General features: G+C 41.4%; 1 protein-coding gene and 1 long non-coding RNA gene across 8 annotated transcripts; one reads left to right on the top strand and one right to left on the bottom strand.

Moving 5' to 3' along the window:
* Positions 1-3,330: 3,330 nt before the first annotated feature.
* CIMAP3 (ciliary microtubule associated protein 3) lies at positions 3,331-27,094 on the top strand. 6 transcript variants are annotated; one of them, XM_054529587.2, is made up of 6 exons: positions 3,331-3,607; positions 18,917-19,056; positions 19,673-19,771; positions 20,515-20,645; positions 22,085-22,202; positions 23,247-23,477. In XM_054529587.2, the coding sequence occupies exons 1-6, from the start codon at positions 3,439-3,441 to the stop codon at positions 23,313-23,315; spliced, it is 726 nt and encodes a 241-aa protein (XP_054385562.1). In that variant the 5' UTR covers positions 3,331-3,438; the 3' UTR covers positions 23,316-23,477. The 6 variants fall into 6 exon arrangements, with proteins under 6 accessions (XP_054385562.1, XP_054385560.1, XP_054385563.1 ...); XM_054529585.2 differs by lacking the exon at positions 18,917-19,056 and adding an exon at positions 18,358-18,677 and having other exon boundaries at positions 3,405-3,607; XM_054529586.2 differs by having other exon boundaries at positions 3,417-3,613.
* On the bottom strand, positions 19,668-45,373 carry LOC112128679 (uncharacterized). Of its 2 annotated transcripts, none has more exons than XR_008512968.2 (3): positions 45,011-45,373; positions 35,353-35,563; positions 19,668-33,781 (listed from the first exon to the last, which is right to left on the bottom strand). It is a non-coding gene; the product is annotated as an uncharacterized LOC112128679 (long non-coding RNA). The 2 variants fall into 2 exon arrangements; XR_002911161.2 differs by having other exon boundaries at positions 35,439-35,563; positions 45,011-45,372.
* Positions 45,374-52,179: the final 6,806 nt, after the last annotated feature.

The raw sequence follows: 52,179 nt of genomic DNA, 5'->3' as shown, positions 1-52,179 counted from the left end.
GCAGAGCTGAGCTACAGACAAAAGCCAGGATGTGAGATGAGAGAGATCACTTACTGATAGATGGCTTTCTTCTTTTTTTTTTTTTTTTTTTGAGATGAAGTCTCGCTCTATCAGCAGGCTGCAGTGCAGTGGCATGATCTCGGCTCACTGCAACCTCTGCCTCCCGGGTTCAAGTGATTCTCCTGCCTCATCCTTCCAAGTATCTGGGATTACAGGCACGTGCCACCATGCCCAGCTAATTTTTGCATTTTTAGTAGAGACGAGGTTTCACCATGTTGGTCAGGCTGGTCTCAAACTCCTGACCTCAAGTGATCCACCCACCTTCGCCTCCCAAAGTGCTGGGATTATAGGCGTGAGGCACCATGCCTGGCCAGATAGATGGCTTTCTAGCTTTTGATTATAGTTCCTTCCTGAGGCACAGATGCACTTTTGCCTATGGATTTTGTGAAATATCCCTATAACTACATAATAAATTCCTCTTTGCTGCTTAAGCTAACTAAAGTTTGTTTATTTTACATGCAAATGAAAGAAACCTAAATAACGTAATGAGAATATAAGGGCTCATTTCTTTTTTCTGGCATTCTTACTATGTGTCAAACTGTTCTAAATGTTTTACATGTATTTTCCTATTTAGTTTTCCTAGCAACTTTATGAGGTGGATAACATTAACTCCAGGAAACTGAAGTAGAGATGAATTAATTAACCTGCCCCAAATCACACAGCTAGTTAGTTGCAGAGCCAGATACATAGCCAGGTGGGCTGGCCCCAGAGCTCACGGTCTTATCTACTATGTTTTACTTGCCTCCCTTGACACACACCACATTGTTCTCATGGGAGATGACAGCACTGGTGGCAGTGATGAGGTGCACACCACTCTCTGGGCAACATCATTCATTCATAAACTCACACCATTTATTGATTATTATGTGTCAGGTCATATTCTAGGTACTGAAGACATAGTGGTAAATAAGACGTACTCTACTCTCATGGGGATTATATTTTGCTCGTGGAAGTGTTAGATGATAAATAAGCAAATGAACAAATGAGAAAAGTAAAACAGTGATAGAAAGTGACCAAAAGAGGAGACTACTTTATTTGGAGCAATCCCAGAAGGCTTCTCTGAGGAGGTCCTATACAAGATGGCCTTGACAGTCAAAAAGAGTTGTCTGTTTTGGGATCTGGGAAAAGTGTGTTTTGGGCAGAGGGACTAAGTGCAAAGTCCTTGAGGTGGAAATGAACATGGAGTGTTAGATACAAGAAGCCCACCATGGCCATGAGGTGGTGGGCACAGGGAAGAAATAGGCAGGGGTCAGATCATGCAAGGTCTTGAAACATGGTTAGAAGTTTGTGTTTTATTTTAAGTGGGCTGTGAAGCCATTGGAAAGTGATAGCAGGGATGAGGTTGGTGACAGGATCTAAATTCAACATTGATGAGATGAGGCTGGAATAGGATTAAAGAATATAGGAAAATGGCACTCATGGCGATGGTAGTCAATGGATTGACTGAGCACCTTTGTGACATGCCTTGAAGATTGAAGACAGAAGTGGGGGACTTGTGTCTTCAGTGAGCAGAGGAAGGCAAGAGACAGTAAAAGTGGGTATCACTAGTAATGTCATTATATTTCTAGTCAAAGAATGATGAAATCTGGAGTAAAATAGAGCATAGAAATTTTGGGGGTGGCTTTTGAAAGGAGTTTCCTATTTAGGTCACTACTAAAGTAAATAGCACTGAGGGGGAACATGGGGATGCGGGGCTCTGGAGTTAACGAAAAAACGACATGACATCAGCTGTTGGCTTTGAGGAAGAGCGTCTTTGAACAACATAGTGTCCAGTGGCTAAATCAAAGTGGTTTTCAAAACTAGCACCTTTTTCAATGCCACTATTTTCCCACAAAGAAGAATTCTGCCACCATTTCTAGAACAGGGAAATTATTGCAGCCAAAAAAAGTAGTGTCCCCTCCATTTTTCTTCCTATTTTTACATATGAATTGGTCATTCAAATGCATGTTTACTGTGCACCTACTACGTGCAAAAAGAAGGCGAGCATGAGCTAGCTCCCCTGACCACTCTGACCTCACCTCCAACAATTCTCACTCACTCCATTCCAACTATGTCATCTTCTTGCTGTTTCTCAAGTATTCCAGGCATGTGTTGCCTCAGGGCCTTCATACAAGCTAGAACACACTTTCCATAGATTTCCATTTGACTCTTTCCCTCACTTCCTTCAGGCTTTTCCTGGAAGTCACCTTCTCAGTGAGGTCTTTCCTGGCCACTCAACCTAATTTTGAAACCCCCTTTCTCCGCCTCTCCCTGCTGTGCTTCTTTTGCCCTTTCTTGACACTTGTCACTACCTGACCTACCATTCATTTAATGTATTTACCTTTTTTATCGTCTACCTCCCTCACTAGTATTAACCTCCATGAGGAAAGGCATTTCTGTTCACTGCAACATTCTCACTGCCTAGAACAAGGCCTGGCATATTATAAGAGAATAAATACTTGGTGAATTAATAAATGAATGAGGTAAAGGAAGTGAGATAGGAATTAACAAGCTGACCCCTCATGTCAGGTGGTATGTGGTCCATGGCAGACTTCTCTCAGCAGACATAAAGGGTTGAGTAGGCCTGCAGTTTCATGCAGGTCAGTCCTGGGTGCTACCACTCACAGGAAGATGAATTCTGTCTTCTTGTTAGCTGCCTGCAATTTCCCATCCCCAGGCATAGAAGATAGCATGTTATGCCCTGACTGTGCTAATAGGAATAAGAAGATGATAAAAAGATTAATGACAATAGAGAAGTAGCAGCAACCTGTTTGAATACAATGTAAGAGACCAGAATATGCCACCTCAAAATAAGTATTATTTTGATTTGAGGGCAACTGAAAAGAGTCACATACAAGAGAAATTCTCTGCCTTCCCACTATAGGCTAAAAAACAGGACATAAATTTATAAAAGTCTCTTGTCCATTCTCTACCAGGAAGGACAAATGGTGGTGAGCCTGTAGATGACTTGCATCCCAATCATTGCTGTGCGGTGTCCTGACCATATTTCGTGTCTCCTGATGCCTTCAGTACTGACTTATTAAACATTTAGCTGTACAGAAAAAAAAAAAACCAAGCTGAATATTTCAAGCATCAGGCAATGTACTTTATATAGGTTATCTCCTACTTAGTGAGTATTGTCCCCAGGTTTCAGGGTGAGAAAATCAAGACCTTGTGAGGATAAGCAACTTGCCAAGGATCACAGAGCTGGTAATTAGTGGACCTCATTCTCAAAAATTAGGCCTCTCTGGCTCTCTTTAAACCACAATGCTGCCTTGCACAAATCAATGTCACAATGACTTGAAGAGGGACTTCCAGAGTGGGGCTGTTGCTTAGCAGCCAGTCTTAGTTACACCCTTCATTTTCTTGGTTAAAGTCCCCATGTGACAGTGGCAACTCATGGAAATAATACATGAGAGATCCAGGCTTACTGGAAGTTCCCCTGAGGACCTATTCTTGCCCAGAACGACTGAGAAATCCAGAAGGTCCATGCTATCTTCTCTACCCGGGAGCTTGAGAGGCAACAAAACCATATCATGGATCAGACAGCCATACATCTGGAACTTTGGTAATGGTAATCATGTTCTTGGACTCTAGTAGATGTATGAAAACTCATATTTTTAGCATTGGAGTCTAACTGGAAAGAAGTAGAATATTCACAAGGTCTCTGGTTACACAAGTTCTCTGATTCTGGATGGAGGCAGAGAGTGTTCCACTCACCAAATTATTTGCTTCAGCAAAGGCCAGCTCCCATCTTAATAAACCTGCACTGTTTCTTCATCTGCACAAAGATACCCTTGGAGCTAGCTGCAGCCCTGGGCATGGAGGTGGTAAAGTGGAAGTGCCTTAATATTTGTTAAATACCAAATATAGGTTAGTCCCTCACTGTATATGATTTGTCCTTGTGTTAGCTCCGAAATTCTTATGGCATCCTTAGGAGGAAAGAAATGATTCATGCCATTTTATAAATAAACCAAGGCTTAGGAAGTTTAAGTAACTTCCACAAGGTCACATAGCTAGTCAATGACAGACTAATACTTATTGAAAGCCAGTGCTGAGAAATTTCAAAGCCTTTGTTCATCCCTCTACCATCGGATGGTAGATGTAGGTTTTACGAAAGTCTAGAAGATAGTATATAGAAATTATATTTTCCTCCTCTCTTTCTCTCTTCTCCAGAATAGAGATCTCTATTCTCTTGGACAGGGATTCTCAATCTTGCTTTGAGTGGTAGATTATTTTATAACACTTTATTTATTATCCTAAAATTAGAATTAATTCATGGATGACATAACCTACTACATATAATTTCACAAACAACTTGGTATAATGCCCTAACTATAAAGTAAAGGAGAAAAAATAATTTCTAACAAAATAATATGGATTTCAGTATATAAATGTTTAGATGTAACTACTTTAGAGACAATGAAGTAGTCAGATTCTTGCACCATATGTTGTATAATGAATTAGTCTAGAATTAAGAGATCAAAAGTCTTTTCATACAAGCAGTTTAGGAAAATAGAAGAATAGAGTTATAAGTGGACACCAGAACAAAAACCAGTGTTAGGAGAACTAATAACACTCCAGACTTACCAGTTTCTGATAGCAGAAAAAGGTAAATAGCTTTAGTTGAAATAGGAATAATACCTAGACAAATTACAAGCCATTGAAATGAAAAGAGGAAGAGAGTGTAAATATGCTATTTTTTTACTGATGCATTATATTTTACCTATTTATGGGGTATATGTGATATTGTTACTTGCATAGAATGTGTAATGACCAAGTCAGGGTATCTGAGGTGTCCAGTACTTTGAGTATTTGTCACTTCTATATATTAGGAACAATTCAAGTCCTCTCTTCCAGTTACTTTGAAATATACCATTTGCTATCAATAACCATAGTCACTCTGCTGTTGAATGATAGAACTTACACCTTGTATCTAAATGTATGTTTGTACCTGTTAACCTATCTCTCATGCCCCACCAACCACTCACCCTTTCCAGCCTCCAGTATCTATCATTCCACTCTCTATTCTCTACCTTTATGAGATCAACGTTTTTAGCTCCTACATATAAGTGACATTGTCTTTCTGTGTCTGGGTTATTTCACTTAACATAATGCCCTCGGGTTCTATCCATGTTGCTACAAGTGACATGATTTCACTCTTTTTTTATAACCAAATAGTATTTCATTGGGTACATATACTACATTTTCTCTATCCATTCATCTGTTTGTTTTATATCTTTACAATTGTGAATACTGCTGCAATAAACACACAAATGCAGGTATCCCTTTGATATACTGCTAGATCATATGGTAGTTCTATTTTTAGATTTTTGCAATTTCCATACTGTTTTCTATAGTAGTTATAATAATTCCCATTTCTGCCAACAATATATAAGAGTTCCCTTTTCTCCACATCTTCACCACCATCTGCTATTTTTAGTCTTTTTAATAATAGCCATTCTAACTGGGGTAAGATGGTATCTCATTGTGGTTTTAATTTGCAATTTTCTGATGATTAGTAATGTTGAGCTTTTTTTCATATACACATTAGCCATTTCTTTGTCTTCTTTTGAAAATTGCCTATTCATGCTTTTTGTCCAATTTTTAGTGAGATTTTATTTGTTTTTTATTTTTGAGTTGTTTTACTTCCTTGTATATTGTGGATATTAGTCCCTGTCTATGAATACTTTGCAAATATTTTCTCCCATTCAACAGGTTATCTCTTCACTCTGTTGATTGCCTCATTTGCTGAACAGAAGCTTTTTAGTTTAATATAGTCAATTTGTCTATTTTTTAAATTATCTGTGCTTTTGATGTCTTAGCCATAAAGTCTTTGCCTAGACCAATGTCCTGAAGTGTTTTCCCTATGTTTTCTTCTAGTAGTTTCATAGTTTCAAGTCTTACATTTAAATCCTTAATAAATCTTACATTGATTTTTTTATATGATGAGAGACAGAGGTCCAGTTTCATTCTTTTGCATTTGAATATCCATCTCTCTTTGTTGTGTCTGTGCCAGGTTTTGGTATCAAGATGATGCTAGCCTCATAGAATGGGTTGGGGAGGAGTCCCTCCTCCTCAATTTTTTGGAATCATTTCTGTAGGAAAATGGTCCCAGCTCTTCTTTGTACTTCTGGTAGAATTCTGCTGTGAATCTATCAGGTCCCAGGCTTTTTTTCATTTGTAGGCTATGTATTACTGATTCAGTTTCAGAGCTTCTCATTGGCCTATTCAGGGAATTAATTTCTTCCTGGCTCAGTCTTGGGAGAAGGTATGTGTCCAGAAATTTATCCATCTCTTCTAAGTTGTCTAGTTTTTATGCATAGAGGTGTTCTCAGTAGTTTCTGATGGTTGTTTTTATTTCTGTGGGATCAGTTGTAACATTCCCTTATCATTTCTAATTGTATTCATTTGGATCCTCCCTCTTTTCTTCTCTATTAGTCTAGCTAGTGGCCTATTTTATTATTTTTTCCAAAAGCCAACTCCTGGATTCACTGATTTTTTGAATTTTTTTTTGTCTTAATTTCCTTCAGTTAAGCTCTGATTTTTGTTATTTCTCATCTTCTGCAAGCTTTGGGGTTGATTTGTTCTTGCTTTTCTAATTCTTTTAGTTGTGAAGTTAGGTTAATTTGAGATCTTTCTAATGTTCTGATGTGGACATTTAATGCTATGAATTTTCCTCTTAATGCTGTTTTAGCTGTGTCCCAGAGATTCTGGTATATTGTTATCTTTGTTCTCATTATTTTCAAAGAACTTCTTAATTTCTGCCTTAATTTCATGATTTACCCAAAAGTCATTCAGAAGCATATTGTTTAATTTCCATGTAATTGCATAGTTTTGAGCAATTTTCATAGTCTCGACTTCTATTTTTATTGTGCTGTGGTTTAAGAGTGTGTTTGGTATGATTTTGTTTCTTTTACATTTGTTGAGGTTATTTTATGTCCAATTATGTGGTCGATTTTAGAGTATGTGCCAGGTGGCAATGAAAAGAATGTATATTCTGTTGTTTTTAGATAGAGAGTTCTGTAAAGGTCTATCAGATCCATTGGGTCCAATGTTGAGTTTAGGTCCTGAATATCTTTGTTAATTTTCTTCCTCAGTGATCTGTCTAATACTGTCAGTGGAGTGTTGAAGTCTCTCAATATTATTGTGTGGGAGTCTATGTCTTTTTGCAGGTTGCTAAGAACTTGCTTTATGAATCTGTGTGCTTCTGTATTGGGTGCCTATATATTTAGGAAAGTTAGGCCTTCTTATTGAATTGAACCCTTTACCATTATGTAATGCCCTTCTTTGTCTTTTTTTATCTTTGTGAGTTTGAAATCTCTTCTGTTGGAAATTAAGAGGCAACTCCTCCTTTTTTCTGTTTTCCATTTACTTGATGGATTTTCCTACATCCCTTTATTTTCAGCCTATGAGTGTCATTACTTGTGAGATAAGTCTCTTGAAGACAGCACACCATTAGTTCTTGCTTTTTTATCCAGCTTGCCACTCTGTGCCTTTTAAGTGGGGCATTCAGCCCAGTTACATTCAAGGTTCGTATTAATATGTGTGGATTTGATCCTATCATTGTGCTGTTAGCTGGTTATTATGTTGGCTTGTTTGTTTAGTTGCTTTACAATTACACTGGTCTGTGTGCTTAAGTGTGTTTTTGTGTTAGCTAGTAGTGGTCTTTCTTTTCTATATTTAGTGCTCCTCTCAGGATCTCTTGTAAGGCAGACCTGGTAATGAATTCTCTCAACATTTACTTATCTAAAAAGAATCTTATTTCTCCTTCACTTAGGAAGCTTAATTTGGCTGGATATGAAATTCTTGGTTGAGTATTGTTTTTCTTTAAAAGTGTTGAATATAGGCCTCCGATCTCTTCTGGCTTGCAGGGTTTCAGTGGAGAGGTCCCCTGTTAGCCTCATGGGGTTCCCTTTGTAGGTGACCTGACCTTTCTCTCTAGCTGCTTTTAACATTCTTTCTTTCATCTGGACCTTGGAAAATCTGATGATTGTGTCTTGGGGATGATCTTCTTGTGTAGAATCTTGCAGGAGTTCTCTTTATTTCCTGAATTTGACTGTTGGCCTCTCTAGCATAGTTGGGGAAGTTTTCATGGATGACATACTGATATATGTTTTCCAAGTTGTTTGCTTTCTTCCCCTCCCTTTCAGGGCTGCCAATGATTCGTAAATTTGGCCTCTTCACATAAACCCATATATATATATATATATATATATATATTTTTTTTTTTTGAGATGGAGTTTTGCTCTTGTTGCCCAGGCTGGAGTGCAGTGGCACAATCTCGGTTCACTGCAACCTCCACCTCCCAGGTTCAAGTGATTCTCCTGCCTCAGCCTCCTGAGTAGCTGGGACTACACGCATGCACCACCATGCCTGGCTAATTTCGTATTTTTAGTAGAGACAGGGTTTCACCACGTAGGCCAGGCTGGTCTTGAACTCCTGACCTCAGGTGATCTGCCCGCCTCAGCCTCCCAAAGTGCTGAGATTACAGGTGTGCGCCACCACCCCCAGTCATAATCCCATATTTCTCAGAAGTTTTGTTCATTCATTTTCATTTTTTTCTTCATTTTTGTCTGACTGTCTTATTTCAGAGAACCAGTATTCAGGTTCTGAGATTCTTTCCTCAGCTTGGTTTATTCTGGTGTCAATATTTGTGATTGCATTGTGAAATTCTTGTATTGTTTTTCAGCTCTGTCAGATCCATTAGGTTCTTTTTTATACCAGCTATTTTGTCCTTCAGCTCCTGTATTGCTTCATTGTGATTTTTATTTTTCCTGGATTGGGTTTTGCTATCCTCCTGAATCTCGATAATCTTTGTTCCTATCCATATTCTGAATTCTATTTCTGTTATTCCAGCCAGTTCAGCCTGGTTAAAAACTCTTGTTGGAGAGCTGGTATGGTCATTTGCAGGATATACCACACTCTGGCCTTTTGAGTTACTAGAGTTCTTGCATTGGTTCTTTCTCATCTCTGTCTGTGGGTGTTCATTTAACTGCAGTGTAGATTGAGTACAATCACTAGACTTCTTTTCTGGATGTTTTCACCAGGCTGAGGCTTTGTGCAGGGACTTTATTTGAAGCTGACTTCTTGTCTCTGGTTTCAGAGGGAGGTTTGTTAGTGAGGTATTTTTGGTGTTGAAGCTTTGGGGTGTGATCCAGCAAGTGGCACTTAGGCTTATCGGTCAGTCAGTAGACTCTTGCTTGGTTATGCAGCTCCCTATGTTTCTGCACAGTTGCAGCATTTTCTTTTTCAATGCTCTGAAATTGCAGAGTTCCTCTCCCGCTTCAGTGCTGGCTGTAGATTGTGACTTGGCACTCCTGAGTTGCCCACTGCAGCTCTGGGGTGATCTCAGTGCTTATGTTTCTTCCCCACCATGGAGGCAGCAGAGGAAGAGATCTTAGTAGTGGTTGTGGCCAAGGGTTACTTGCTTGTCTCCTGGGGGCTCCACACCAAAGAAATGCAGTTCAGCAATCACTCAGTGCAATCAGCCCAGGATGGAGGGTCTGTGCTGTGGGCCCAAGCCAGGGGTTCCTTGTCTGGTGATGAGCAGTTGTGGGGACCCATGGGAGATGAACTGGCCTCTTCTCCTCTCCTTCATTTCTGAAAAATATCTTTACTGGGAATAATATTCTTGACTGGCAGTTTTTTCTATTCACTTTGAAAACTCAAAGCACTTTGAAAATATCAACCCATTCTCTCCTGCCCTATAAGGTTTCTGCTGAGAAATCTGCTACTAATCTAATAGTTGAATAGACATTCCTTTGTGTGTGACTTGATACTTTTCTCTTGCTGCTTTCAAAATTCTTTCTTTGTCTTTTACTTTTGACAATTTGAATATAATGTGCCTCAGGACCTGTTTGGGTGGAATCAATTTAGCATTCTTTGAGCTTCCTGAACCTGGATGTCTGTCTCTTTCCCTAGACTTGGGAAGTTTTTTGATATAATTTCATTTAAATATGTTTCTCTCACATTTTCTCTTCACTTTTGCAATGCCCATAGTATGGACTTAATGATGTCCATAAATCCTGTAATCTTTCTTCATTCTTTCTAATTCTTTCTTCTTCTTTTTTTTAATCTGCCTGTGTTACTTCAAAGGACATGTCTTTTAAGTTCAGAAATTGTTTCTTCTACTTAGTCTAGTCTGTTGTTGAATCTCTTAATTGTATATTTATTTATTTCATTCATTGAGTTATTCAGCTCTAGGATTTGTTTGGTTCTTTTTTATGATATCTATCTCTTTCTTAAATTTCTTATTCAAATCAGGAACTGTTTCCCTTATTTCATTGAATTGTCTATCTGCATTCTTTGTATCTCACTAGGATTCCTTAATATTATTATTTTAAATTCTTTTTTTGGGGGGACATTCCATATATTTCCTTGTGATTGGGGTCTGTTACTGGAGAATTTTTTTTTGGTGTGGGGTGGTGACATGTTTTCTTGCTTTGTCATGTTGATGTGTCCCTAAATTGATTTCTACACATCTGACAGGAAAGTCATCTCTTCAAATGTTATGCAGTAGGTTTCATAAAGAAAGACTTATTATATGAACAGGTCTTGGGATGTCAGTTCAGGGAGGGTGCATTGGCCTTGTTCTAGGTGGAGTAGTAGTGTGTTCTCTATGTAGTGACCAGCTATAAACCACAATGATGGCATTTGAGAGTTCCTCAGTGGCTTAAGCTAAGAGAATTGGTGGCAATGATGATTTAGTTTTGTCAGAGTGGGCTCACTAAGCTGTTTTTCAGGTCAGGGGCATGTGTGTGCAGAGGGTGGGTTGGCCAACTTGGAGTCTGTCTCACCAGGATTGGAGCCACATGGCTGTTATTCTGGCTAGTAGAATGGGCATGTGGTTACTTGGAGGTGTGCCTGCCTGGGCAGTCTGTGGGGCTGTTATGCAGTTGTTTGGCTTCTTGGTTGGCCTGAGGATGTGTCTTCTGGAGACAACCCACAGCAGTTTCTCAGGTCTGGGACCCAGCTCTATGACTGCTTCGTTGCCCTAAGGCCATGTTTGTCATATGTAGCCCATCAGGCTGTTTCTCAGGCCTGGATTGTGGTCAGGAGGCTTCTTGGCTGGTCTAGTTATGAGTCTGCAGTGGGAGGCCTATAAAGTTATTTCTGTGGCTTAGGACACAGACCTACAGCTACTTGGCTGGACTGGGGGCATTTCTGCAGACAGTAGACCACAGGGATTTTTCAGAGGCCTGAGACGTAGGCACAGGACTGCTCAACTGGCCTAGGAGTATCTCTGCTTGAGGTGATCTGTGGGGCTGGTTCTCAGGTCTGGCATGTAGGTTCAAGGTTTACTTGGCTGGTCTGGAGGTACACACAGGGCTTTTCTGAGACACAGACACAGGGCTGCTCAGCTGGTCTGGAGGGGTGGCCTGTGGGATGGCTTCTTGGGCCTGGGACAATGGTGCATAGCTGCTTGGCTGATCTAGGGATGTGTCTGCAGGAGGTGACCCACAGGACAGTTTCTGAGGCCCAGAAAATGAGCAAACAGCTGCTCAGCTGGCCTGGGGGCTTGCCCTCCAGGGGCAACCTGTGAATTTCTCAGTCCTGGGGCATAGACACATATTTGCTCCACCAGCCCAGAGGCATTTGTACCAGGTGCCACCTGTGGAGCTGTTTCTCAAGCTCTAATTGTAGGCACAGGGGCACTGGACAGGTCAAGGGCCTGTCTGCAGTGAGAAGGGCATCTCAGGGCTGTTTTTCAGGCCCTGGATGCAGGCCCATAGCCACTCCACTGGCCTGGGAGCATGTCAGATGCTCAGAGGCTTAAGAGTCTCTCCTGTTTGGGGAAGGGTGCACAGCAGTTTGGCTGGCCTGAAGGCAGGTTCACCCTGGATGGAACTTTCAGGCTATTCCCCTGGCTGGGGGTGAAAGCAGTGGGAATTGATTTCCCTGCTGTGCACGACCAGCATCACAGCCCATCCTAGATCAGGCTCCATACTGCTAGGGCTGCAACATTCAACCACCAGTGGAAGCTTGTGGAATAAAGATGGAGCTGCAGTGCTGGAGAGGTGCGGTGGCTATTGGCCCCCAGAGGAGGAAGCACTCCAGAAGTACCTCTGGTCTCAAGACGGCTCCACGCTGCAGCAGTTTGGCTCATAGAGGGGTGAGGTATATACCCTTGTGCTCCTAATCTGGGGCAATGCAGCTGTGTGATTTCCCAGCACATCTCCAAACTGGACTCAGGGCTCATGAGGACTGTGGTATTCTCCTGTTGTAAGGACTGTAGGTGTTTGTGGTGACTGGTGGGAATCTTCTGCTTACCTTTTCCCCACAATGGGAAGTCCCTCTTGACTCCCAGCAGATTTGATTCAGGTGGGGAAGGAGAGGCTGCAGAGGAAGGGTGCCTCCATTCTGCCCTCCTGGACTTCCCATGACCAAAGATGCATCTTTACTCCTCCACTGTACTATAGCACTCTCTGTCTGATACTCTGGTCAAATCTTAGCTGTTTATTCATTGCCTTGGTACCTTCTTCTTTTGGGGAGTGTCAGAAATAAATGTCAGGCATCTGCAATCAGCCCTCTTGCTGATGTTCAGAACCTCACAACCAGAAGTAGGCAATTCTGAGCTGGAAGGCCTGGTCTGTCATTCTCATTGCATATACAGTCCATCATTGATCAAAATGTCTTTATGTGGTGCGTGACTGTATTGGTATAGATTTGATGATTTTTACTTTCATTAATAGTTTAGATAATATTAATATTTGTAGGTAATCACAGTGTTTTTTGAAAACAATGTTTACATTATTAGTGACATAAAGCATATTTCACAAAGTACCTTGAAAATATGGTAATCCTTTCTTGCATCGGTAAACTGGTTTGCTTCAGACTAATTCTCCAGCTGAGAACAGGTAGAAAAGGCTGGACTAAATAACTAAAATACATATGTTTGACGATATCAAAGATATACCAAGAAAGAAAGAACATGCAAAGCCAAAATCTCAGAGAGAAAAGTGGCGACAGTTTAGGAAGGGCAGGGCTCCAATCATTTACTAGAGCTGAGGCAAATCTGGGCTTAGGGCACCACCTGGAGCTCAAAAGGAGGCAGTGACCTAGCAGTAAAGAATCTATTAGTAAATATATCCAATAAAAACCAAAACAAGCCAGACAGAGAAGGCTGGAATAAATAATACTTCAACGCCAAGACACAGATGTACATTCACAAGAAACAGAAGCAGACAGGGAACCATCACCTCCCCAAATGGACAAAGCAAGGAACCAGTAACTGACCCTACTGAGACAAGATATGTGAGTTCTCTGACCAGAAATTCAAAATAGCAGTTTTAAGGGAACTCAGTGATCTCTAAGATAACACAGAAAAGCAATTCAGAAACTTATCAGAGAAATTTTAAAAAGAGATTTAAATGATAATTTTTAAAACTTTTAAAAATGGAACTGAGAAAATAATTTTCTGAGCTGAAAGATTCATTAGAGGCTCTCAACAGCAGAATGGATCAATGAAAGGAAAGAATCAGTGAGGTCAAAGATGGATTATTTGAAAATAAACAGATGCCACACAAGGTGGCTCATGCCTGTTAATCCCAGCACTTTGGAAGGCTGAGGTTGGCAGATCACTTGAGCTCAGGAGTTTGAGACCAGCCTGGCCAACATGGCAAAACCCTGTCTCTACCAAGAATACAAAAATTAGCTGGGCGTGGTGGTGCGCACCTGTAATCCCAACTACTTGGGAGGCTGAGGCAGGAAAATCACTTGAACATGGGAGGAGGAGGTTGCAGTGAGCTGAGATTGGGTCATTGCACTCCAGCCTGGGTGACAGAGTGAGTCTCTGTCTCAAAAAAAAAAAGAAAGAAAGAAAGAAAAGAAAAGAAACAGAGAAGTAAAAGAAAAAAAAGAATAAAAAACGTAGAAAATTTCCTACAAGACATACAAAATTACCTCAAAAGACCCAATGTAAGAATTATTGGTGTTCAAGAGGGAGTCGAGCAGGAGCAAGGGGTAGAATCTCATTCAAAGAAATAATAACAGAAAACTTTCCAAAACTTGAGAACAATATAAACATCTATGTACAGTAAGGTCTGACAACATTAAACAGATATGACTCAAATAAGACTACCCCAAGGAATAAACTCTCAAAGGTCAAGGAGAAAGAGAAGATCCTAAAAGCGGCAAGAGAAAAGAAGCAAATAACATATAAGGATCCCCAATTCACCCAGCAACAGATTCCTCAATGGAAACTATACAGGCTAGGAGTAAGCATAATGACATTTTCAAAGTGCTGAAAGAAAAAAACTGCCAGCTAAGAATACCATATCCAGGTGGCCATGTCTAAGTTCTGTACATGAGTGGAAATGATGTGTCCAACTTTCAGGCCTTGCCTCCTTGGTCCCTTTCTCTTTCCACAAACTGAGACCTAGCAAGAGCATCAGCCTTGGAGCCAAAAGTGGAACCCCTTGTTGAGATATCCCTTGTTGAGATAAATTCTTAGTGTGAGAAGGCCAGCTAGGGTTTGTGCCCAGGAGACCTGTGGGATGAACTTCCTACAGCTTTGCGCTGCTGAACAGCCACTCTGATTTGGCATCTCCTTTAGCTGAGTTACAGAGTTTTCAGGGCTGGTTAGGTAATCCTGCCTCCTCCCTTTGCCTCTGCCTGTTTTCAGGTATATTTCTCCCCCCAGGCACTGTGATGCTTCCTGTGGGTTAAGGCAGGGGCAGATCTTCTGCCAGGAAACCCAAGATAGTGGGAAAACTGGTTGTCCATCTCAATATCACTTTTTCCAATGTAGAAACTGAACTGGAGGAAAATTTTCCACATGCTTGCTCTGAGTAGAATGGCAGGAGGGGTGCCACAGATGTGGAAGTCCAATTCTCTTACCATCTGCTTGGAATTTTTTCACTTCTCGTGGCCCTGGCAACTGTTTTCATATTTGAATTCTGGGATATTGTTGGTGATAATCCCAGTGCTGTATATCTGGTTTTGGTTTTCTAGAGGAGGCAAAGGGTGAAGCCAGTTTGCTTCTACGCTGCTACTTTGGAACTGGAAGTCCATTCATTCATTTTTTTCAGCTTTTCTAATCTGCTGTTAAACCCATACATTGAATTATTATTTTCAGCAATAATACTTTTTATTTCTACAATTTTATTTGATTCATTTATTGTTTCTAAATTCATCTTGTCATTTAATTTCTTAAATATGGTAATCAGCTTTATCCTCTGTGTTGAATTATTATTTAATTCAATAATTTTAAAATGAGACAAATCTATTTAAAACATTATACCAAAAATTGAATCTACTTATCCTCATTAAGTTAGACCATTGCAACAGAGCAAGTAATTCCCTGGAATAATAATAATTCTTATATGTCCTCAGAGACAGTCAAGTGAGAAAAGCCATTAACTGTCTCTCATAAAGCTATAACAGTCTCCATAAACATCTGGCATCCTCTTGATACTATAAAATGTGCATGATGGAAACTACTGAATTCTTAAGGTCTTCATCAAAACTGGCCACACTATAAAACTTTGTCTGAGTATTCCCTGGTACTAGCAGACACCTGCATGAGTTCCTTTATGCATGGTCATCATTCAAAAACTGGCATCATGGCATTTCTTAGAGCTACCTGAAATTCTGCATTAGCCTGTTATCATTACACAGATGGTTATACAGGAGATACACATGACATATAGACAGTCTGTCTTTGACTATACGATGTTCAGTCTGGCTTTACTGAAAAGTTGATAAATTTTGCATCAATCAGGATGTAGATAGGCCCAGTTAAGTTACGTTGATCACATTGGCAATATGAACAGAGATTGATGGGAAATTTCTCTTTCCTTGAGTATACTGGGATCTTCATTGACTTTGTTTTTAGAGTCTGATCTTTTTCTTTTAGCCTCTTACCTAAGAAGTCAAGCATTTGCTTTATGTTATTTCCTTGCTTTCTTTCGCTTCTCTATGTTCACCTTGCAGTCCTGTTGCTTTCTCCAAAATCTCAAACCAAGTATGGTTATTTTAAAGTCCATGTTTAATGACTCCGATATCTGGATTTTTCTGTGAGTCTGTTTGTACTCTCTTTTATTATAAGCTCTTGTTTTATATCAAATGCCAAACATTTTGCATGAAAAAAATTGTAAAAATTAGTTGAGTCTCTGGATGATATCTTCAGAAAATACTTACTTTTGTTTATTACATGCAATAAGGGTAGAAGTGGTTCACTTTAATGCAATTGGGAACTGAATTGGTGCAAAGCTGAACTTCAGGGTTTTTTGACAGCTGGTCTATTTCTTGTTTACCCTTATTCCTAGGGTTTATCTCTTTGAAGTTCTGACTTAAACTTCAAACTGTGTTTTCCAGTGTCCCCTTCTCCATGGCCAACCTAAATCTTGTTTTCGAGTTCTCAGAGGCTGTCTAACCAAAGTTCTGCTCAAATCTGCTGCTTCTTAGCCAGCTTTTTATTTAGCAAGCGTTCCAATGGAACAGCAGCACCAAGGTTGAACTCACCACTTTGGGCTTCTCTTCTCTCTGAGATTTTGGCTCTGAATGTTCTTTCTTTCTGGGTATATCTTTGATATCTTCAAACATATATATTTTACTTATTCAATTCACCTGTTCTCAGCTGGAGAATTAGTCTGAAGCAAACCAGTCTACCAAAGTAAGAATGGATTACCACATTTTCAGGATACTTTGCGAAATATGTTTCATGTCACAAATAATGTAAACATTATTTTCAAAAAGCACATTAATACCTACAAATGTTAATATTACCTAAATTATTAATGAAAATAAAAATCATCAAATCCATGCCAATACAGTCATACACCACATGAAGACATTTTGATCAATGATGAACCGTATATACAACGGTGGCTCCCTAAAATTACAATGGAGCAGCCCTATACAGGTGTACCATTTTTAATTTTAAACCATAGTTTTACTGTTCCTTTTCTATGTTTAGGTAAGTTTAGATACACAAATACTTAATATCATGTTACAGTTGTCTACAGTATTCAGTACGGTAATGTGCTGTACAGGTTTGTAGCCTAGGAGTAACAGGCCATACTATAAGCCTAGGTGTGTAGTAGGCTATACCATCTAGGTTTGTGTTAAGTATAGTCTATGACGTTCGCACAACAAAGTCGCCTAATGACACATTTTAGAAAACATCCTCATCACTAAGTAATGGGTGATTGCATTTCTTTACATTTTATTTACTATCAGTATTATTGCAATTGTATTTTAAGTAGACAAAATGCTTGGAGTAAATTATGCAATAATTTTCAGACCCTCTCTTTATTCCATTTAAGCTTGGCTCCTCATAACAACCTTCTATATTACTGGGCTTTCTGCATGATTTTCTATAAATTTCTTCACAATGTTAATATATATAACTACTACTAATTATTTTTGTAGAGTCCAACAGGACATATTTGAATGTCATGTGGGACATGGGACAATTCACTGTATGCCTGAGCAATGCAGTGTAGGATGTCTAGCCTCCCTAGCCTGTTGACCAGGAACAACACCCCAACAATTTTTAACAAGCAAAAATCTTCCACAAATTTCCAAAACACCCTCTGGGAGTCACTGTCACCTTTTTTGGAAAGTCTACCTTAGATCTATAAAAATCATCCCTGAAGGCCGTGCTAACGCGGAGTATGTGTGGATTCCAGGTTCATCACCTGTAAAGGGTCAAAGTATGGACGAGTCACACTGGGTGTTCTGTTACCTCTAACACCTGAACAACTCCTAAAGCCATCCTAAAAATCTAGTGAAAACAAGCTAGTGTTAATATCCACGACAAAGGCAAAAGAGACAAAACACACTCTGATCTTTTTTTCTTCGGTTATTATTATCTTCAGTGATAATAACCTGTTGTATGTCACCACCAAGTACCACGTTCTGAACTGTTTTAATCCTGTCATCTTGAGCCTCTCAACAATCCTATATAGAGGAATTTTTATTCCCAATTTAGAGATGAGAAAACTGGGGCTTAGAAATTTGATTGCCCCAACTTCTAAAAAAAAACTATTAGAGTCTTCTCTGATTCCGTGGCATTCTACCCGGTCCACGCAAGGCCTCCAGTTCTTTTAAAACCTCGCGCCCCCTCCCCACGGCCCCCCGGGATAGAATGGGCAACCTGATTGGAGGGGCTTGAGGAAAAGGAAAAACGGTCTAAGGGCGTAATATGGAACTAGCTGTCAGCTCAACTCCGCCCCCTACTCCTCTGCTGGGGCGTTGCCCAGGGAGCCCACCCCGGTGCGCTGCAGCGGCTGGCTTTCTACTTTCACTTTACTTGCTGGTGGCCCGGACTTCGGGACGTTCTGAACCCCACTGTCCTTCCCTCTACAACAGCGCATTCCTCTTGGCCCAGCTTCCAAAGCTATTTGCCGCCCCGTCAACCCTGCAGCCCCTACAGCCGCGAATCCAGGAAACCCTCTACCCGCAGCCCAGCCACTGAGTTTACAATCCCCTGGGCTTTGGGCTCCAAGGTGCGGGTTCCTGCCCCGGTAGTGGCTCGGTGGACGCCCCCAACTGGCCGCGCAGGCGCGCTCGGGCCCTCTCCCCCTGCCCGCGCTCCGCAGCTGGGAATCACGGGACTAGCCTTCGTTTCCTTGGCAACGCAGTACACAAGTGCTAGCCCTAGCAGCTCGCGATGTGCTTCAGCAAAGCAGGTGAGGAGGGCTGCCGAGAAGCCTAGAGTAGAGGGCAGGTAGGGGGAAGGGTGGGGAAGCTGGGAAAGACGAAGTGGGAGGAAGTGCAATTCGCCCCCCTCCATGGAGTTTCGCGTGGTTTTGTAAGCGCACGGTTGGACCCTGTCCTCTGCTCAGTCTCCCCGACCTTCCCCTCCCGGAACGCGCTCACGTAGACCCAGGTGCAGTCCCTCACGTGGAACCTTTCCTCTTTATTTTAGACGCTGCGGACAACTACCCTTTTGGAACATGTCAACAGAGGAAACTTTTTCCTCACTTCCATCCCCCAAATTTGATTGGGAACAAGTTTGTCCCTCTTAGGGGATCACCCCACAGAGGGCCTGGGTGTTATTTTTCAGATGTGAGTATTCACCTCCCCTTAGATGCTCATCAGTTCCCTGGCTATTGAGGGATAGCCAAGTTTCCAAGTTTCGTAAAAGAAAAAATTCTATGGGACTTGAGATCTCCAGAGTCCCAGCATAAGAAAGCGCTCTGTTCTTCTGCAAGCAGCTGTTTCAGCCAATGCCAGAGATTAAAGGATTATTGCTCCCCGCCTTGCACCTCCATTAAACGCAAGCCCTAGCTTCATATAATCCCTACTGCTTCCTCATTTCCAAAGGCCTCTGAGCCAATGCCAGTTACCCTCCCATTCCTCCAAACCTCAGGCTGACAGTTGCATTAGAGTAAGTTCAGCTCTGTGGGGCTCCGAAGACTGATTCATTCGAATATATGGCAATGTCCTATAGTCTACGTATCCAGCCACACCCCTCTACAAAGTTACCTGTATTACTTGTGTAATTCTGTGGTCTTGACCTCAAAGGAGTCAAGACAAGAAAGAATAATCCCTTGCAGAGAAGGTTCGGATGGGAACATGCTAAGCTCACTCCATTTCGATGGCCCTGATGTTCTCTGACTATGTGTTGTTTTTTCTTTTTTGGTTTTGTTTGTTTGTTTGTTTTTTAATATACCACCCAAAGGGATATGGCTTGGCATACGACTTATCTAAGATCCCAACCAGTATAAAAGGATATACTTTGGGAGCCAGAACAGCTGTGAGGTTTAAGCCAATACAGAAGGTAATGTGCTGGGATTTTAGTGTTATCCACATTATTGCATGCATTTGCACAGGAGTGCAAAGGGCAGAGAGCAAGAGGGGGGTGATCTAAAAGAATATGCCCTGAAATTAAAGAAAAGTAGGCATTTAAGCAAAAGCTATTAAGAAGCCTATCTGAAAAGCTTGGGCATTAACGTTGCAAATATGCGTGTGAGTGTACTGGGGAGAGTGGAAAACAATTTACTGAAGAAATGGTCCCAACGCAGGGCTTTAGTGTTGAGATGCCTGAGGTTAAACATTCGAAGCTTGTGTTTATATACATTATATTATCTTGTCAGTTAAATAACAAATTCCAACTTTTCCACCCTTTTGTGTAATTGGGTTTCAAGTCTAAAGTTCAGTAGGGGATCCTAATCTCTTATTGGACGACATTTTCCTGACACTTGAGCTTAAGGAGCAGAGATACTATCTCTAAAAATCTCTGAGTGAGGTGTTAAGGGTAGTGACTGTCATAAGTTGCCTTGGTTCTCTACCCATCCTAGATTTATTTCTACAACCTATACATTATGTATCACTAGGTAGCTGAACCACACCCATATCTCGGTTTTCTACCTACCGAAGACTTATTTCTGTAGCTTGAGGTGGCTGAACCATAGCTGATTTATGAACAGAAAGAGGATGATTCTGTTTTTTCTACCTGGAAGGCTTTATGTGTATATATATACATATCACTCTGTAACATAATGATCTTTTTCTTGGAAACAGGAAATGACACCTCATGCAGGCATGTACCAGAAAGTAAGTCCTCAGCAGGAAAAACACAAACAAAATTTTGCTCCATTTAATGTCTTGGTGCCTCGATTTAAGAACTACCCAAAGGACACTCACTATCCCAGGTATGTCTCCTCTCTTTTGGTGCACTTCAACAAAAAAGCAATAGGAGGAAACGAAGTACGTAATAAGAAAAGAAGCACATAAAGAAGGGATGAGATCCAAACCATCCCAGTTAAATAAGGAACCATTCAGAGATTTAATCAATTGTCTCACAGATTTCTGGCATTGTAGAATGTAGAATCATAGTTACTCATTCAATGAATTTTTATTAATATGCCAGGCAGTTTTGTAGGTTCGATAGATTTTGCAGTAAATCCATCACACAAGGCTCCTGATTTCTTGGGGCTTACATTCTAGAGTCCAGACAGAGCACAAGCAAATACACAAGAAAATATCAATAGTGATAGAGTGACCATATAATTTGTTAGTCAAACCATGACACTTCTGAGAGTAAAAGGGGGCCTATTAATAATTCTACCAAGACAGTAGCCATGACAAACCAGGAAGTAGGTTGTCCAGGCTACAAAGAAGGTAAAACAGGATGACAATGTGATAGGGAGTGATGGCCCGGAGTCTACTTTAGAAAGGGTTGAAGAAATGACAGTTAACCTGAGATCTAAATGACAAGACTGAGCCAGCCCTGTGAAAATCTGGGGGCCAAGCATTGCCAGCAGAAGGAACAGCAAGTGCAAAGGCTATAAATTGGGAAGGAATTTGACGTGAACAAAAAGGCATGCTAGCATGGCTAGAGTGTAGTGAGCAAGTAGGAAATGAGACAGAAATGGAGGGCATGCTGGAGCACATAGGCCTTGCAGGCCAACAGTTTTACTCTCAATGCTTTAGGAAGCTATTCAGAATGTATAGACTTGTAGGGCAAAAGATCAAGGACTTTCTTTTATTGATGAGAAATCCAAGGATCACAGAGTGAATGTAACTTTCTCAAGTTGCATTAAGGAAGTAGAAGCATTGAGTCTTGACCCCCCATGTCCAGTCCGTTATTTCCTGACAGTAAAGAGTCTACACCAAAAGACAAAGTGTATATGAACAAAGACAATTTTTAAATGACCCCATTGTCAAGAAAATTTAACTGGCTTTGCTTTGCTTTGCCTACATTGCAGATAGATTATCACTGCACTTTTATCACCAACTTTAAATTGTGGGCCGTACTAATTCATCACTGCTTTAGATCTCTTTCATCACCCTCCGCTTCTAGGACCTTCTTGTCTCTCAGCTATAGATACTGAGGTACAGAAATATCTTTTAATCTGGAGTCGATCTGTGCTCTAACTGGATGTCAAGATTGTCAAGTTAGATGTTTAACGCTAACATCTAACTCGAAATACATTAACAGGTAAAGGAATCCCATGCTTAATTAAAAAGCTAATCAATCTGTTGCCTTTTTCCAAGAGGTTAGGCCTAGTTCAGGGACGGCTCTGGCACTGATGGAGTTTGTGTATGGTCACTAACTCATTAGACATGATGCTTGTATTTTTATTTCTAGCCCTGGTGCATACAACCCAGAGAAGAAGCCACCGCCAAAAATTGCCTGGCCAATGAAATTTGGATCTCCAGACTGGGCTCAGGTTCCATGTCTACAGAAAAGAACCCTAAAAGCTGAGGTAATAAGATTGGACTTCTGCAGAAGACTCTTATTCAATCTAGTACTTTCATAGGTATCAGGGACTCTTAATTAGGGGTCTGTGAATGAACTTCAGGAAGTCCTTGGTCCCAAAAAATTATATGCACAATTTTGTGTGTATATGAATGTGAGGAACTTTTTGGAGAATTACACTATTTCATTAGATTCTTAAAGGTATATATGACTAAACAAAAGTGACGTTTTCTTATTTGATCCTTAAATAACTTTTGTGGTAGGTACAGAGGAAATATCCCTACACAATAGAGGCCCAGATGGATTAAGTGATTTGTGCAGGTTTCACAACTGGAATCCAGATCTTGTGACTCCTAATACATTGCTCTTTCCAACATACTCCTTGAGTACTAGATCACTGAAGAGCCATAGAGAATTCAGCTAAGAGCATGGATTCTGGGGACAAAACTGCCTGGATTCAAATACTAGCTGCAGTATTTACTTGTTGTGTAATCTTGAGCAAATCTTTTGACTTTTCTAAGCCTCAGTTTTTTAATCTGTAAAATGGGTATTGCAATAGAATCAATCCGATAAGGTTATAAAGAAAATGTGGAAAATCATTTAACACAGTACCTGATAACATAGTAATTGTTCAATCTGTTAGCTATCATAATTCCAGAGGTGCTTTTTTTCTTTCCTAGTGGAACTTTTCATTAATTCTACAATTATTTATTAAATGCCAAATGTATTAACATTATTGCGTTAAGGCCTATGGGTAACAACTCAAGAATTAAACATATAGTCCTTGACTTCAAGAAGCCCACCAACTGCTTGAGGATTTACTAAGTAGTAAATAATTCCTAGCATGGTATACACTATAGTAAGATAATAAAAGGTAGATGTACATACAAATTTTGGGAGAATCACCAAGGCTAGATTACTATGGAGTTGGGATTCACCTCTATAATGTACAGTTGTTTTTTTTTTTTTTTTTTTTTTTGCGTAACTGGGAAGACCAGAGGCAGAGGGTTCTCATTAGAATATTGATCTAGACAACATTCTTTCATTGCAGCTGTCCACAGACAAAGACTTTAGAAAGCATCGGAACCGTGTGGCCTACCTAAGCCTGTATTATAATTGAGCAGCTGTGACTACCTTCACTTGCTCCTCTTATACACAGACTCTCCAGGACTGAGGACAGAGCCGCTCTTCTTCTTCTGCATTACTGTGGCCCTCTTGTCTGGCGCCCAAGGAGGGACAGGGGCTTATAGCTGCTGTATGAGAACATAAAGACTAGTGCACAGTGCTGTCTCCGTCTACTGACTTGTGGTGTACGCGTGCGTGTCTGGGTCTGTGGGTTCCTGTTGGGTGCTGAGTTGGGTGATTTCATTTTAGTGAAATATTTGTGGGCCCCTGCCCTCTAGTTCTAATTCCCAGGACCCAGTTTTATATATTCTACCACTAGCCCTGGTCATAGGAGGCTGTTAGCCTATACATATCAAGGGTTTGGATGGGATTTGGGCTTGCTAGATACAGAAAACACTTAAGGCAGATTGAAACATGTATTGGAGCTCTTCCAATTGTGTTCCTCAGTGTGGAGTGGGAAGGTCTTGATTTGGTTGACTTTCCCAGATTGACATAAAACTCAAAAACCAAAAAATTGCCCCTTTCCTATGACATCATCCATTTAGTCTGTGAGTCAACATATATACTGAGGTCCTACTATGTGTTGAGCAGAGCAGTAAGCACTGGGGATATGGCAGGAATCAAAATAGACTTATCTACTAAGTCCTTGGGCCTGGCCTGAAGTCAGAGGAGGACTCCCCAGGGCAGCTAGTGGATTGGGTTTGCCGTCTAATCTGAATGACCCCCTAGAACCTTACAAGTCATTCTGGGGTTATAAAGATCATAACATTTATAGCCCCAGACTGTCTTGTAAGCAGCTACATTTAAAGTACTTACCCAGACACTCAGGCCTGAGAGGTAGACCCCTTTGCTTCCAGCACTAGCTGAAATAATCACGTATATAGTTTGTTCAGGATAGGCACTAAATATGATCTAATCTTTTAATAAGAGGGTCCTTTTGTACCCACTTCGGCTTCTTCGTAATTACCAGAAAGGTGATAAGCCTGCATGTGTCTGGACACCAAAGATTGAGAAGCTGCGAGTGGCTGCAAGAGAGCCTACTGTAACCCTCATGGCCACCCCCTGATGAGTGTTAGCTGGGGAAAGGGCTAGCAAGAGGTGAAGCCTCCTGGCCATATGATGCTGGGGGTGCCTAATTCCTTAAAGGCCAAGGTCTTCTGAAATAATAATGGTGAAGGACAGAAAAGTCTTTATGAGAAATCAGAGGATATATTAAGATAATGATAAAGATACCTCAGCAAGAACATACCTAATATATACACTTCTTTTAATCTGATGACTTAATGATTTCTGTTATCTTATCAAGAAGTATTTATGACTTGAGATACGTCAGGATTAACTCTTATCACCTCTCCTGCACACCTCTCTCCTTTTTCTCCTTTGTATCCACATGTGCAGATTTTTTTAGAGGTGATAATTTAGCATTTAATGTTTTTTTTTCTGCTTCAAGGTCTTAGGTCCCTTTGGAGGATATTGATAGGGGTGGGGGTGGGGATAGAACATCTTTCACACTGTTTGGTACATAGACGCTCAAAGCTTTTCCCAGGGAAGGGAACTCTCTAAAATAGTAATCTGATTTGATGAAAGATAAAATTCTAATATAGCTTCAGTTAACCTTCAGGGTCCTTTAAAGTGCTACATTGTATATAAAAGTAATAAAGTACAAATGAACACGAAGACTAAAACATACCATGCCATATTTATTTTACATCTAGACTTGGTCCGAGGAGTTTATAGTATTTTTAGGTCTTAATAGAGTTAAGCTTTATCATAATGCTGTTTTAGTGGGGTAAAGCTTCCAATGTGACAGATTTATATAATATGTAGACTACATGACATATTGGAGGATGTAGTTTGACATGCAGACAACAGAATCTGTGACACTAGGATTTTATGAGTATGTTTAAGGCCAGTTGCAACACTTAACAGTTCTGCTCCAACCTTGGGCATACTTGAGGTGAAAGGTATTGCCTTCCACACACCAGTAGAATTTGTTATTATCTTCAGGATTACTATAAATGCCATCTGCTTTACCACTACAGAAAGCTCCGTCTCCCCTACTGCCCTCATCACTGCCGCCTTCTCCATCACTTCCCCCATCACTGCCACCTTCTCCACCACTGCCACTGCCTCTGCCAATATTAGCACAGAAGCCTTCACTTCTGGGTGTCACAGGTCAGTTATACCAGCTGTTGATGGCTGGTGGAATACATTCTAAAAGAATAAAAACATTTCAAAGCATCATCATAACCTCTTTTAAACATAGAAACAAGCAGCTCTGGACATTCCCCTATATCAGTTCTGTTCTCAGAGAACTGGAGGGAAGCTGTAGCTGGGAAGAATGCTGCACACGGACAGATGTCCAAAGCAGGGAGGAGGGAAACTAAGGCCTCTGGGGTCTTAGCAGGATGTCAAGCCTGGGCTTCCATTCTAGTTCCACTAGAGGGGAAATAAACCCAACCCTACAGTGATAGGAAAGGACTTTATGTTGAGATTCATTAATATTTGGGTTTTGATAGGGGAGGCTTATCTGCAGTATTTCTGTCATATGTAATATATTTGGGTTTTTGTTACCCTGTTATGCTTTGTCTTTTGTGCTCTATGTTTGCTTGCTTCGTTTCAGCACTGTTTTTCCCTTCTTTCCTCTTCCACGATGATTCAGAAGTTTTATATTTCATTTTCTTCTACCAGTAGAATGCTCTCAACCACTAAAATTTTCTGGCTCACTGTTTAATTTGAGCAAATAATTTTTTTTTGTTTTTTGAGACAGAGTCTCACCCTGTCACCCAGGCTGGAGTGTAGTGGCACGATCTTGGCTCACCGCAACCTCTGCCTCCTGAGTTCAAGCGATTCTCCTGCCTCAGTCTCCTGAGTAGCTAGGACTACAGGCACGCACCACCACTCCCGACTAATTTTTTGTGTTCTGTAGTAGAGATGGGGTTTCACCATATTGGCCAGGCTGGTCTCAAACTCCTGACCTCATGATCCACCTACCTCAGCCTCCCAAAGTGCTGGGATTACAGGCATTAGCCACCACACCCAGCCAAGCAAATCATTTTATAATCTCTCATAGGTTTTTACAGTTCTAAAAATCAATAATTATATTAATTTCCTTAGAGACCTAAGGAACCTCTGAGATAGCATCTTTCACTTCTCTATCTCCACTTTTAGACCTGCCCCAAGGGATGCTTAATCCAAGGAACGTACAAAGCCCATGAAGGGCAGGAGTTTTTTGCTTCATACGTTGAGACCCATCAGCCACCTGAGTGTTTGTCCCTGATCCTTTTTATGATGTCCCTCTAGCCATCCTCACCAAGAACCAGATAACAAAATTTATGCATCTAAATTAGGAAATGGTGCACTGCCATGAGTGAGAGAATTGATCTAGCTCAGAGATAAATGCCAGTATATACAGGCATACCTCAAAGATGTTGCAGGCTCAGTTCCAGGCCACCACATAAAGCAAATGTTGCAATAAAATGAGTCACACAGGTTTTTTGGTTTCCTGGTGCATATAAAAGTTATGTTTACACTCTAGTCTATTAAGTGTGAAATAGCATTATGTCTAAAACAGTGTACATACCTTAATTTTAAAATATTTTATTGCTAAAAAATGTTAACAACTATCTACACCTTCAGTGAGCCATAATCCTTTTGCTGGCGGAGCATCTTGCCTCAGTGTTGATGGTTGCTGACTGATGGTGGTTGCTAAAGGTTGGGGTGGCTGTACCAATTTCTTAAGATAACAATAAAGTCTGCTACATCAAATTGAAATTGACTTCCTTTCATGAAAGATTTCTCTGTAGTATGCAATGCTACTTCAAAACATTTCACCCACAGTAGAACTTCTCTCAAAATTGGAGTCAGTTCTCTCAAACTCTGCTGCTACTTTATCAACTAAGTTTATGTAATATTCTAAATCCTTTGTGGTCATTTCAACAATGTTCACAGCATTTTCACCAAGAGTAGATTTTATCTCAAGAAACTTCTTTGCTCATCCATAAGAAGCAACCCATCATTTGCTCACATTTTATCATGAGATTGCAGCAATTCAGCCCCATCTTCAGGCTCCACTTCTAATTCTAGTTCTCTTGCTATTTCCACCACATCTGCAGTGACTTCCTCCACAAGTCTTGAACACCTCAAAGTCATCCTTGAGGGTTGGAATCAACTTCTTCCAAACTTCTGTTAAAGTTGATATTTTGACATCTTCCTTTGAATCACACAGGTTGTTGATAGTATCTTAGAATGGTGAATCCTCTCCAGAAGGTTTTCCATTTACTTTTCCCAGATTAATCAGAGGAATCGCTCTGTACAGCTGCTATAGCCTTATAAAATGTATTTCCTAAATGATAAGACTTGGAAGTCAAAATTACTATTGATCCGTTTGCTGCAGAATAGATGTTGTGTTAGCAGGCATGAAAACAACAATAATCTCTTTGTACATCTCCATCCAGGCCTTTTGGTAACTAGATGCATTGTCAATGGCCAGTAATATTTTAAAAGAAATTTTTTCTGAGCAGTAGGTCTCAATGGTGGTCTAAAAATATTCAGAAAGCCATACTGTAAACAGATGTGCTGTCATCCAGGCCTTATTGTTCCATTTATACACCACAGGCAGAGTAGTTTGAACATAATTATTAAGGGACCTAGGATTTTCAGAATGGTTAATGAGCATTAGCTTCAACTTAAAGTCACCAGCTGCATTAGCCCCTAACAAGAGAGTCAACCTGTCCTTTGAAGCTTTGAAGCCAGGTATTGACTTCTCCTCTCTAGTTACAAAAGTCCTAGATGAGCATCTTCTTCCAATAGAAGGATGTCTTGTCTACCTTAGCTACATAAATAACTAAATCTGTTATTTAGTGTAGCCTCCTTTACCAATGATCTTAACTACATCACCTGGATAACTTGTTGCAGCTTCTATGTCAACACTTGCTGCTTCACCTTACTCTTTCATGTTGTAGAGGCTTCTTTCTTTAAACCTCATGAACCAACCTCTGCTAGGTTCACACTTTTTTTCTTTAGCTTCATCACTCCTCTCAGTCTTCATAGAATTGAAGAGAGTTAGGGCCTGGCTCTGGATTAGGCTTTGGCTTAAGGGAAAGTTATGGCTGGTTTGATCTTCTGTCTAGACCACAAAAACTTTCTTCATATGGCAATAAGACTGTTTTACTTTTTTATCAATCATGTGTTCACTAGAGTAGCACTTTTAATTTCTTTCAAGAATTTTTTCCTCTGCATTCACAACACAGCTAACTGGCACAAAAGGCCTAGCTTTTGGCCTATCTTGGCTTTCAACATGCCTTCCTCACTAAGCTTAGCTTTTGATTTAAAGTGAGAGATATGCAACTTTTCCTGTCACTTGAACACTTCGGATATTGTAGGGTTATTAATTGGCCTAATTTCAATTTTGTTCTGTCTTAGGGAATAGGGAGGCTCCAGGAGAGGAAGAGAAATGGGGAAATGGCCAGTCAGTGAAGCAGTCAGAACACATACATTTATTAAGTTAATTGTCTTACATGAGTGCTATTACTTGTGCCCTAAAACAATTAGAATAACAACATTCAAGATCACTAATCATAGATCACCATAGTAGAAATAATAGTAGTGAAAACATTTGAAATATTGTGAGAATTACCAAAATGTGACATAGAGACACAAAATGAGCACATGCTGTTGGAAAAACAGCCCTGATAGACTTTCTTATCACAGGGTTTCTGCAAACCTTCAGTTTGTGAAAAACACAATATCTGCAAAGCACAATAATGTGAAGTGCAATAAAACAAGTCATGTCTGTATATCAAGCTGGTTTTCAGGATACCCAGTTCCTGGCCTAAATTTTTCTGAGCAACAAGGCCTAAGTCTAGGGTATCTAGTGCATTCAAATTCTAGCTATCAAACTTAGCACTGGTCCCACGACTAAAAAACAGATTTCTAAAAGGGCATTTTCTGTAAGTGTGTCCCTTTTCTCAGCTGTGAGGGCCTAGAAGTTCCCTGGCTGTCTCCATGCACCCTGGCTTCTCTGTCTTTGCTGTTCTTTGCAGCCTAACCTGCATCTTCTTCAGAATAGCATGTTGGACTTGTCATGATGCACCTGAGGACAGACCCAGGTGTGACTTCAGCTTGCTTATGAGCAAGTATTTCCTCTCATTGCCAAACGACCTTGAGAAGTCATCCAAATCAATGGCCCAAACCATGGACCCAGCAAAATTGTTCTCTTTGAGAAAGTCCACCTGTAGACAAAAAGTGTACTTGGACCAGAATCAGATGGCATCCGTCCAACAAGCAGACAACTGAGTATGGACTGACAGGTGACAATAGGGAGATAAATGCTTTTCTTCTATAAAAGGATATGTGCTTTGTGGATTCAAGACATAATTGATGGACTCAGCTCTATTCTTGTTTTTTGGTCCTATTTAATAAACTCTTGGGTAGTAAATATAAATAAAGCTATTATTTATTTAATTCTAGTATTAAATAGCATTAGGCTAAGCTATATTTTTACATTAATTACTCAATCTTCATAATACTTCACAACTACCATATAGATTCCATTATTATTCTTTCATAAATTTGTTGGAACTCACTCAGTCTCAGACTGGAGATTTAGAACAAGGTATAACTGATTCCAAAGCCTAAACTCTTAACCAATGCACTATAAGGCCCCTTCCTTCCTCCTTGTCAGCCACCTTTCTCCTGACCCAGATTCTGTAATGAGCAAACAGAGTGGTATAGTAGAAAGAACCTAGACTGTGAGCCAGACCACATATTGAATTACTGCTTTTCTTTTCCAGCTATGTGACCTTGGACTAGTCTATGAGCATCTATGATCCTCAGCTTATATACCTGTAAAATGGAGAGGCTATTTTTTACTACACTGGATTGTGTATAATCAAGTAAGATAACAGTTGTAAATTCTTGGTTTCTAAGAGTAAAGCATTTAGGTAAAAATATAAAGGGCTATTTTTATTATTGTCATTAAAGGTGATGGTCTTCGACCAATCTTATAACAATATAATCTTAAAATCATCACATATACTAGTAGAGATTCACAGTGGACAAACATTGGGAAACTTTAATCATATTAGAAAATTCTAGTATATTTTGGTATATTGTGCTATGTGTTATACATTGTATTATTGAATATTATATTTAATTATATAATTTTCTCTGTCTTGGAGAAAAAGTAAGTAATAATAAGGTTGCTCTACCCTTTCTCTAGTCATATTTAAAATCTTGAAATCACATCTTAGGAAAGTGGTCTCCTGATGAATGTAGGATTTGAAGCCAGAATTGTTATTTTTTAGTGATGCTCATACTTTGTACCCATTGCTTTCAATGGTATCATAACCAATCCACTCAGTGTTTTGTAAGCATATGTGACTTTTTGATCTTCAATCCATGTACTTGTGGCTTCACTTAAGAATGTGCAGATCTATGGGGGAATGGAGAAGGCAATGTTGAGTACTTCACAGATCTATGCCATGTATTGGAGGAGAAAGGACTTAAACAGGAGAAAAAATGGGAAGAAATGGGAGGGTGTGGAAAAGAGGATATTATGAAATCTACATTAATCTCACATATTTTTCCAGAAAGTGATTTTGTCTCATAAAATGAAGACATAAATTTCCATGAAACCAGGCTACAAACAAGTATAATTCTAATTTTATACCCAGTTTATTTGGGAAATGGTAAGCATAGCTATGTGTGCTGTGGTCATGTTTGCTCTTGAGTTTTTAGCGAACACTGCTTATCATTCATCCACTGGTCTCAGAATTTTCAGGACAGAATTCAAGTAAACACAATTAATTCAACTAGTAAGTAAGATTGAATTATTTATTATACCTGGGCTAGCCTATTAAAATCCTTCTGTGGTTGTTTACATGGGTATAGTAGAATCTGGTATTACTTTGAGGCTGTGAGAAGAATGATGGTACGCTTCAAAGCCCAAAAAGGAAATTCACATTTTTTTCCCCAAGTGAAACTGTTCCACAGCCATCAAGCTGCTTATACTCAGAACAATGAGAAGCCAGGGTATAGGAACTCAAGAGAAGAGTGACAGGGTGAATTGGAGAGTGAAGGAACTTTCCCCAGCGCATCCGAAGTCTGAATTAGCCATGTCAGTTACCTCATAGTAAGTCCCGAATCCAACCTCACATGCAGAAGGACCAGATGACCCTGCTCTACCTGAGGTGTCAGAGCTTCTGAGCCAGAAGGTCCTCCCATAGGTGGGGAGACCTGTGATGAGCTTCTCTGCTAGGACCCCATTATCTCTCCAGCACATCATGGCATAGTCCTGAAGAAGGCAAAATTATTTCATCACCAGTGTTTGTGAAGAGGTGGCCTGCCCCTCCACACCTGTGGGTGTTTCTCGTTGGGTGGGACAAGAGACTGAGAAAAGAAAGAGACACAGAGACAAAGTACAGAGAAAGAAAAGTGGGCCCAGTGGACCAGCACTCAGCATACGGAGGACCCACACAGGCACCAGTCTCTGAGTTCTCTCAGTATTTATTGATCATTATCTCTACCATCTCGGAGAGGGGGATGTGGCAGGACAGTAGGGTAATAGTGGGGAGAGGGTCAGCAGGAAAACATGTGAACAAATGTCTCTGTATCATAAACAAGGTAAAGAAAAAGGTGCTGTGCTTTGATGTGCACATACATAAACATCTCAATGCATTAAAGAGCAGTATTGCTGCCAGCATGTCTCATCTCCAGCCCTAAGGCGGTTTTCTCCTATCTCAGTAGATGGAATATACAATCCGGTTTTACACTGAGGCATTCCATTGCCCAGGGATGAGCTGGAGACAGATGCCTTCCTCTTATCTCAACTGCAAAGAGGCCTTCCTCTTTTACTAATCCTCCTCAGCACAGACCCTTTACCGGTGTCAGGCTGGGGGATGGTCAGGTCTTTCCCTTCCCACGAGGCCATATTTCAGACTATCACATGGGGAGAAACTTTGGACAATACCTGGCTTTCCTAGGCAGAAGTCCCTGAGGCATTCCGAAGTGTTTTGTGTCCCTGAGTGCTTGAGATTAGGGAGTGGTGATGACTTTTAACAAGCATGCTGCCTTCAAGCATTATTTGTTTAACAAAGCACATCCTGCATAGCCCTAAATCCATTAAACCTTGAGTCCACACAGTATATGTTTCTGTGTTTCTGAGCACAGGGTTGGGGGTAGGGTTACAGATTAACAGCATCTCAAGGCAGAAGAATTTTTCTTAGTGCAGAACAAAATGGAGTCTCTTATGTCTACTTCTTTCTACGTAGACACAGTTACAGTCTGATCTCTCTTTCTTTTCCCCACAGCTTGTTGTATTTGATGAACAAAGTCTAGCAATTGTTCCCCAAAGAGAAAGCCTTAATATACAACCAAGATTCTCCCCAATCCCTTCCCCATCTCCCCTCTGCATATGATTTGAGCTTTTTCTTTCTTACACAGTTGAAATAACGCATTTCACCCTGATCCTTGGATTCTATGTGCAGGGGACTGTTGTGTACTGTAGGTGTGTCCCAGCTACCTTGGAAGTCGTAAGTCATCACACTGATGAAATCAAGGAGCCTGGAACAGGATTTTAAGCCAACAGGATTCCGGGGGAATTTTCTGTTTCTTTTTCTTTTTTTTTTTGAGATGGAGTTTCACTTTTGTTGCCCACGCTGGAGTGCAATGGCACGATCTCAGCTCATTGCAACCTCTGCCCTCCTGGGTTCAAGTGATTCTCCTGCCTCAGCCTCCTGAGTAGCTAGGATTACAAGCACCCATCATCATGCCCAGTTAGTTTTTGTATTTTTAGTAGAGACAGAGTTTCACCATGTTGGTTAGGCTGGTCTGGAACTCCTGACTTTAAGCAATCCACCCACCTGGGACTCCCAAAGTGCTGGGATTACAGGTGTGAGCCACCATGCCCAGCCTGGGGGCATTTTCTTTTCTTTTTCTTTTTTTTTAAGTATATCTTTTTAAAATTATTATTATACTTTAAGTTCTAGGGTACTTGGGCACAACGTTACATAGGTATACGTGTCAGTATATGAAGGGGTGGCCTGCCCCTCCACATCTGTGGGTATTTCTCATCAGGTGGGACAAGAGACTGAGAAAAGAAATAAGACACAGAGACAAAGTATAGAGAAAGAACAGTGGGCCCAGAAACCAGTGCTCAGCATACAGAGGTCCTGCACCAGCACTGGTCTCTGAGTTCCCTCAGTATTTATTAATTATTATTTTCACTATCTTAGCAAGGGGAATGTGGCAGGAGAACAGGGTGATAGTGGGGAGGTCAGCAAGAAAACATGTGAGCAAAGGAATCTGTGTCACAAATAAGTTCAAGGAAGGTACTATGCCTGGACGTGCACGCAGGCCAGATTTATGCTTCTCTCCACCCAAACACCTCAGTGTAGCAAAGAGTAACAGAGCAGCATTTCCGCCAGCATATCTCGCCTCCAGCCACAGGGCAGTTTTCTCCTATATCAGAATAGAACGAATTCGTATGATCGGTTTTTACACTGTGATATTCCGTTCCCAGGGGCATGCAGGAGATGGAGGCCTTCCTCTTATCTCAACCGCAAGAGGCCTTCCTCTTTTACCAAACCTCCTCAGCACAGATTACGGGTGCTGGGCTGGGGGACGGTCAAGTCTTTCACTTCCCATGAGGCCATATCTTGGGCTGTCTCAGTGGGGGGAAACCTTGGACAATACCCAGGCTTTCTTGGGCAGAGGTCCCTGCAGTGCATTGTGCCCCTGGTTAATCAAGAATGGAGAATGGCAATGACTTTTACCAAGCATACTGCCTGTAAACATAATGTTAACAAGGCACATCCTGCACAGCCCTAGATCCCTTAAACCTTGATTCCATACAGCACATGTTTCTGTGAGCATAGGGTTGGGGCTAAAGTTACAGATTAACAGCATCTCAGGGCAAAACAATTGTTCAAAATACAGATCAAAATGGAGTTTCTTATGTCTTCCTTTTCTACATAGACACAGTAACAGTCTGACTCCATGTAGGGTGTTTGCCTAGATACACTTAGAGTTAGGTATTTCTCCTAACGCTAGCCATCCCCCAGTCTCCCATCCCCAACAGGTCCCGGTGTGTGATGTTCCCCTCCCTGTGTCCATGTGTTCTCATTGTTCAACTCCCACTTATGAGTGAGAACATGCAGTGTTTGGTATTCTGTCCTTGTGATATTTTGCTGAGAATGATGGTTTCCAGCTTCATCCATGTCCCTGCAAAGGACACGAACTCATCCTTTTTTATGGCTACATAGTATTTAATGGTGTATATATGCCACATTTTCTTTATCCAGTCTATTATTGATGGACATTTGGATTGGTTCCAAGTCTTTGATATTGTGAATAGTGCCGCAATAAACATACATGTGCATGTATCTTTATAGCAGCATGATTTATAATCCTTTGGGTATTTACCCAGTAATGAGATTGCTGGGTCAAATGGTATTTCTAGTTCTAGATCCTTGAGGAATCGCCACACTGTCTTCCACAATGGTTGAACTAATTTACACTCCCTGGGGGCATTTTCTTACAGAAAATTTAAGAGCAAAAAATGATAGCCATGGGAAACATATGTCAAGTAGATATCCATATGACCCCACCAATGTGGCTTCCTATGGTGCTCCAGGGAACAATGTTATTTTCTGCAACCCCCATAGGGCTGGACAGGAAGCCTTTTTTACTTCCTTGACAAAAACAGAAAAAACCCAAAGCAGAAAGCTAGGAAATGTGGTTGTTAGAGCTCGTAACTGAGAAACACATGTGTCTATTAGCACGGGAATCATAGTGAGTAACTATCCTATTGCTTTGTCAATAATAGCTTTGGTGACTTTATATCCTTTTTCAGGAGAAATTGATGATGAGGACTGCTATTATAAAGATTCTGCATGGCCTTAAATCTTAGTCTTCTTCTCCCCAAAGCCTACCACAATGACCATTTAAAGGGGCCACCATCTTATTCCAAAGCCACCAAGTCCTCAAGTCTCTTTGGCATTGCACGCTAGTTTTTCCAACATTACACTTACAGCACTGCTTGGGATGCTGTCCACCAAAAAGTTTAGAAATCTCTGCTCTGGGATTTGGGAACTCCCGAGAGACACACTGCACTCACTTCTTGATCTCTGAAATTTCATATCCTGCATCAATGGTCTCCTTGCCAGCAGATATAGCTGCTGTGATACACAGCCTGGGGTGTCCTGTTCCTTTAGCCTCTTCTTCAAAAGCCTCCAACATTTCCTACAGAGAGAGTGAAGGTGGATTTGAGTGGCTGTCTTTATTATCTATTTTCTATAGTAAGCCCTCTTAGGCTTCTTCCCAGCTCCTAGCAATTCCCCTTTTCTAGAAATAGTCCCCAATATACAGGTATGGGTCTTGATAAAGTATAACTTGGAACAAAGAGATACTACACATACTAGTTGTCCTTGGGTCCAAGTTACAGTTAATGGCAATTCCAAAGAAAAAACCTAGGAGCTCCTGGCAGAGTTCACTCTTCCTTCTAAAGCGCTAAACTTTTTGGATTTGTCGATAGCCATGCTAAGCTCTTTCTGCCCCCAAGCTTTTGCTAGTTAGCCACGCTAAGGTTTTTCCTGCCTCCAGGCTTTTGCTAATGCTGTTCCAACTGCCTTAGAACAATTTTCTCCCTATTCTTTTTGTGGCTGGTTGCTGTTAATTATTCATATCACAGCTTAAATGTCACTTCCTCAGAGAAGACTTCCCTGACCATCCTATTTGCTTCCATCATAGCTCTTATCACAACTTATGATTATTTGATACTTTTTTTTGGAGTCTGTATCCTCTTTGCAAGCCCCACAAGAGCAAGGATCATGTTTCTGTCATTAACTGCCCTAACTACAGTGTGAAGCACAGTGCCTAGATGACAGTAGATGCTCAATAAACATTTACTGAATGAATGACTGAGATAATGAATGGTTCCTCCTTCCCAGTCCAAGGATTTCTCCCTTGTGTTTCTTCAGATACCTATATCTTTCCAATAATTCCCTTTGGGCTTACACTAACCAAAGAGTCTGTTTCTATTGCTTGCAACTCCCAAACACCTTAACCCGTGTACTGCCTGAGGGCAACATCCTTTGCTATCCCCAGGAAATTCAGCCCTTACAGAAAATCCATTAAGGTACAAGCTTCTCTACAAGACGACACAGAGCCGGTGCTCCATTCTGTTGGAAATAATGCTCAAAATCCTAAGGAAATCAAACACTCAAACAAAGGATTTTCAACAAAGCAATTTTACTTCTGTGCAAAGAGGTGCTTCTGCTTGTCCAGTCGCCATGAGAGCACACCTGAACAAAGGGGCGTGAGGGCCTTTATTCCTGATGCAAGTACTGCCCCTGTGCCCTTTCCCCATTAGCCGGAGTCGAGCCACACAATCTAAACTAGTCCTGGTTGGCTAAATATTTGAACTTTCTTTAGATAAGGTGGGCTTCTCAAGGAGAGAGGGGAAAGGGAAGGGGTGTCTGCAATGAACTAGAGAGCTAGTCTTTCCAAATAAGGAAAGGAATGTGAGCTGGTACTGATAACACCTGGTACTGTGGCATGTCTGGGCATGTAACAAAGGCAGAAAGGAAGAAAGAGGAGAACAGGGAAAGGGGGGGTACTATGAATTAAAGAATAAAGGATTGATCCGGCTATTTGAAGAGAAACCTCATCATATCCCACAGCTTTCCCCTTCTTTTTTTATAACTCTTTCTCTTCAAACCTTTTTAGCATAATTCGGCTCTGTTGTTCTACTTGGTCTTCTAGAAAGAAAAGCTCATTTGAATAAGGGGGAGGAGGAGCGTAAGAGGTTTTAGTAAGAGCTGTTTCAATAAGCCTTTGTATTAGTCCTCAGGCACAGGGTATAATACAACATCCTACAAGAATGAGCAACTCTATTCCGATGGCAAGAGAGATGAGGATTGAGGACATAAGTCCCTTCCATCTACCGAACTAATTTCCCATTACATTTGTGAAGGGATCATTTAGTCCAGAATTTTTGGCTAGCTCATTTGATAAGGCAGTAAGACCTTGCAATGCTTTAGTTATGGTCCCACCAGGAGCAGTATTATTAGAGATATAAGTACAGCATTGGTTCCCGACATGACACAAACTCCACCCTCCTTTGCTAGTGTCATGTCTAATGCTATCCTATTTTCCCAGGCCATTTGACTGGTGGGTCCTAATTGTTCAGCTATCCTTTTAATAGCATCTCTATTATAATTAATAAATCGTTGTTGATTGTAATAAATGTAATTTATCCAATTCACATTTTTATTCATAGTTAACCACCAGAAGAATGTAGATTCAAATCTGGCAGTTATTTGATTTCGGGCCTTAAATTCATTTGGCACTCCTCGTGGGACCTCAATGGCATCTACATAAACATAAGAATCAAAGGACCCATAGGGGGCCTCTCTTGTTTGGCGATGTTTGGTTCCTATCCTTTCCAGTTGATGAAATGCCAGGGTGAAAGGGATGGCCAATTGAATTAAAGCACAAATTCCACTCCAGTTACTTGGCAGAGTGTCCAGTATTGGTCCACCACAATACCACCACACATCTGCTCGAGGATGGCTAAGGGCAGACTGATGGGTAAGCTCTTGGAAGAGTTTAAGCTCACTGCTTCCCGTTAAGGCTCCTGGGAATGTCAAGTCTTCCCCCTGTCGTGAGAGACACGAAGTAAAATTGGCACTGGGAGATGGACACTGGATGACCCTCAGGGGCTGACCCACAGAGTGTCGAATTTCAGGGCAGAGCAGAGAAAGAGCTTGGCATGATTTGTTGTCCCAAGCTGAGGAGTTTTGGAAGAGAGCTACCATACAGCTCTAGAGACTCATATCCTGTCTCTAGAGCTATAGTTTGCCTTAAGTTTTCTACCTCCACAACTGTTACCTTGGTTGGGTCATTTTGGAGATGGGAGGAGGAGGTTGGACTCACTATACTTGGGGAGAGTGTTGGGTTCCACGTGTCTCCTGGACTCTGGGTCTGAATTTCTTTATTATTGTTAACCAGTGGTTTAACTAACCTTAGAGGGAAGATACCTATACGGTCTTGTCCTGCAACGTCTGCTCCTAACCCATACCATTCGAATATAGAGGGTTCTTGGGCCATTGTCCGGGGATTATTTATAATCAGCAATAAAGGGTTACAGTGCAATGGCTTGCAATTTGGTGGGGTGGGACCACGGACTAGTTGGAGTTTTCGTTTTAGTCCCTGTAACCTATTTGAAACCGGGGGCCTGGCTGTCCACCCTTTGTACTTAGTGGTCCACCAAACATCTGCCCAGTCACTACAGGGACTTTTTAAAGATCCATACTTATACTTGGTTGACTCTTTGCGGTATGGACATAGATACTTATCAACATGGGATAGCTTTCTTTGAGCTTGCTTGTCTCCACACAGGATGACTGAACAAGCGTCGAACTGAAGGGTTAAAGGATGGCTAGCCTGAGTTATACTGATGACAAGATGACCTCTGTTGAAAAGAAAAAAGAAAATAAACAAGTGATTATTAGCTTCCTTTTAGAGTTAGTTTGGTGGGGGTGAGCCCTGGAGTGACAATCCATGATTCTGGAGGTGGTGGTGCCTTTTTGACTTGGGTGTGATGAGTTCATCCTCTTTCCGCTGTCTGGACTGCAGTCTCAGTAGTTAGGAGAACTAGGTAGGGTCCTTCCCAGGCTGGCTTGAGCTTCCCTTCCTTCCACCCTTTGATGAGGACATGGTCTCCAGGCTGATGTTGATGTGCTAGAAACCGCAGAGGCGGCACCTGTGCTATGAGACCTTTAGTCTTAAGGGAAGAGAAGGTAGAGGATAGACCAAGTATATAATTTTTGAAGAACTGATCTTTTGTCTCAAATGTAGGGATGTCAGCAGTGGAGTGTAACTAGGGCAATCCATAGAGCATTTCATAAGGGGAAAGGCCAATATCTCTCCGAGGGGCAGTCTGGATTCTTAACAAAACAATAGGAAGACATTTAGCCCATGGCATTTGAGTTTCTAAAACTAACTTAGTTAAGTGGTGTTTTTAGAGTCTGATTCATCTGCTCTACTCTTCCTGAGGAGGATGGATGCCAAGGGTTATGGCATTCCTAATTTATATCTAGTACCTGGGCTAACTTCTTAATGACAGTGAAACGGGTTCCATTATCTGAATCAATATTTTCTATTAGTCCAAATCTGGGTACGATGTTTTCAATTAATGCCTTAACTACGTTTTTGGTGGTTGCACTTGAGAATGGGATAGCCTCTACCCAGTGGGTAAAGTGGTCTATTATTACTAATAAGTATTTTAAATGGCCAATTGGGGGCATTTCAGTATAATCAATCTGAACACTTTGAAATAGTCTCAGCCCTGGATTCCTTCCTCCAAGGGGCAATTTCCTTAGAATCTGCCTATTAGTCTTTTTACATATTAAGCAACTATCTGTAACTTGTTTGGCCAGGCTGTAAATTTTTATACACCCATAAACCTGGAGAACTGCATCACACATTGCTTGGGGTCCCCAGTGGGTCCCCTGATGTAATTGAGACAAGACCTTCCTCATGAGAGGTTTTGACAACATCTGTCTTTGATCTGGTAATATCCATTTCCCTTCTGTGTTCTTTCTAGCTCCATTCTTATTAACTTCTCTTTTTCAATGGAAGAGAAAATGGGGGTTGCAGTAGGAGAAGGAAGGCATGGATTTAAATGAAAAACAGGTGTTTCAGAATAAACAGCAACTAGCTTTGCTATCTGATCTGTGAGATTATTTCCCTGACTTATGAAAGACAAGTTCTTTTGATGCCCTGGGACATGTACAATAGCTATCTCTTCTGGCAATTGGAGATTGTTGAGGACATGAACAATTAGTTCTCTATGAACTAAATCTTGGCCTCTACTATTGATAAGACCCCTCTCCGTCTAAATTTTTCCAAATGTGTATGCCACGATAAAGGCATACTTAGAGTTGGTATAGATAGTTCCTTCTTGGTTTGTAAATGTTCTAAAGCTTGGCTGAGTGCAAACAGTTCACACATCTGGGCAGACCAATTATTAGGCAGTCTTCCTGATTCTACTTCTTCAAGCATTTCTCCATCAATTACTAAATACCTAGTAGGTCTTTTCCCTTCAAATACCCAGGAGGATGTGTCTATGAATAAGTGCCACCCTGTCTTGAAGGGAGTTTCTCCTAAGTCTGGTTGAACTTTTGTATGGTAATCAATCAAATCTAAACATGTATGCTCTCTTTTTAAGCTTGGATCCCCTGTTAGAAAGCCTACTGGATTAAGTGAATTATCAGTAGTTAATATTAAATCATCTTTTTCAGTAAGATAGCCTCATATTTTAAAATCCTTGAGTCAGTGATCCACCTTCCTGCTTTCTGATTTAAAATAGTTCTAACTTGGTGGGGAGTGCTTACTGTTAATTTTCCTCCAAAGGTTAACTTCCTACTTTCTTCAACTCATACTGCTGTAGCCACGATGGATTAGATACACTGGGGCCACCTATGAGTGACTGGGTCTAAGACTTTTGACAGGAAGGCCATGGGCTGTCGGCGGCCTCCATGATCTTGGGTAAACACTCCTAGAGCTATCCCATTATTCACGTTAACAAAAAGGTGAAATGGCTTTTCTAGGGAGGGTAGAGCTAGAATAGGGTGGTTATGAGCATCTCTTTTAATTCTTCAACTTGCTGGATTTCCTCAGAAGTCCACAAGAGATGATAAGGCTTCTACTGGGTAAGTTTCTCATACAGAAGTTTACTTTTTAATGCATATGAGTCAATCCATAAATGGCAATGTCCAATTAGTCCTAAAAATTTCCTGAGTTCTCGTTTAGTTTGAGGCAGGGGTAGGGAAAAAATTCCCTCCACTCTTTCAGGCCATATTCTTCATTTGCCAGCACTGATTAGGTGACCTAAGTATTTAACTTCAGGTTCTTCATACTGAAGTTTCCCTTTTGAGACCTGCATTGCAAGTGATTGAGAATATGTGTAGAGAATTCACCTACTTCCTTTATATCTTTACTAGACATAAGGAGATCATCCACGTACTGAAGCAGACATATTTGCTTAGGGACTATGACTTTCTCTAGTACTTATTCTAGAATCTGACCAAAATGGTTGGGGGAGTCTGTGAACCTTTGGGGCAAGACTGTCCATTGATATTTTTGTCTCTGCCCCGAATGGGGATCTTCCTACTCAAAAGCAAATACATCTTGGCTATCCTCAGCCAAGGGGAATGCCCAGAAGGCATCCTTTAAATCTGTCACTGTAAACCACTGATGATTGTATGGAATTTTGCTAAGAATGGTGTAAGGGTTAGGAACAACGGGGTGAGTAGTCTGGACTATTTGATTAATGGCTCTAAGGTCTTGCACTAATCGATATGACCTATCTGATTCCTTGACAGGCAGGATTGGGGTATTGTAAGGAGAAACACAGGGTTCAAGAAACCCATCTTTAACAAGACTTTCAATTACAGGCTTTAGTCCTACCCTGCCCTCTGAAGGAATGGGGTATTACTTTCTCCTTACTATTTCCCCAGGAGTTTTTAGTTTGATATGTTATTGGAGGGATTTGGAATTTTCCTCTATTTCCTTCCTTTGACCAGACATCAGGATGAATATATTTCTCATCCACAGCAGTGAGTAAGTGTAGTGAAATGAGGAATCCCTTAGGGCTCACTTGAAGGCCTATATTTAGCCTTAGCATTAAGTCTCTTCCTAATAGATTAGTTCCAGCTTCAGTAATTAATAAAAATTGAATATGAGTAAATCAATCTTGATATCTGACTTCCGTGCTTTCTAAAATTTTTGCCTTAAATCCTTCTCCTTTTACCCCTGAGACTAAAAGTTCTTCTGAAGAGCAGGTAAGACCAGGTGGAGGGAAACAAACAGGAATGTGAAGCCCCTGAATCAACTAAAAAGGTGATAAATTCATGTTTAGGTCCCACCTGCAAATTTCAAGGGCTCCTGGTGGGACTCAAAATAAAAGTGGCAGAGCCCTTAACTCCCCTATTGTTCTTCAAAAGTCATGAGTGTGAAAGTTGCTCTCTCTTTCTTTAGTTCAGGACATTTTCTCTTGAAGTGTCCTGTTCTTCTACATTTGTAGCATCTATCTTGTCCTTCCTTCTCAGTTTTAGTATTCTCTGCCTTTGCTCCCCTATACCCCTTAGAGGGTTTGTTAAACGAGGGTCTCAACCCTCCAGATGGAGGCTTGAGTCCTCTAAAGGAGGGTTTCGGCCCCTTATAATCTCTGGTCCCTTGAAAGCCCTGCTTAGAGATATATGGGTTTGGAGCCATCTGTTGGAAGGTGGATAATATGTTTTGTCTTTTGTTTTTGTTTTTCCTGGTCTCTTCTCACATATACTTTTTGAGCCTCCCTGAGAAGTTCACTCAGGGGATGGTCCTCCTAATTTTCTGTCTTTTGTAGTTTTTTGGAAATGTCTGGCCAACTTTTAGTAATGAAGTGAAGTTTTAACATTCCTTGTCTAAGGGGGTTTTCTAAATTGAGGCCTGCATATTGTCTCATTTGCTCGCTCAATCTATTTAAGAATCTAGTGGGTCCTTCATCTTTTTCCTGTTGAATATCAAATGCTTTAGAAAGATTTTGAGTTCGGGGTACTGATTCTTGAATTTCTGTTATTATCTTCTCCCTTAGGTCCTGCATGTTTTCCCGGTGATTTGCATTGTTATTTTCCCACTGGGGGTCTCGGGCGGGAAATTTATTGTCCACAGGTGGAGCATTTTGACCAGGAGGGTGTTCACCTTCCTAAACCGCCATAGCAGCCCTACAAATCATACTTTGTTCTTCCTCTGAAAAGAGGATGTCCAAGATGGACATCAACTCAGCCCAAGTGTATATCTGAGGCCCTAGAAATTGATCAATTTGATCTGCTACTCTAAAAGGGTCATCCAGTAATAGCTTAAGCTCCTTTTTAAAATTCTGGACTTCTGAACTAGTCAAGGGAGCATTTACAAAGCCAATGCCTACCCCCCCAACCCCCCTTTTGGTACCTCTCTTAGAGGAAAGAAAGTTGGATCTGGCTCTTTAGTTGTGGAGGGAAATGGAAAGTTTTGAATATCCTTTTGACATTGCTCTATCTCACATTGAAGCCCCTTTAAGGAGAGATACTTAATAGGTTGTGCGGGCAGGCTCACAAGACGGCAATTCCGCAAAGTCTGGATTATAGGGAGGAGGAGCAATGTAAGTAAGGGAAGAATGTAGGGCGATAGTCAGAGAGGCACCACAAGCAGGTGAGAGATCCACAGCAGCAGCTGGAGGAATGGAACACAGGCAAGTGACACAGGTGAGGGAGTGGCCTGAAATGGCTGGGGAGTAACCTGAAACCACAGCCGGAGGGATGGTACAGGCTAGAGAGTGGCCTGAAATGGGAACCAGAGGAGGGGGATGGGGCAGGGGGAGGGGCAACCGGAAGAGTGACACAAGCAGGGGAGGGGCTTGAAATGGAAATAGGAACCGGAGGGGCGGGATCGGGGACAGCCAGAAGAGTGATGCAAGCAGGGGAGGGTCCTGAAATGGAAACGGGAACCAGAGGGGCAGGATCGGTGACGCAAGCAGGAGAGGGATCTGAAACGGCAACCGGAGGAGTGGGATCAGAGGCACTGAATGGAAGAAGATGAATCTAGAGGGTCCCACGTGTTAGTGGGTGTGAGTTGTCTAGACATGGGGACTCTTTCCCTTCCAGACGGGTTGGTTTCTGGCTCTCTCCTTCCAGATTCTTTTTTTTTTTTCAAGATGGAGTCTCACTCTGTTGCCCAAGCTGGAGTGCAATGGTGCAATCCTGGCTCACTGCAAGCTCCGCCTCCTGGGTTCCTGCCATTCTCCTGCCTCAGCCTCCCGAGTAGCTCGGACTACAGGAGCCTGCCACCACGCCCGGCTAATTTTTTGTATTTTTAGCAGAGAAGGAGTTTCATCATGTTAGCCAGGATTGTCTCGATCTCCTGACCTCGGCCTCCCAAAGTGCTGGGATTACAGGCGTGAGCCACCACGCCCAACCTCTCCCTCCAGATTCTAAAGGGTAAAGGAGGGCAGGTCCCTGCCTCCAACAAAGTGTGTAATCAATGTCTTCCTGGGAGACAGGGCTTTTATCATTAACATGCTCGACTAAGAGCTGACAAATTCACTCCTCATTAGACTTAAGTTTTGGCCAGAACAGTGAGGGTTTAAGGATGAGTTCTCGAACCTAAATAAAACAACATTTTATCATCTGCTGCTTTTGTTTATACTTGGTTCTCTCATTATCTTTCCAATACTTTAGCATAAGCCCCAAGGGGCTATCAGAAGGAATTTCATCACTCTCTTGACTCTTTATGGGGGGGGGGAGTCCTCCAACCTCTCCAGTTAGAGGTGTCTACCCACCTCTTTCTAGAGGCTCACTGAGGCTTTAAGAGGGGGTTCAACCTCTCCTGTTAGAGGTGTCTTACCTCCCTCTTTCTAGATGCTCAGCCCCTCCCGTTAGGGGTTTCCTGCCTATCCTATAGCTCACCTGCTGGACGTTCCTTACACCCTTCTTTCTCTTTGTCTGCTCTGACTGTTCCTGCCCCTAGCAGATAGATGGCAGCATGAGACCACAGAGACAACTCCCTCACTCCACACAAAATAATGCTTAGCACCATTCACACACTCTCAACCTCCAAATTATCCTGACCACCAAGGAAATACTTTATCACCTTTGCAAGGTATCCTACCTTGGTTCATGCAGAAGAGTTATCTTGTCCTCTTATTGCCATGGTCTTGCAAGCCTCTCCTCCCCACTTTGCTGAGAACCCAGATTTATTCATCGCAATGGGGGCCCTGATCCCATTGGGCCACTGTAACTAGACAGTGGGACGCATCCCCGATGGGTGGGGTGACCGAAGACCACCTCCCAAAGGAGAATATTTGCCCCACGTTGGGCACCAGAATTGTTAGAAATAATGCTCAAAATCCTAAGGAAATTGAACACTCAAACAAAGGATTTTCAGCAAAGCAATTTTACTTCTGTGCAGAGAGGTACTCCTCCTTGGCCAGTTGCCATGGGAGCACACCTGAACAGAGGGGCACAAGAGCATTTATTCCTGATGCAAGTCCTGCCCCTGTCGCCTTTCCCCATTGGCCAGAGTCGAGCCGCTCAATCTAAACTGGTCCTGGTAGGCTAAACCTTTGAACTTTCTTTAGACAATGTGGGCATGGAAGGGAGAGAGGGGAAACAGGAAAGTGTGTCTGCAGTGAGCTAGAGAGCTAGTCTTTCTTCCAAATAAGGAAAGGAATGTGAGCTGGTACTGATAACAACTGGTACTGTGGCATGTCTGGGCAAGTAACAAAGGCAGAAAGGAAGAAAGAGGAGAAAAGAGAAACGGGGGTACTATGAATTAAAGAATAAAGGATTGATCAGGCTATTTGAAGAGAAATCTCATCATATCCCACAATTCCCAGCTTAACCAGGATGGTAAATTACTGTTTGTCCTCAGGTGGGCTTCCCTGAGACCCTGGATATTTGATATTCAGGTCAATGCCATCAAATCCATGTTGGTGAAGGAAGTCAATGACAGAACAGTTGAAAATCTTGCGGTTGGCATCTGTGGCACCAATGGTTATGAATATAGGCAGAGAGCTTGTCTATATTAACATTAGCAGACCCCAGGAATTCTCCCCACATGATCTCTGATAGCAATTCTTATTCTGTATTTTACAATAACTCCTTCTGGATTTTTAGAGTTAAGATAAAGAAACCCAAAAATGTAAATGTTAATCAACAAATAAGTGTTTTTAATTTAAATTTTTTCTTCAGTGTACTTATTGAATAGTATGTTTCCATTTATTTATAACATCAAAGGTACATATACATTTTCTTTACTAGTGAGATCTTTCATAGGGCAGTGGTTCAAATATCATATTTCTTTAACTCTTAGATGTTTATTTCTTAATACTTACTATTTCCAGAATTAAGATGTGACTTACAATCTGTATATATATTTAATATGGCATTTCTGCCCCCCAAAGTTGTACTATTAAATTTAAGCTGAATCCAACATTTTAAAGTGCCTCAATATCTAGAACAGAACTTATAGGTATTAAAATTCTGTCATATCCTCTGCCATAGTCAACAGTTGTATAGCCTATAAACACTATTTAAACACTCTAGGTTTGTTCCTGATTATGATAAGCCTGTAATTAATGTTTTGTAAACCATATCACAACTTCTCTAATTTATCTGTTTTGTTTTTTAAGTTCAGGTATTTAATAGCTAGAAAGGTTTGTCTGTTTGTTTGTTTGGTGGAAGTAAATTGACTAGCACCAAACTGGATAACTTAAAATGGGGAAGAAAAGATGCAGTTTGGAGTTTTGGGTGCAAAGACTCTTATTTATTTGAGTTGTGGAGGTGGAAAAAGCCATGTTCGTGGAAAGGACATCTCAGGAAGAAGAAATATTGGTCAAATACCACAGGTAAGAATTAGCTTGTTAACTTATAGGTAACCATCAGAAAGTCTACTGACTATTACAGTGAGAATTTAAAAACTTAAGTACAACTTGTTCTAACCATCACACTGCTACCTCTAGATAATTGGGGAGGGGAAGAAGGAAGAGGAGCAAGTTACTTTTTATGTCAAACAATTGAGTTATCTGATTTTTAAAATAATTATGGGAATGCATTACTTTCATAATCTAAAAAGTAGCTTAAATGGCTTTTTTATATACAAGTCAAATCTATTTCACCATCTCCTTTTCCAACCCCAGAGTCCACATGCCTGTGATGCTGATTATCTTTTCTTACTACTTTCCAGCAGCAAAGCCTATGACTCAGCCCAGGGCTCTTCCATTCTCATCAGCAGACAATAGCTCTTCTTTACCACCAACCTTCCTCCCTACCATGCATCATTCTCTATATTCTTTTAAGTACTTGATTCTCACTGCACCATTGCTATCTCTCCATAGCTGCTTCTCACTCAGATATCCAGCCCTTCCCACTCAGATATCATCTTTGCAGGTGCCAACCTTTTTCTCCTCTGGAATAACCATCTTCACCTCCTTCTCTGGCATTATTGTTTCCCACCTCAGCCTTGGGGACTCTCTTGCCTCCACCCTCATCCTCTGGCCATGAGAAGGCCCTACTTCTGAGTACCAAAGTTCCATCTACCAGTGGCCAGCAAGTTGACCAGGTCACCATTGCTGCAGGAAGAAACAAAATGTGCTTCTGTGAGATCTCCGTGAGAACTCTGTGAGCCTGCAGGATGCAGATATCACAGAAAGCAACTTTTCTTGCCCTCATTCGTGACTCTCTGGGGAATGGGCAGCTGCCAAGCACAACTTCTAAAGTCCCCACGGCAAGCATTCCTCCCCAACTGCCCAGGTAGTGTTTATGTTATATTTTATCATAACTGTCAGAAATGTGCATATTCTTTTCAGGAACAAACTGTCTGCAAAGGACTTTGCCTCTCAGAAATTTATGTAGTGAGAATGAACTGGAGACTGAGCTTGGGCTTTCCATTATCCCTCCCTGTCTCTCACTCACTGTAGACTCAATTCCTACAGATCGTTCTTTCAGAGCTTGGAACTGAGGATATAGGACATCACTATCATTCCATTCATAAGAAGCAATTCTGTCATTCACAGTAGCGAAGGCGTACATCAGTTGTATACAGATATGGGTTCACATTCTTAGGAAATAACTTGGCTGGTTCTGGTCAATACAGCAACCAGTTGGTAAAGTAATACATTAGTTTATAGGCTGAGCCTAAGAGGAGAAAGCAGCAGTTATGTGGTTCAAGTCCCCCAGTGTGTGCCTCACTTGCTGATAAACTCTTCAAGGGAAGAGTAAGTAACCTAAGAATTAGCATGGCATATACCTGGTAGATACCGCTACACACCTTTCCTATGTCCATGTAAGATCTTGCTAAATAGTCATGACATTTTTTTCCATAGTCTCAGCAAGACCTAAGCATCTTTCATAGCCAGAAAGCTTTAAAACTCAGTAAGAGTCAAGATATAAAGTAAAATGAATTTGCTATCACAGAAGCAAGTGGTCGGGGTAATGATGTTCCTCAGATATTATGCATCAATTTATCACAAGAATAGACTGTTAAACGTTATTATCAATAAAATGGTAACCTTTTGTAGTTGGCATATGAGGTGACGGATGCTTTATTTAAAGGCTTTACATGCATCTTTTTGCTTATATTTTTAATTCTCATAACAATCCTACAAGGGAAACATTATTCTCTTCTTTTCAGATGAGATTCAGTAAAACTGACTTGCTCAAGACTACAAGGTTAAGATTAATACCAAATCATTTATCCATCTATTCCCCAGGTATTTATTGTGCATCTACTATTTCCAGCCAGTCTTACTCCAAAGCTCATGCCCTTCCCACTCTACTCTCCTGACTCCCCCTATCTAGGTCTTAGCCATGTCTCATATATATAGCCCAATGCCCAGGAATTAGAAAAAAATGTTAGGACATTTGAGGGGAAAAAAAGACAAAACAAAGAGGAGTGGAGAGTAATAGATAATAGAGAACACACCAGGCTTAGCATCAAGACATATGTTTAAATCCTGATGCGAGTGGTATGGGACAGGTCACTTCCCCTCTCTGCACTTTAGTTTTCTCACCTATAAAATGAGGAGTTTGAGATTAATGATCTATATGTTCCCTCCCAGTTCTAACAAACTGGGGTCCAGCAAGCAGGCTGGGGGCTTGGGGCTCTAGTCCTGACTTCATCATGGAAGGAGAAGGAAATGAAGAAAGAGAAAGAAATGTAGAGCTGGAAGAAAAAAGAGAAAGAGGAGTTAACTATTCAGAAGAGTGGAGTGTAGGTAGGAGGCTATGTTATTCCTTACCTATTTGCACCTGCAGTAGAGTAGCTGAGCCTGAAACAAAAAAAAAACAATAACAAGAAATCCTCATATGGACTTCCCTGTTAGGATCTAGTGCTAGCGAGGAGACTCACAGGGTTTCAAGGACCCAAGGGCCTTTGGATCTATCATTGGCGACTCCCAGGGCCCCATTTTATTATTTCCAGGCTTGGAGCTCAAGTTCCTCTGCTCAGAGGGACTCCATATAGAAATCTCCAGGTTTATATCAGGACTCCATATAGAAATCTCACTGGAACAGATGCTGGCCTTCACACCCCATTCCCAAGACACCCCCATGACCTATAGGATAAAGGGCAAAAAGAATGGGAGACTCACAGGCCCGGGGCAGCATCCTCTCCATTGTGCCTCCACACCAGCTACCTTGCTCAGCCTCTTGGTTCAGCCTTATTTAAGGAAGAGGTCCCTTTTATCATTGTGGGAGCAGCTTAGCTGCCATCTCATGACCCCAAGTCCTGAGACCTTCATGTTCCTGTCTCCTATCATTCATGACAGCAAGCACCCCTACCCCACCCAGAGGGACAGAAACCTAGCAAAGGCAGCAAAGACCCCCTCACCAGCCCAGGCCCAGCTACTCTGACAGAACTCCTTGCTGTTGGAAGCCTTAGCTGGACACTGAGGCTGAGTTCTTCCCTCAGAGAATGCAGAAGCCCTGGGAGAGAATGAAGGGTGCTATGCTGGGACTTAAAGTCCCCAGGTCCAGGGCTCAAGGCTAGAAAAGCTCATGGGGGATAGAGCCAATATATTGGAATGCTCATTTAAAGCATGTAATTTTCCTCCTGATGGACCAAGCCCAGTGCCCAAAGTCAGCAGCAGGGTCTTGGAAGGAATCCAGTTCAGGAAAGTGGCATGATTATCCCTGTGCGTCATCTCCTCCTTAGTTCCTTGTGCTTTTGCTGCACAGCTGTAGAGGAAGGATGGAGCAACTATAAGATGCTGCAGCTGCCAGCTCTTCAGCTTCTTCTTCCCTTATTGCAGCCAAGGGCAAAAATGGGGAGAGGGCAGCTGCTGTCAGAGAAACATTATCTTTGTACCCCTGCCCCCTTCTTCTCATCCTAGGAGGAGTGGTGGAAGTATGGTGCAAAGAACATTGTAACCTACTTTGCTAGAGTCTGACTCCCTAGGGAAAAAACAAAAACAAAAACAAAAACAAAACCAGACTAGATTTGTGAGTAAGAGAGATATATGGCTGAAAGAGGGGACAGACGCACTTGGGAAACTAGGGTTGCAGGTGCCAGGCTCTGTTTTATCTCACCTTGATAACCCCAAGGCTATAGATTTTCCACTGCCAGTGGCTGTACCCCTCAGTACTGGGGCTAAGCCAGGCAGACAAGAGAGGGCACAGGTGCAGGGGCAGCTGCCAGCTTTTGCTTGAAAGCAAATCCTCAGGCTGAGCCAAGAATTTCCTCAAGGATTCTAGCCTCCTTTTAGCCTGCTTAAGAAGGAGGTGGTTCATGGCCACGTTCATAGATATGGTTTGGCTCTGTGTTCCCACCAAATCTCATGTTGAATTGTAATCTTCAATGTTGTGGGAGGGAGCTGGTGGGAGGTGATTGGATCATGAGGGTGGTTTCCCCCTTGCTGTTCGCCTGATAGTGAGTTCTTACAACGTCTGCTCGTTGGAAAGTGTGTAGCACTTCCCCCTTCTCTCTCTCTCTCTCTCTCCCACTCCGCAATATGAAGAAGGTGCTTGCTTCCCCTTTACCCTTCCACCATGAATGTAAGTTTCCTGAGGCCTCCTCAATCATAATTGACTAACAGTTCCTCACAGCCTACAGAACTGTGAGTCAATTAAACCTTTCTTCATAAATTACCCAGTCTCAGGTAGTTCTTTATAGCAATGTGAGAATGGACTAATACATTCATCTTTAGATATGTGGCACCTGGCACAGACTAGGCACTTGATAAAAATTGGTTTAATTAATAAATGTCTTGTCTTCAACTGTTCTGGTGTTGGCAGTATTCAACCAACAAGCTATTCCTGACCCTATTCATTGTCTATTGCTGTGTGGCAAATTACTCCAAAGCTTAACCACTTAAAACAATAAGGCAATATTTATTATTTCATATAGTTTCTGTAATTCAGGAATAGCTTACCTGAGTGGTTCTGGCTTGGGTTTTCTCATGAAGTTGCAGTCAAGATGTTGGCTGGGGCAGTCTTTGAAGGTTTAATGAGGGCTGGAGGATCCACTCATAAGATACGTCACTCACATGGCTAGCAAGCTGTTGCCAGCTGTTAGCAGGAGGCCTCAGTATTTCCTTGATGTACTTCTCCATAGGGATTATAGAGTGGCAGACAGCTTCTCCCAGAGTAAGTAAATCAAGAAACAGCATAGTAGAAGTCACATTCCATCATATCCCCAATATCCCATTGGTCAGATCAGCCAAAAATTGATGACACCATCCCTGCCCTCCAGGAACTCAGAGACTAGTTGGGGAGATAGGGCTATTGTGGGGTGCCATGGGGCCAAGAGTACTTGGCCCCAACTGAGTTGTTTACCCATAGCCTCCCAAGTCTCTGACTCATCCAACTGGAGTTTTTAGTAGGGTTCTCAGATTTTTATACACTTACCCACTGTCCTCCAGGGACATGTGCCTAGCACATGGAGAGTGCTCGATAAATCTTGAGTTTCTTCTTTCTCCAGACATGATTCCTGTCTGAGGCCCACTTTATTGGTAGAGCTCCTGATGGGTCTTACTCTCCCAGTTTACTGACTGGGTCTGCCCAGCTGCTTTGCTGTGCACTGTGCACATATCTACAACTCAGGATGGGACTTGCCAGACTACAGCCCATGTCTTGGCTTCCATCAACCAAGTTACTCCCCAAGCAATGGAACAGTCTGCGTCTTTTAGGTTAAATGATCTCCACTCTGTTCTTCCTTTCTTCTTTGAACAGTAAAAATATACATTGGCATACAGAAAGGCAGATAACCCAGCCCAAGATCTTTTGGAAAATTAGTAAAATCTTACCAGGTATATAAATCTTACCAGTATATCCAGTAAAATC

The sequence above is a fragment of the Pongo abelii genome, chromosome 1, assembly GCF_028885655.2.
Source record: "Pongo abelii isolate AG06213 chromosome 1, NHGRI_mPonAbe1-v2.0_pri, whole genome shotgun sequence".
Taxonomy (NCBI): Eukaryota; Metazoa; Chordata; class Mammalia; order Primates; family Hominidae; genus Pongo; species Pongo abelii.
This window is presented reverse-complemented; position numbering and strand designations above follow the sequence as displayed.

Bases quoted from the DNA above. Each gene is read 5' to 3' on its own strand.
- CIMAP3 (XM_054529585.2), top strand. From the start codon at position 3,439: ATGGAAATAATACATGAGAGATCCAGGCTTACTGGAAGTTCCCCTGAG. The intron at 3,608-18,357 runs GTAATGGTAATC...CCTCTACAACAG, and splicing joins GCCATACATCTGGAACTTTG to CGCATTCCTCTTGGCCCAGC. The intron at 18,678-19,672 runs GTGAGGAGGGCT...TACCACCCAAAG, and splicing joins GATGTGCTTCAGCAAAGCAG to GGATATGGCTTGGCATACGA.